Below are 72,089 nucleotides of genomic sequence, written 5' to 3'. Positions count from 1 at the left end.
GCAAATTAAGGTCTAGTTGCCTTAATTTTCAAATATTTAAGATAGGAACCTACTATTTCAAAACATTTACTTAGATAATCACATGAGTTACCTTTTATATCACATAACTATAGTTAGCTATGTAAAATAACAAGTTTAACCATTTGCTTTTTTTACATTATTAAATATCAGTTTTATTACTCCTAATTTTTATAGCTAGGGATGCACATGAGCCGAGCTCAGACTCAAAAAGCTATGTACAAACTCAACTCGAGCTTGAAAGGCTATGTACAAACTCAACTCGAGTTCAAGTTCAAACCTGGTTTGGCTCGGCTCGAGCTGCATTAACTTACACTAAAAAACAATTTAAATTGTGTAGAGGGCGTGATTAAAGGCAACCAAAGTGGAGTGTAATTTGTGCTCTCTTTATTTTGTTTTGGTTGTGGCATATATAATCTCAATGTTTTGGCTCTAGAATAATAAAGCTTTTAGTAGGTATATTACCAAAATATATAAAATCTGGTTACATTGCTTGTGTGTTTTCTAATTGCATCTATATTGGATTAGACTTAGTCTGATCCTGAGCATGGACCTTCAAACCATAACAGGATCATCACAAACTTATGATTTGAAGGATTCAAATGCACGCTTTTTGAATACATATTTCCTTATCCATATATGTTATTCGACATTTATTTTATATGATATTCAAGTTCTTACTATGAATTTCCTAATGCATATCAGTAGTATTTATATTGAGATCCAAGTCATTTATTGCCATTAGTATTGCAGCAACATATTGCAAAGCAAAGAAAATGCAGAGCTGCTTCTTAATAAAAGATCAACAATGGTCATAATACTTAGTAACCATGTATATATTACAATGAGAGCAACTAATTATGGAATTGCTGTGGTAAAGCTATACACAAAGTAATTTGAAATGGCTAATGTTCTTAACCTTGGGATTAAAGCCAATATCTTTGACTCTCTTTAAAGAGGCAAGAAAGCCTATGATTGTGTTGATTGGTTGTTTTGGAGGATACTCTTTAACGTTTTGGTTTTGCTGACTTTTGGATTCAATGCATTATGAGATGCATCTCCACCCGTAAGTTTGCAGTTGTCATTAATGGAGTGCCAGGCTCAGAGTTTAGTGGCAGCTGGGGTGTCCATCAAGGGGTCCCTTGTCCCTCTTTGTATTCCTCCTTGTGATGGAAAGGTTGAGCCGCTGTCTCCAGCAGACAGATGCAGAAAGAAGAATTTTTCCTGTTGCTGTGAATGTATTTAGTTGGAGTCATTCTCTGTTTGCATATGATTCTTTAATTTTTTTTTTTTCGTGACAAAAAGCAATCCATTCGGGAATTCTTAAACATCATCCAGGATTTTGAGGACAAATCTAGGTTGTTGGTCAATCCAGGTAAATCTGTTTTCATTCCATTTCAGTTGTCCATAGTTTGCACGCACCATATAGCTAGTCTTTGTGAATGGCAGAAGGTTTCCTTGCTTATTAGATATCTGGGTCTCCCTCTCTTCAAAGGTCTCATGAAAAAACCTCTCATAGAGAAGTTTCTTAAGAGACTTGAAAGTTGGAGCAGTAGGGTCTTATCTATGGCATGAAGATTGGTGCTTATCAAATCTGTTCTTGCTTCTTTTTCCATTGAATGACATGCTTTGCTCTTCCAAGTTCTTTTATAAAGCAACTGAAATCCATTATGACTCAATTTTTATGGTATGATTCAGCCAAAAGAAAGCACTATCATCTTCTTTACTGGGACAAAGCTTGTAAACCCAGAGAAGAAGGTGGATTGGGGATCAAACGTTAGAAGGATCATAATGATGCCTGCTTAGCAAAACTGGGATGGGACATCCTTCAAGGAAAATCCAATCCTTGGGGGAGATTAATACAACGTAAATACCTGAAAAAATATTCAGTTTAGATGCCCCATTCCATCCCTACAGGTTATCATGGCTGGCGGAGTCTCACGCAGAGGCTCAGTTTTATTCGGAATGACGTGCATTGGCAAGTAGGCAATGGTCAGCATCACTTTTTTGGCTGGATCCTTGGTGTGGGCCTAAATCTATTGACATTTCTATCACTCGATCGGTGGTTAGATATTTGCTACCGATCAAAGTAGCAGACATGGTGAACACGAGTCGGGGCATGAGCAGTGATCTCCCACTGAGTATTCATCCGATTATTTTGGGTGCAGGACATAATCTTCATGAATCAAATTTCAGGCAAGATGCCCAAGACCAATCTTCTCAACTAATGCAGCTTGGCAGCTTTGCAGCCAGGCCGGGAGATATATCCAAAGCACCCCTTAGCAGGTCTGATATGGTGCAAATGCTATTTTCCAAGGGCAGCTCTAAACTTGTTATTTGCAATTGAAGACAAGCTCTTGAGCCAAAACCTGTTGCAAAAATTGGGTTTTTTCCATGGCCAGTAGTTGCTGTTTCTATGAAAAATGGGAAGAGTCCTTGAAGCATTTTTACCAAGATATTTACTTTATATGAATTGAGTGAAAAAGAAAACTCTCAGCCTTGAACATGAATGTTGTAGAAGCTTCTTCCTTTACAACTCAAACAAGGGTCCAACAATAGCATTATTGCTTCTTATCCCACCATAACGAATCAAAAGTTCTATTAATATATAACAATTAAAATGTAGAACAATGTGTAAAGTGAATATGAAAAACAATGAATCAACTCCTTGCTTATTATATCACATTATTGTGAATAAGATTTTGAGTACGAATTGGCCTTGAACATTTGTACCCTCAAAGTTTGTTAAAAATGCAATCAATCTTACCTTTTGATCTATAAAGTTTGTTTTTGTTCAAAGCAAGCACCTTTTCCTTTCTCCCTCCTCCATCTCTCTCTCTTTCTCTCAATTTAAAGAAGTGAGGCATTCAACTCCCGAGTTGGTGCGTGCTTTGTCAAGCTGCAGAAGAATCTACATTTCACTTGTTCTGGTCTTGCCCAATATTTATGGAAATCTTTAGCAGGACCTGGAGGCATCCAGAAGTATTTGTTAAGGAGGAGTCCTTTGCGCTAGATCTGATCTTGGGGCCGGTTTGTATTAGGCACAACAAAAGGTGAAGGTTCATCTGGCGGACGTGGTTGCTTACTTCTTGGTGGTTTGTTTAGATGGCGTGAAACGATGCTCATTTTCATCATATTCGAGTTAACATTCAAAACCTGATGCATAAAATCTTGGTAGATGTTTATGCGATCTTGCGTATGCATCTTAGTGATCTTCCACTCCCTCCTGCTGATGCTACCTATCCTTTGTCGCAATCTGGGCAAGCGGCTCCGGCGTGAGCCCATTTTATCTGTCTAATGTTCTTTTCTCTTGTGCTTTCTTTATTTGTTTTGGCTTTTGTTCTTGTTCAGTTCATGGGTTCAACATTTTGTTGATCTTCATGAATGGTAATGTTGAATTACTTTAGGCTCAAAGCATTAGATTCGTTATAAAATATAAAGGGAAAAAGGGCACATGCAATTTGCTAAAAGCAAATTATAGAGCCAACAATCTCATATTCTATTGCTATAGCAATCCATCCAATAGTATGTACCCAAATTGCAATAAACAAAACCAGCAAGAAAGATAGAGATATGATACTCAGTCAAAAGTCAAAAGATCAAAACTCGGTGGAGTTGGACGCAGACGTGAGCCGCTTATGGCGGTTCCGAGCCGGCACCACTGGCTCATCAGCATCGAAGCCATCATCGGCATCAGCTTCGATGCCTGCCAACGGCGATGACGAACAGCCCTTCATCAGCATCAGCAGCTTCCCCGCCCTCTCCCTAGCCCGGTCGCTGCCCCGCTCAGCCACCTCGGCTAGCACCTCCATTGCGCCGGCTTCCCGAGCCAAGCCCTTGAACCTCCAGCTATCCCGTGCCAACATGCACAGCGCTGCAACACTGTGCTCGCGGACCACTGCAGCGTATCGCTCACCCTTCTCCTTGTGCCAGCTCTCCGCGATCAAGCCGACCAGCGCTGCGACTGCATTAGCATCGAGCATCGCTGCTCGTCCCTCAGTGCCAGCCGCTATGTTGCACAGTATGAGCACAGCTCGGCTTGCCAGGCTCGGCTCATCCCCCCGAGCCAGCGCCAGCAGCTTCGGCAGGGCGCCAGCCCGCATTAGCTTGGCGCGGTTGACCCGAACGAACGACAGGTGGTAGAGTGCCATGGCAGCATCCAGCTTGGCGCGGCTGTCCCGGCTGGAGCCGAGCAGATGAACCAGGGGCTGGACTGCACCGAGCACGCCGAGCGCCGTCTTGTTCTCGTTGTCCAGGGACAAGCTGAAGACGGCTCCGGTCGCGTGCTCCTGGGCCTCCACGTGTCCTCCCTTCAGCACATCGATTAACGTGGGAACCAATCCTGACCGCACGATCTTGACCTTGTTGACCTTCTCGAGAGATAGGTTGACTAGGGCCGCCACGGCATTGACGTGGACTCCAGCGTACCGTGACGTCATCGACGCGCCTAAGCACTTGAGGAGCTCGCGGGTGCAGAGCCTCACACGTGCATCCGTGTCTTCACGTGTCAGATTCCGGATCGAGATCACGGCCTCTTCCTGATCCGAAACGATTCCAGACCTCATCCTCGCCACGAGCTCAGAGGACTCCCCCGAGTCTATCGGCGGCTCGGACGAGATCGAAACGGAGCTGAACGAGGTCCAGAGGCAGGCCGGCTTGGTGTCGAGGTCGAGCGGAGGTGCCGAGACGATGGAGCCCGAGTCAGAGGAATCGAAGCGATCGACCCGGCGGTTCACCTCCGTTGCCGCGAACGAGATACCCACGGCCGGGTCGCTGTGAACTCTGTCAAGGATCCGGTCCATCTGCGAGACCGACTCGGAAGAGTCGGATATACTGCGTCGGGTATCGTTCGAGCACACGTTTATTCTGGGGTTCCGGTTCGTATGTGAATCCGATTCAGGTGAGTCGATGTGAACCAGTCGGAGATCCGTTTCCGAGGCGGCCAAAGAAGTGTCGTCCAGGGTCCGGTACGATTGAGAAACCGAGTCGGACGAGTGAGAGCGATCGACTCGAACATTCGTTTCGGAGGCAGACGAGAGATCGGCAGCCGGATCGACGATGCGGGAAGAGTCCTCCGGCGAGGAGCAGGTGTCTAGAAACTTCCGGGCGAGACCGCTAGCGGTTTCCGGGTCGGGAGGGTCGGGTGGGGGGAGGCCAGAGTCGCGGCACCAGTTGGCGATGGCGATCTTCAGGGCGATGTTGGGGATGAGAGAAGTGGTGGTGGTGGTGGTGAAGAGGTGGTGGAGAGGGAGGGAGAGGAGGGACTCGATGCATCGGCGCTCGAAGGACTGGCCTGACGGGACGATGACGGGGTCAGCCATGAGGGCGTTGGAGATGGGGCAGAGGAATTCCGGCGGTGGCGCTCTCTGCCGTGGCTGCCGGAAGTGGAACAAGATCCTCCACTTGTTCTTGCTGCTACCCATCTCTCTCTCTCTCTCTCAAAATGGGTAGGAGCTATAAGCCTAGAATCTATTGAAATGAAATGGGGGTTGTGGGATTTCTATGGCTGACCCCTCTCTCTCTCTCTCTTTGAAATATGAAGGAAAAGTCTCTGGGTAACAAGGGGAAGTCGGAGAGAGAGAGAGAGAGAGAGGTGTCATCAGTCACTTTCCTGACGCTTATCCCTAAAATGATAGTGATTTTTTTTCTCTGCGATATTTCGGGATAGCCACTACCCCCAACTATTTTTTTTAACCGGAGCCTGTCGAACCCACGGTATTATGTTGGCAGCGTAAAACTCCAAGGCTATTATACCTGTTTTCGAAACCTACGTTAAGCATCGGAGAGAGGTGATGCTCATAAGTATCAACACCCTTTTGGCTTGCTAGTTTTAGTTTTAACTTGGAACCATAAGATATCACTATTCACTGGGATTGTCCAGAACGAGACAACGAGCCATCTGCAGAGAGTAGTGTGGAGCTCTATTAAGTGAAAAATATATTGAATGAATTAGTTTGATTGATGAAGTACGGTGACATGCGATAGACAACAATATCATCGTTGGTAAAGACATAAAATGTTGTTTGGTTAAACAATATCAAATCAAATGTTGCTTTTTAGAATTTGGTCAAGGACCTCTTAACTTTGGATAAATTTTCTGCGCGTAGTGTTTGGAGGCACGACGGTGCGTGTGGGTTAAAGATAATTCTTCAGGAATCACCTTCGAGTATGATAATTCGAGGTTAAGCTAGTGAATGACTAGGCCTTGGTGAGCAATATGGGTAGTGTTGGTTGGTATGACATAATAACTATCAATTGACCGAAAGACTAAGCAGTCTTGGGAATAATCTTTTCTCGTCCATTACAGACCTGCAAAGCCTTCTCGAGTAACGCTATCACGAAGTGGTATTGCAACCTTAGATGTATGGCATTGTCATTTGGATTGGTTTGTTGTTGAGTTAGGTGTGAGCGTCATCCCTTCTTTGAAACTTGGACGATGACTCCTTTGGTTATTTATCGAGCACGATAGCGATGCATTAAAGAATAATACGTGAAGCCAATGACATGGATCAGGTAGATAAGCTTGATCAACTTTTGTTTTTGGAAGCTGTACACAAAGTGATAGATGAAAATAAAAAAAAGTTGAGTTGGGTGGAGGAAAGAAGACCAACGATAAGTACAAAAAAAATTGATATATTAGTACAGTATTCTTATATATAAGTACTGACATTGTCGAGGATGACAATGATTTGGGTGGGAGAGCATGTCCCGGATTAAGCCTTCAAGAATGAGGCATGTGCAGGGTAAAGCTCTACTGAGTGAAAAATGCATCGAGTATAGGAATGTGCGATACGCATTGGCTTGATCAGTGATATGTGATGGTAGCATGGCATGCGATAGACAACAATATCATCGTTGGTGCAATAATACGTGACAGCACGACCGTTGAGTGTTGTTTGGTTAAGTAGTGCCAACAGATAAGAGGATGTTGTCTTTGAAGATTTGATTAAGGACTTCTCAACTTAGATTAGTTTCTCACGTGTAGCATTTGGATGTATGAAAGGTGTGTGTAGATTAAGGCTAATTCTTCAGGGATCATCTTAGGTGGTTCCAAGTAAGTATTGTTACTCGGGCTAGGCGAGTGAATACTGAGGTGTCAGTGAACAATTTGGGTAGTGTTGCTTGCTATAACGTAACAACTACCAACTGATTGAAAGGATGGGCGGTCTTGAGATTAATCTTTCCTTGTACGCTATAGACCTGCAAGGCCTTCTCTAGTGACGCTATCATGAGGTTGTGCTATAGCCTTAAAGGTGCGGCATTGTCGCTTGGATTTGTTGGTTGTTCAATCCCTTTCTTTGAAACTTGGATGACAACCCCTTTGATTACTCATCGAGCACGATGGCGATGCACTAAAGAATGATGTGCGAAGCCAATGGCATGGACCAGGTAGATACACATAAGGATATACGCTTGATCAACTTTCACTTAGGCAGTTGTGCATGAGGTGGTACGTAGGGCCAATGGAATGGTTCAACACAGGAAAAAATGTTAGTACAAGGCAATTCGCCATTAGGCTGACCAACCTGAGCAATCTGGCACATTACAAGTTTGCAAAAAATTCTATGCCCGTAAGAGGCATGATAATAAAGCAAAAACCTCGCATAATAATAGAGCAAGCTAAAACTCAATAGGATTTGGGTGAATTTTAGATCAGTAGTGTTACTAATCTCATTTAAAAGACCAAAATTGAACTTATCCAAATATTTGTAACCTCTCTCTCTATATATAAAATATGTTAAGTTCTCATATATATATATATATATATATATATATGAAAATGGGTTCGTGCTAAACCAATTTGGGGCTAAACCCTATGCTAAATGATGCTTTTTATGTGGTTTTGACCCCATAAATGTGTTGGGCATGGTCGATTTACTAAGAATCCACACTTGGATCATGTGTTTTTGATGAAAAAAATGATGTTTGGAGCCTCAAAAATTTACAAAGATTTTGGGCCGTTGATTTTTTAAACTTTATGAAATGAAAAAGCCCAAAAATCCCATTTAGCACGTGGTTTAGCTAGGACATCTCTCTCTCTCTCTCTCTCTCTCTCTCTCTATATATATATATATATATATATATATATATATATATATATATATATATATATATATATATATATATATATATATATATATATATATATAAATAAGACTGGCTGTTCTTCGTTTACCATGTTTTACCATCCTTGTGTGATTAGCTGGAAACACAGATTTAAAACTGGAAACTCTGTTTGTTATAGAAAACAATCAGAGACACGCATGGGTGGCAGTTACCTTGGCTGATTCATTTTCTTAAATGGTGACGTGAGGTGATGTCATAATTGAAGGAATTTTTCCTTTATTACTATAAAAGAAATTAATTGGAAGCAGTCTTGTTTGATTCGTGAGTCACACTACTATGAATTTCCTTTGGCTGGTGGCAGCAACATGGCTTCCATCTGCCAGTTTAAAAACAATTATTTATTGGATAAATTGATGACGGTACTCTGGAAGTGAAATAGTAAGGAAAGTGAAAGAGGGAAAGAAAAAATTATTACTTTTCCAACTATTCTAAACAAGAAAAAATTTCTAAAAGAAAGTTTTTCTAAAACACACCACCTAATGAGGTAGAGGAATTTTTTTTATCAAAAATTATTATTTTTATTAAGACTACCATTCACCCGCTACACATCTCATTTCATTGGCTCTTACAACAAGAGCTTTCTCCATCTTCATCTTCTGCTCACCCCCACCATTTTCAGCTCTCTCTTTTTCTCTCTTTTTGGTCTACTCCACTTTTCTCATGCTGCACAAACAAGAGAAAATTTTTCATTTGAAAAAATTATCATATCTAAACTTTTCATAGGCAAAATTATCTTTTTCTATGAAAATTTTTCTTACTTCCAAACATATCGTAAAAAGTTTCTTCAAAAAATATTTTCTTCAAAAGCATGTATGCAGTTTGTAACGCGTTAAAAGTTCATGGGATTGGAAGTTTTTTTTTTAAAATTTTTTTCTAGTCTTCCCTATTTTGTATCTTATGGATTTTAGTTTTCCTTATCTTGTATATACTTTGGACTTATTATTTCTTATTTTACGAGACTGCAATATGTGTGAGATATTAGCCACATGGTCGGCCAGAAAAGTCAATTTCAGTTCTTTGGATGCATATATTTGTTGGGGGATTGAAAATGTGTCCTTGTTTGTGCCACAACAATGGCTCGAGAAAATGAAATCTCAAACCTTATCAGCCCAATTCAAAGAGTACTCAATTTCCTTAAAGGTGCATCCAAAGTACTAAGGTTGGCTGCGGAGCTGTCAACGGGTCAGGTTTGTATCAAGTACCCAACCCAGCCCGAACATAAATAATTGTGTATGGGCATAAATATGCCAACCCTAATATTATTTGAGCCAATTTACACCTGACCCAAAAAGTGAGGAGGGTAAAGTTTGTGTTTTGTTTTGCAACCAGTGGGGACTCCACTTGTCTGGCTGGAGCAGTTAGTGCAGGTCACCTTGTGTTGGGACATTGCAAGTTAGAATCTCAATGGTATGGTTGTATAACTGGTAGGGGTCAGACAACTTTCTTTGTCGTTTTTGTTTTTTTTGTGTTTTGTATGATATTCAACTCAAGTATTTTACATGTAATTTTTATTGTACATAGGCCCTTTATGCTATATGAATTTAGCTTTGTGATTTTATTTTTTTGACATGAACATGACAACTAGTGACTTTAGCAGGGTTTAGGTACTTTTTGATGGATCAAATACATCCCTGATCAACTAGCACTACAAGAAAAATGTTAATTAGCGACGAAAATTTGTGACAAATTTTTTCCGTTGTAAATTTGTAACAGATTAGCTAGAGAAAACTATCTGTCACTAACATTCAAATGATTTGTGGAATTAGCGACGGAAAAAATTCCGTCATGAATCCGTCGCACATTAGCGATGAAAAAACTTTTATCGCTAATTCTCAATACAATGAAAATATTTTAGCGACGGATTTAGCGAGAAAAATTTTCCGTCGCTAATTTTTTATTTAAACCAACCCATCTAGAGCGTGAACCTCTCTCCCCGTTCGAAATTTAAACCGACCTCTCCGTCGCTCGATTTAAACCAACTTCTTCGTGGAGAACGCAAAGCAGTTTGCTGCGATCGGGTTGACGCCATCGTCGACAAGGTTATTGACGCAACAAAGGTTCTTCCGGTGGCCATTTCCTCGACCGTCATCGGTGAAGCATATTAAGGCATCCCTAGAGTGGCAGGAGAAAGGGAAACAGAAGCGAAATGGCTAATATTGGAGGACGGTGACGAGGCAGAGCAACCGCTGGACAAAAGTTTTATGGAGGACGGCAGGGCTGATTTCGGAGGATGACAACGCCGGAGAGCACGCCGGTTCTGTGCAGAAGACCCCATAGTGGCAGGACAGTTTGCTTGGGTCTAAGACCCTGTGCAATGCCTGTCGGGTGCAATACAAGTCCGGCCTATTGCTGCCAGAATACCGCCTGACAGGGAACAATATTTTTTTACTTTTTTTTTAAAATTTAACGACGAATAATGTCCGTCACAAAACCAAATTTGTGCTTATTTAACAACGAACTAGCTACGAATCATGTCCATCGCTAATCTGTCACAAATTAGCGATAGAAGTAACGACAAATAAGTTTTGTCGCTAATTAGCGACCAAAAAATTGTGATGGGCACTATCCATTACTAATTCGTCACCAATCCGTCGCTAAACAGTTTAGCGATGGATTAGCGGCGAATTAACGATGGATATCGTCCGTTGCTAATCCATGATTTTCTTGTAGTGATAGATTAGGTCAAATATCCGGCATAAATTGAAGCATGAATTGGCTGCACAATTACCAAGTATGGATTTGGATCGACCGAAGTATCATTCAGGCTGGCATCATTGTCTTCATACTCACTTGAACGTGTTCAGTTCGGATCTAGTACGGGCGCAAACCCGACCCATTGACTGCTCTATGTGCAGAAATAGATGAGGGCGTTTATGCAATAGATGCAAAATATGGAGGCTATTATTGATAGTCTAATTAGAATGAACAAATTCCAAAGGAAGGGAGGGTCAGGGACATGATTGATGATTGAAATGTGTACATATAAAGGAAAAGATTCCGGTTGCCGGAACACCATTCAATTATTTGACCAATAAAGTTAGAAATTCCCATTTGATTTCTTTATGCACATACAAAAGCTAACTTTAACTTTTCCTTCTTATTATAAAATTTTTGTATTTAACATGTTTGTAAATTAAATCCAAAGAAAAAAGTAGCCAGACTGTTCTTTTCCTACCTTTTTTCTTCTATTCTTGTTTGATAATTTTATATGGGATAGTCAGAAACTTAAGAACTAAGGACACAAAAGTGGGACAGTTTCATCCATAAGGACTTGTTTGGATGCCACAAAAAATCAGTAACTTCCTGGAATTTGAACTTCTTATTTCAGTTAGATAGCAATGATGAACAAGCTTGAAAAAGACTTTCAGGGGATCAAAAATTCTCTCACAAAACATGTCATAAGTTTTTTTTTAATAGTCAAACTGGGGTTAGAAGGACCCCTACCGGTTCTTTGATAGTAAGTAATTACAGTAAATTTGTATACAAAATCACCCCTCCATGAGGGGGTTCCAACCCACTGTGTGGTCGTCATCCCCTTTGCAAGTTTAGCCAAGTATCTACCAAAAAATTTTGAGTTATAATATATAAAGTGTACCTGAATCCGATCCAAACTGTGCAGAAAATCTGACAAAGATGAAGGTGTGTGCTTCCTTGGTCTTCATCCCTCCAAAATTTTGATTGCCAAATGTGCTAGGTAATTAGCTCGGCCTGTTTCAAGAACAACTTTACCTGTTATCCCCAGTTCTTTGATGATGTTTACTCATGTACATCATTCTCTATCCTCCAAACGTCCTGCCTTAGTAAAGCATCCAGTTTCTGCAAAGCTACCATCATGCCACCACAGAGGTGGTATCCCATGTGGTAAACGGGGTCATATGCCAAGCTGAAGGCCCAGGCTCCAATCCCTCTGCCACATGGGGCTTAAGAGATATCTGGTAGGAGTCTGCCTAACCCCAGCTTGCCTTTAAAAAAAAAAAGGCTACCATCCTTATAAATATCGTTGATATTAAAGCTTCATCCAACCCATGGGGAGAGGGTCAAAGGTACGGTGAGATTTTCATCTTCGGGCCACCATTGAGGTTGAGTTTTTTGAGCAGCCTCAAACCCTGGTTTTAAAACCTAGCGACTCGTCACTCGACTCATCCTTAAGTAACTCGTGACTCGGATGGGTCAAGTCGGTGACTCGGCCGAATCATGCTCACTTTATTTTTTATATAAAATATATGTATATATTATGTATATTTTTATAGTATTTTATTAATATATTATATATAATATGCATTATATATATATATATATGCATGTCTCGGCTGGTCAACTCGGTGACTCGGCCAAGTTTTGTACAAAATGAGTTTTGTACTTGTTTTTGACTTAGTAATTGGGGGATCCGGACCTACTCAACCAGTTGACCCAGCAAGTTTTCAAACTATGCCTCAAACACCAGCTCATTGTGAGCATGCCATAACATCTTAATGAAAGTGTGAAAAGAGATTTTCTAGCTGGCTTGGATAAACTTTTTCTTGAATCTTTTTCCTGACCACCTTTTCAAATCCTTCTTTATACCAGTACCTGAAAGCTAGGTGCACTCCGACGAGTTTACCACAAGGTTGGTAGCGAGGGAATGAGGGTTTACCAATTAGAGGCTTGTCAATATGATGAGGTCAGTGATGAGGGTTTTCCTTTGGTTCAAAACACATTCAGGCTGTTTTTTTTTTATTTAACAAGAGTCAAAGATTCCTAGTTGCACACAACAGAATGGTTGAATGGGACAATAAGTGCAAGATTTTTATTGGGAAAAGGGCCTACAATGTGGGTCACAAGTGAATTGTACAGCATATGGCTGACACTTGACATGCACCAAACTATGGTTGGATCTCAATTGATTCAGTGGCATCTAAATTTATGGATCCATCTAACATGATAGTATGGGATGAACCCTAAGCTAACTCAAACTAATGATCATCAGTTGATTTGCTTACGGCACTTTTGAATAGAAGATCCAAAGAAGATATGAGGATAGGGATGCAAACGGGTCGGACTGATCAGGCCAGATCTAGGCATTATCGAGCCCGACCAAAGCAGTTATGGCCTAAACGGTTTTGGATTCAGAGGTGGATAGAATCAGATAAAATCAATTCCAGATTTGACTAGTTTAAAATCTGACATTTACACTTATGTTTTGCTTTGGGTTTGAATGCAAAAATTAATATCAAACCCGAAACCAATTATTAATGAGATCCAAATTTAGCTACTAAATCTGACTAATCAGATTTGGATTCGGGTCAGATGTCAGGTTGCATCTGACCTATTAACATCCTAAGATCTCTCCTCCAGAGTCCAGACACCATTGCTGCCCTTCTCCTTTTCCATTATCAAGCAACTGATTCAAGGATTTCTCCCTCTCCTTTTTTATTTAAGGATTTAAGATCTTTGATCTTAAATTTCCTTGAATCACCTCAAACTTTGTCATGAAGCCCATATCACACTTGATGATATGGTAAAAGAAAACTTAAATACAAACTTTTTTAGAGCAAAAAGTAAAAAAATGGATCAGATTTGATCCATTAAAACATGTATCCAACACAAAATACTGATCCAAATTCCAATCTGAATATGCTTTCAGATCTTACTGATAAAGTGTTGGATTTGGGTAGGATATCCAACCCAATTGGGTCCATCTGCACTGTTAGGTGAAATGAATGGAAGAAGATAAAACTTATTGCTTTCTACATTAAATATGGTTTTAAGAAAAAGAAAGAAAGAAAGAAAGAAAAACTTTTATTTGCAGCATGTGCCTCCAAGAAAATCATTTTCTAACCAAATGCCATATACTTTTATCTAATATGTTGTTATACATAGACTATTCAAACCTATATTATTGAAGCTTAGGTGGCCCTACAAACATTAGGCACCCAAAGATTCTTCCACATTGCATATTGAGATATTTGTGAAATCTAGAAGGTATTTAAATGCATCACAACATAGCAGGAAACTAAATGTTTTGTGAGATGTGTTTGGATCAATATGAATTTAACCAAGTTCATGGACTCCAACATGTCAGAAAAGCATGACCAATATTTCTACTAGTTCTAATGGCACATTTGGAAGAGAGAAAAACTCTTACAGGAAAAGAAAGTTTAGACTATGAGAGTTTTTTACATGAGTTCTCAAAAAAAAAGTTTTTCACATGTTTGTATAGCATGAGAAAAACAGAGTGAGAAAATGTGAAAAAAAAATGAGAGAGAGGAGGAGGAGGTAGGTGGTGCGATGGATGGTGCTGGTGGTGAGATTGGGTGGTGGGGAGTGTAAAAATAAATTTTTTATTGGTTGAGAACATTCCTCCACCCCTCTCATGGAGGAATGTTTTCTATAAAAAATGTACATTTTAGAAAAACTCTCAGCAAAAAGTCTTTCGTTTGGAAGGATAAAAAATTTTGAATGTATTTTTCATTTTGCATCACTTTTCTTACATCTTTCTCGCTTTCGAACTTGCCCTAAGTGTCATTTGGGTGCACCCACTTTCTCAAGATAATAGTACAAGTTGAAAATCTGTGTTATGAACAGAAATATAATTTTTCAGCTTACCCTAATTTTCTAGATGAGTAATGGCTACCTACAAACACCTGCAAAGGGCGTGTATGTGACACAAGCCAATCATATGCATGCCTAGTTTTTGTGACACGAGACTCACATGGCAGCTTTCTGAGTGGTTCTGCATTCTATTGATGTAGGGCCCATAAAATGATATCATAAAATTGGGTTGTGTAACATAGATAGGGCTCGAAAAACAAAGCAAGCCGCTCGGCATTCAGCTCAGCTTGCAAATTGAGATCGACGATCCAAGCTACGAGACAACTCATTTATGTAAATGAGTTGAACAAGAACATGGCAAGCTCACCTCGTATAGGTTATGTTTACTTATTATGTCTTTATATATATATATATATATGTTTTATACATCTATTATACATATTCTCCAAAACCACCATCCAAGATTCTTTATATTGTATAAGGGATATCTAGGAATAACAATATTAATTATACTATTTTATCTCTTTTATCTTTTTATCAAAAGACATATTCTTTACAAAAGCTTCGTTTTGCAATTCAACATACAAAATACAACACGAGACCTTGGCCCGTTATAAAACTTAATAGTACAATTAATTAAGAAATTCAATAAATTTAGAATAGATTTTGCAATGTATAAAATAAGAGTTAAAGCCACACATCAGTGGGTCACATCAGACCACTAATGCATATCATGCAAAACCCATGGTAAATATGTAACCATACAATAATTCCACATGCCCACAAATGCACATTCATTCACACACAATATGAATGTATATGTAAAATAATTTACATATGCATATGAACACATGCTTGTAACATACATTTTTGTCTTCATGATTCATCTCAGGCATAACATGCAAACATGCACATGATCATGTTAATGCAACATTAATATAATTATAAAATTTACGTGTTCGTAGCAGGCATATTTATGCCAACATAATATTAAATTTTATGAGCATATGTAAATAAAAATATTTTGGCAAATTCAAGCATGCTCAGGTTACAAAACATAACTACCGAGCCCGCTGCTATGCTACCTCACACACGGGACAATGCTAAGACACTATTTGCAACATGTCTCTCATGTATAAACATGTAGCCAAATAGTATTGGGCAGCAGTCAATTTCTTTTCTTGAACACCAAACTGTGAGTCAAGTCATTAAGGTACATAGCAACACCTATGAATCTCAACTATTGACAGATGGTTGGACTTCAAAGGAAAGTTAAATACAGCCTAACGGTAGTAGTCAGTTAGGCTTAGACAAAACAATCATAGTAGCCTCATCCGATAACCACATGCAATCTCAATCATTTTAAAAAATAGTTGGCTAACAGCCCTAAATTTCTGTACATAATAATAGTGTATAAGATGACTCTTTACAACATTAAAACCGTTATATTTTTGCAGAAACTTTACATGCATGTGATGACACTTTATTCAACATAAGCAGTAAAATAGACATGTACTCGGTGACACTTTATAAGCCATGAACAACACATAAATATGTAATGCAGTGATATGAACAGTCAAATGAACATGTATTGCAGTCATATGAACCTTCAAATGCATAGTCATATGAACCGTTACATGAATATGTACTACATACAGTCATATGAGTAGTCTAATAGGAAGTCATATGAACAATCAAATGAACATGTACTGCAGTCATGTATAGTCTAATAAATAGTCATATAAACAATTAAATGAACATGTATATAAATACGTAATTTCGGTGACACTTCATAAAGTATGAACAATCATATATAAACATGCATAAACAGTCACATAAACCTATATTTTTTGTGACACTTTATAACACATGAACAATCATATATAAACATGCATAAATAGTCACATAAACATGTATTTTGATGACACTTTATAAAGCATGTATAATCACATAAATATGTATTTTGGTAACACTTTACAAAGCACGAACAATCATATAAAAACATATATTTTGGTAACTCTCTATAAAGCATGAACAATCATATATAAACATGTATTTTGGTGACGCTTTATAAAGCATGTACAATCACATAAATATATATTTCAATGACTCTTTTTAAAGCATGTATAATCACATGAATATATATATTTCAGTGACTTTATAAAGCATGCATATATATATATATATATATATTCAATGGTAGTCAATTTTTTTTTTGTTCAGATCTGTCTTGGTGCAGAAATGGACAAGTCTATCCAAATCTATTCATGTACACATATGGCAGGTTTGTACTTAAGAACATGTACAAAATATCATTCAACTCCTTTTTCTATGCATATACAGAGAAAACATCGTTATGTATATCAAATTTGTATATAAAAATCAAAACCTATACATGTTTCTCCTTTTTCTATGCATATACAAAAAAAACATCGTTATGTATATCAAATTTGTATATAAAAATCAAAACCTATACAAGTTTCTCCTTTTTCTATGCATATAAAAAAAAAACATCGTTATGTATATCAAATTTGTATATAAAAATCAAAACCTATACAGGTTTGGTGCCTAGGGAAAACTCGTCCTTCATATGTGTAAATCGGCACATATATATATATATATATATATATATATATATATATATATTATACTCATAAAAAATCAAGTTTCTACATTTTTTTTCACCAAAAACTTCACATAAGTTCATTTTTAAGCCGTTTTTCTCGTTCAAATCATTAGAGAAACCCGTACCTTTGTTGAAATTAGAAAAGAACCAAAAAAATTACCGAGTGATCAATGAGGAAGAAGGTCCTTTCCTCCTTCTTCTTCCTTTTCCTTCTTCCCTTTTTCCTTTCTTTCTCCTCTCGCATGACTCTCTCTCTCTCTCTCATTTCTTTCTTTCTTTCCTACTTTTTTTTTTGTTTTTATAGAGGATGGGATCCTCCAGAGGGTGACGCCTCTCTAGGTTTCCCATTTGAGTTGGGAGATAGAGTCCTCTCTCACATGGGATTCTATTTCCAACTTCTTTCCTATTCTTTAAAAAAAAATTATTGACTTTTCTTACTTTTTTTTTACTTACCTTTTTGGTTTGTTTAACAAATTGGGCTCTTCTAGAGAGTGACACCCCCTTCTGGAAACCTTACTTATTTGGTAATTACCATATCTATAATAAATTTTGAAATTAAATAATTATTATTATTTAATTATTTAATTATTTAATTATTTAATTATTTAATTATTAATTAATAAATATCCAAAAAGTTTCAAAGGGTGTCTCACCCCTCTGAGAGTCCTTTTAACTTCTAATTTTTCAATTTAAACCTTTACATTGTATTTAAAGCTTTAATTTCGTTAGACCTAGATTTTGGATCTAGATCTGGATCCAAGATCTAAATCCATATCCAATATCCATATAGATCTTGAACTAGACTAGATCTTAATTAATATGGGGCTTGAACTGGGTCTAAATCCATATTAACATGGATCATACAGATCAGATCCGGTCCAATTCAATCCAGACTCGATCTCATCGAGGCAAACCTTTTTTAAAAAAATGCATTTCTTGGGTCAACCATAGCCCAAATTCAAAAAAATAAAATATCGATGAATTCAAAAGTTTTTAGACGCATCTAAATATATATATCCTGCATTTCATCTTCGAATTTCACTTGAATTTAACCTAAATTTTACTTAATTTTAAAGGTAAAAAATAAAAGTTTTGATCATATCTCGTTTGACTCATTTAGGTCTTGTCAATGAGACCTGGGCCGAACCTAAATTCAATTGATGCCACATAATATTGAGTATTTTACTAATGTTACTGCAACACTTAGCCAATTTTTTTTTCTAAATTTTTGCATTTAATATAGTATAAAAACACACAATGTTGCAGCGGTGGCGGCGAGAACCACAAGTACTTCTCTCTTTCTCTTCCTCCGCCTCTCTTTCTTTTTCTTTAGCTCTCTCCTCCTCCTCTTGGCTTTCTTCTTCTTCCTTCTCCTCCTTCCTCCGTGACCTCCTCTCTTTCTTCTTTCTTCTTTCTTCTTTCTTCTTCCTTCTTTTCATCCTCCCTTTCTTTTCCTTCTCTCGTTGGCGCTAGGGTCCAACCTTTAGTGAACCTAGGCTTGGATTCACCGTAGCTGAACCCAAGTGTGTTGGGTTCACCTCTGGTCTGCATTCACTAAAGGCTCAAAGCCGAACCTAAGCTTACTATGTTCAACTCTGGTGAACCCAAGCCAGAGTTCACCTGGTGAACCCAGGCCTGGGTTCGGCTCTGGTGAACTTTGGCTTGGGTTCACCAGAGGCCCAAATCCGAACCCATGCTTCTTAGGTTTGGCTCTAGTGAATCTAACCTGGGTTTGGCTCTGGCAAACTCAAGCATGTGTTCACCAAAGGTCTAGAGCCAAACCCAGGCATACTAGTGAACCCAAGACTGGGTTCACCAAAATCAAACCCAGGTATAACATTGTCTATGATATACTTTTGGTATACAATTATGCATTTTTTATTTTTTTATTAGTATAATTTACTTATTTTCTACTTAATTAACTTGTTGAATTGTTTTATGTTTTTTAATTTACTTAGCGTAGTGATAATATATTTAGGTTGATTTAACTTGTGGTGTTATTTTTTATTGACGAGTAATAGCAATTATAGATTGTTAATTTGATTTATCGGATGCATTTATTCATGATGAATTAATGATATGATAATTGTTTTTATTTTATTAGTATTAACTTAAAGCTGTTAATATATACGAGAACCGAACATATTAGGCTCATTTTTCTTGTATTGCCCCGTTAGGCCCTATCGTTTGAGGTGTTTTATGACAGATCTGAATCATTAGATGTGTTAGGAATGCTCAATTTAGTGGGAATCGACTATTAGATCATGTTTGTTCAATGAAAAAACATATTTTTATGAGCCAGAAAAAAACTGATACCTTCATCGCCATTGATTTTGGATCACCAGCATTGTTGCACTGTATCAGTATATGCACTTATGTGAATAGGCTTTTCTTCCATCTTCTTTTTCTTGCCGTTATTACTCTCTCTCTCTCTCACGCACAGAATCTATACAAGTCACTGAAAGCCACTTAATCCATGCTAATAAAGTAATTATGATCCCAATGATGGAACCTTTATTACAAAAAAAAAAGGTGTTCTTACAACATATATAACAAACATATTAAAGTGAGAAATACAAACATATATCAATAAGATACCGTGCACATCAATCCTGCATGCATTTATGTATGAAATTTTTAGCTCATATCGCATTGGTAATTGTTACAGTTCTCCGTTTTCATGTAAGTAATGAATGGTGAACTGTAATTAGCGTCCAGATTCTTGTACTCTCCCCACCAAGCCATGAAACTACTGTGCTCTAGGAAAACTGTACGGGATAACTCATGGTTGTGGACCAACTTCATGACATAGTCTTCAAAGTTAATCAAGTCCTTCCTTAGCTCATCCAGGCTCCTGCCACCTTCTCCTTCCCCTCTCTTCAATTCATGCAGTTTCAGTGTAGCCTCCTCCACATGAGCCCAGAAACACGAGTCTTCGGTCAGGCTCGGTGCCTTGTCCTTATTCCTCGGCTCGTATGTCTCACTGTGCCATTTCTCCAGCACTTGATAGTGGTGAGCTCTCCCATTGGTCATGTAGTCCCCGTTCCTGGGCTTCTTGTAGTATTTGGCAATGTCAAGTGGTTCGACCATGCGCCGGTAGTTCGTTCCGCCAAAGAGCCAGCGGTCCCGCAGCGGAACATCCGGTGTCTGTGGGTTATTCTCGGCTTTCTCCACCTCCTCCTTCCAGTACTTGGTCAGGATGTCCGTAAACTTGATAACATCTGTATCCCTTGGTGCACTTCTGATCTTGAAACAGTCATAGTAGTCCATGTTCTTTGCCTCACTGTCTTTCTTGTACCACTCCAATTGGGCCATCTGCTTCTTCACTTCATTGAGCCTCTTGAATGGATTAGGAACACTCTTCCTTGTGAGGTACACCTTCCGCTCCCTTTCTTCCATTTTATCAAGCATCTCAACATGTTTCTGTTGACATTAGAGCAACTGTGAGAAAGATGTTCAGTGGTTGTCAAGTAGAGGTGCAAATGGATCAGATCCTGCCTGATTTGAATCTGAATCCAAATTTTGAATATTAGAAAATGAATCTCATATTAAAATAATCCAGTTAAATCAAAATCCAATCAGAATGCTGCTTTGGACCTTATTTTAAGGATCCGTATCTGGAAATAAAGTGTTGCATTCGGATGGCAGGACCAACCAAACCGAATCTGTTTGCATCCTTATTGTCCAAGCTCTGACTAGGAGTGCAGATAGGTTGGATATGGCTTGAGTCATGCTTGACCTGATACCATATATGTTTTAGTAAAATGGGATCTAGAACCAGATTTAGATCCAAAATTTCTGCACAGAAAATGGAAAATTGTGAAACAGGTTGGTTTAGGCCATAGGCTGACCCGGATCCAATTTGTATGTGCTTTCATGTTAATTTCAGGCCTCACTACTGGATACATGGATACCTTAGGACTGTCAACGCTCAGGAGGTATGACCTTGAAGTTAGCCATTGGTTGAGGTCAGGATCTATATGTGTAAGATCCATACCATGCTCACTGAGGTAAAGCCCCTTTGGAAGAGAGAAGCAACCAGCCTGGAACTTATTCAGATCTTGATCCAGATTCCTGTATGGTATATAATCACTTAAAACAGTGCAGGTCCAACCAGCACTACTAGTACCCTTTGATATCAAACACATCCAGCTTGTTTTTGTCATCTTGATGGATCCAAGTCTGATTAATATTGGCCCTTCTCAGGTGCAACCCAAAAGTATACTGAATCGATTTGTATGGGTGGACATCAGGTCAGGCACTCAACCTGATACCCGATGGGTTTGGGCTGACTTCACAGCAAAATAACCTGGTAAGACCCAGTCTTTACTCAGCCCAAACAGTAAATCAGGCAAGGCTCCAGTAAAAAAAAACACCGGAAATTTGATAAAATGTTTAGCACTGTGCCATATTTAGCAGGAGCCTGAATCATATATATATATATATATATATATATATATATATATATAGAGAGAGAGAGAGAGAGAGAGAGAGAGAGGTTCAATTACCGGGTGATTGCTTCCAATTCCAACCGCCTCTAATTGTAGAGCTAAACCCACTGTGAGGCTCGAGTAGCCAGTTGTTTGAGTGTTGTTTCTATACTTGATGTTCTCCTTCAGTTGTTTCAGTGTGGCACCATAGTCCTTGAGGGGCAACTGTGTTAAGTTCAATCCTCCCAAAATTGGAGTGCTGTGGTCCAGCAATTCGAGAACCAAATCCGGATGCTTGAGGGGCAACTGTGTTGTTTCTATACATGTGCAGCTCGATCCAGAACAGAGAAAATAGGTGCCAAAAGGCTTGAACTCCCCGCCTGCAGTTGGAACCAACTGAGTCTTCAGCTTTGAGACGACGAAGAGGCGTGGAACAAGGTCGTCGTGTCCGACAACGTGCCAAAATTGGGCCTTCCATTGCTCAATCTTGCCAATGGCTTTCTGGAGACCTTGGTCCCCAATGAAGGGGGATCCATAAGTGATGCATATAGGGAGTGAGGTGGATAATCGGTTCTTTAGGAGCCATAGAGTGACCAAGGCAGCAACTGAGCCTCCTAGCGACTGGCCAACTAGTATGAGTTGGGGTTGGTTCCTGGATGTTAAAGGCTGAAGCTGTTCCAAAAAAGAAAATTGAGTGTTAGCTGTTCTGATTGACTTATTAGAAATAAATTAATTGTATTAAGCATTATATATATATATATATATATGTGTGTGTGTGTGTGTGTGTGTGTGTGTGTGATTGTTTTTCTTGTTATGCATGTTAGTGGTTCTGATACTTACTCTTCACTTCATGGTGGCTGTAATGCTTCACCTTGCCTCAAGGCTTTTTACAACCTTGCTATTATATACCTCCAACTAAGTTCATAAGCTGGAAATAAGAGGACTTTTTTTATCTTAGATAGGGAAGATGGAGGATAACTACCATGGTATTTGAACCCGATACCTCTTGATTATAGTAGTGCAAACTAACCATCCAGCTATCTCATTCTACCCAAAAATAAAATGACATGAATATTTTACATATGCCACAAAATAAACCATGACGGGATAAAAGTTCTGCTGTAAGATGGAGTCCGGGAGTTCTTTCCTCAAAAAAAAGAAAAAAGAAAAAAAAAATGTTGGAAGAATGAAATTAGATGCACAAGAAAATATTACTTTTCTAAAAGGCATATACTGAGCCCTACTTTTGGGTTCATAAAAAAAAGAACAAAACTCACATCTACCTCAACTACCCAAATGACTCTCCAACTCCATTATCCCAAACAGCCACGTTAGGAGGTGTTTTTTTTTTTTTATGACGAGGAATCTGAATGGCTAGAAAAGGGGGTCACTTAATGCCTCCCCTCCCTTCCTAGATAGTAAACCCCAGGTGAGTGCCCTAGCCTGCAAAGGACACCCAATGGGCAAGCTGCCAGTATGATCTCAAGGGAGAATCGATCCTGGGCAAGAAGACCGCCCTAACCACTTTCGCAACCTAGGGCAGGCTCACTTTAGGTGGTATTAGACCCAACTGTTTTCTAAAATCCACATTTAACTTTATGCACTTCTTTTGGTTGGATATCCAACCCAAATGGGCAGCTACATTCCAAGCCTTAAAAATTGCCCACGTACAAAAAGTTTGCATTCCAGATGAGTAATCAATAGGTACGAACTGCATACAAACAAAAAAATTTATAGTGTTTTCCTTTCCGAAATTGACCATACATGCTTGATTTTGTAGGAACTGATCTTGACTCGTTTCATTAGGGCATGTAAAGCAGTTTTTTTGAGGCTTTAAAGATTGCCTATTTGCATTTGCAGGGATGGATTTGTAAAAAAGATGCGGACAATGCAAAGTTCGTAACAAGTTGTACCAGGTGGTTTGTGCATATCAATTCTCCCATCTAGAAGAGCAAAAAATTCAGAGAAAAAAAGTGTTGTCCATTCCTAGTGTAGTCAGTAGTTAATAATGGTGGCCATTTGGATATTTTGGATTGCCTTGCGTAATTTTTAATGAAATTCATGGATATTCAAATATGATTTTTTATTATGTTCATGAATTATTGTCTTGGTATTATATGCAATCATGACTTATGTAATTTTATCTTGGTTTTATCAATTTTAGTTGTAAGTAGATGTAGGCACTTTTAGATCTCCACTACAAGAAAATTGTCAATTAGCGACCGATATTGGCGATGAATTTTTGTTGTTGCAAAGTTGCGGCGGATTAACGAAAGAAACTAATCCGTCGCTAAGATTTGTAATATTTACGAAACTAGCGACGAAAATACTTCTTTCGCTAGTTAGCGACAGAAAATTTTTGACGCAACACACGTGACAATTAGTGACGGATTTTGCGACAAACATTTTTCTGTCGCTACGTAGCGACAATGTTAGCGATGAAAATATTTCGTCGCTAACCGGTTATCTAAATTTACGATGGCGTTGCGACGGAATTCGGCCGTCACCAAATCCGTCGCTAATTTTCCCGTAAATCCCTAATTAGAGTCATTTTTCCTCTTTCCTGTTTCGTCTCTCTCGCCCGCCCGACGGACTCCTCTGTCGCCCGACGCACTCCTCTACCACCTGACGCACTCCTCCGCCGCCCGACACACTCCTCGGCCTGTTGCCCGTCGCCCCCCGGTCCGCCGCCCGACGTCTCCCAGGTAAATCCCTTTTTAGTTTTTTTCTGATAAAAGGGGCGCTTTCCCCTTTTATTTTTTCTGGCTGGGGGTCGGCCCCCTGCGTCGTTTGTATTTTTCGGCAGGGGGGGCGACCCCCTATCGCGTTTTGTGTTTTCTGGCAAGGGAGCAACCCCCCTGCCTCATTGTTTTATTTGGGCAGGGGGTCGCCCCCCTACCGCGCGTTTTGTGTTTTCCGACAGGGGGGAGACCCCCCTGCCTCGTTGTTTTATTTGGGCAGGGGGTCGCTCCCCTGCCTCGTTTGTTTTTTCCAGCAGGGGGGCGCTCCCCTGTCGCATTTTGTTTTTTTCTGCAAGGGGGCGACCCCCTGCCTTATTGTTTTATTCGGGCAAGGGGTCTCCCCCCCTGCTTTTCCGGCAGGAAGGAGGGGGGTGACCCTGCCTCATTTTTTTTTGTAGGGGGTCACCCCTTCTGCATTATTTTTTTTTTCAGCAGAGGGCGACGGGCCGGGTGGCACCCGGCGATCGTCGGGTTCCTGAACCACGGCATCACCTCGTGCCTGCCGCTTCGGGGCATGATCACTGCCTCCGGAGACCTCGTGTTGCTGTCGTACATCGTTGGCCTACTGAGTGGCCGGTCGAACTCGAGGGCGGTCGGGCCGAACGGAGAGGTGGTCAACACCCGGGGGGCGCTTCGCCTCATCGGAATACCGTCCGACTTCGATATTTATTCTAATTTTTTTTCTTTCAGCAGAGGGTGACTTCATTTTAACATAGTATCTTTTGTAGATTTCTCAACAGATCCCGCTTGTGCCCCGCCACTCGTGGTAAGTAAGTGACAAAAATAATGCAAATTGGGTAAATACCCGTGGTGAGTAAGTGATGCAAGCGCATCATATGTTATTTAATTTAATGGATGCAACACTTTATTGTTCACACACTCACTTAGTTGTTGATATCTAGGACTACTTTCTTGGAGTTTGGAGATCATACTGAGCATGATTTTAATTTATGAGAATAGAAGTGTTCTTATTTTTGGAGTACGGATTCCATGCTAGGCATGAAAGTGGTTAGCGAGATATTGGAATGTGTTTGCTGCAGGTACAAGTTTGACATTTTTTTGGTATGAATGTTTTCGATGTATTGCATTATTTGATGTGATTGTATTCATGCTTGCATGTAGTTACTTTCAATTTGATTATGACTTACATGTGAAATTGTATAATGAAAGCATGTTTTAAATGAATGTATCGTGTTATGAATAGTTTGCACATGAAAATATTAAGTTATCAATGCACGCATCATAATTCTTGTGATTGTATGATATCATATATTACATGATAAATTTGATATTTTCTTCATCATACTGATGATTCTCTTTTAACTGGTTAGGATATTATTAGTAACATCATACGACAAAATGACTGCAAACCATGAATGAATGTACCGTAGGATAGTTGACAATGAGTTATCGCATGAATATATGGATGGTGTTGAAAGTTTTATTGAATTTGCAACGACAAGTGTCAGTACAGTGAATCCTACAGGTCGGATTAGGTGTCCCTGCAAGATTTGTAAGAACAATCAATTTGTAGAACCTCATGGCGTTAGACATCACCTATATAGAAAGGGTTTTGTGAGCGATTATCAGAATTGGACGTTTCATGATGAAGAATTTAGAAACAATTTTGATGCGTGAGTAAATGTGGTGCATGATAATCCATATATGAATTTGATATTTAATGCCGCAGGAACATAACTTAGTTCTGCTATGAGTCCTAGTGATGTAATAACTGAAGTAAATGAATAATCATGAAATAATGAAGCTAGTAGATTTTATGATTTACTTATGCTGATGAGCCACTTTGAAACGGTTTCGAGAGTCACACTATCTTGTCTGCAGTTCTTCAACTAATGAATTTGAAGTCAGAGTATAATTTGAGTCAATCATGTTTTGACTGTTTGTGCATGATTGTGAAGAGTATGTTGCCCAAAGATGAGAAATTGTCATAAATTTTCTATCGTGCGAAGGTTACGGTCAACGCTCTAGGTATAGGGTATAAAAAGATAGATGCTTGTCCAAATCACTGCATGTTGTATTTCATAGATCAGGAAAACAACATATCTTGCCCGTCATGTGAGCATCCTCGGTTCAAGCCAAAGACAAGAGGCAATGGTAGTACGAAATCAAAAGAAGTTTCATACAAGTCGTTTTGCTACTTTCCTATCACACCTAGATTACAACAATTGTATATGTCTTCAAGGACAGCTAAACACATGATATGGCATGCAAATAAAGTTTGACATGATGAAGACAAGATCACACATCATGTTGATGAGGAAGCTTGGAAGCACTTTGATCGTACTCATCAGAACCTCACAATAAAAGTGAGAAATGTTAGACTCGATCTATGTACAGAAGGATTTAATCCATTTGGGGGTAAATCAACTTCATACTCATGCTGGTCAGTATTTGTAACTCCATACAACCTTCCACCAAGCTTGTGTATGAAGCGTCCAAATCTTTTCTTGTCTCCATTCATCCTTGGTCCAACCTCACCTGGCAAAAATCTTGATGTATATTTAAGGCCATTGATTGATGAACTAAAAGTATTGTGGGATGATGATGTTACCATGTATGATCCCCACAAAAAACAAAATTTCAATATAAAGACCATTGTTCTATGGACAATAAGTGACTTCCCCGCATATGGTATGTTATCTGGTTGGATCACACATGGGAGGTTGGCTTGTCCGTACTGCATGGAGGATACAAAAACTTTTAGATTGATGCATGGAAGGAAGCTTTGTTGGTTTGAGTGTCATCGTCGATTTCTAACAAGCGGTCATCTGTTCTGATGACAAAGGAATGTGTTTCAAGCAGACACAACTGAAATGGAAGATCCACCCACAAAATTGTCTAGTATATAGATTTTAAGAAGTTTGTGATACTTTCTAGATGTATTAACAAATGACCGTAGTCCGACACCCTTCCTTGGATTTGGGAAGGATCACAATTGGACAAAAAAATATATTTTTTGAGAACTATCATATTGGTCGACCCTATTAATACGACATAATTTGGATGTCATGCATATGGAGAAAAATATGTTCGATAATGTGTTCAATACAATAATGAATGTTAAAGAAAAAACAAAGGATATTCTGAATGCCTCTATGGATTTAAAAGTAATATGTAAAAGACCAGAATTGGAACTCAAAGAGTATAATGGCAAAGTACTGAAACCAAAGGCAAGGTACATGCTTGGACCTGATCAAATAAAGCAGGTATGTCAATGGTTGAGACAATTGAGATTTTCAGATGGATATGCCTCTAACATTGCTCAGGCTGTGAAGATTGACAATGGACAGTTATATGGGTTGAAGAGCCATGATTCTCATATCTTTTTACAACGATTGATACTCCTAGCATTCCATGGTATGTTAGACAAACCTATATGGAGGGTATTGTCTGAGTTGAGTGGATTTTTTAGAACATTGTGCGCATCGGAAGTCGTAGTATCTGATGTAAAGAATCTTGAGGACTCTGTCATCACTACTGTTTGTCTGCTAGAAAAGTTTTTTTCGCCAGCATTTTTCGATGTTATGGAACATTTGATCACACATTTGCCATATGAACTAAGGGTTGGTGGTTCTGTGCAATAACGATGGATGTACCCATTTGAAAGGTATATGTTTTCTTATATTTGTCTCTTCAATGACAGATATTTCAAATTTGAAATGTATATTTTTGACAGATACATGTCTGGCCTCAAAAAAAAGGTTCGTAATAAAGCAAGAGTAGAAGGCTCTATTTGTGAGGCGTACACTTTAGAAGAGATTTCAAATTTCTCATCTATGTACTTTGAACCTCATATTCCAACATGTTAGACATGCCTGCCTCGTAACGATGATGGAGAACAAGTAACTGTAGCTGACAAGTTATCGATATTTCAACCACTTGAGCATGCATTTGGTAGTTGTCGATCAAGACTCTCGACAGATTAAGAGCAAGACACATCACACATCTATATTCTTTTTAATTGCTCAGCGATTGACCCATACATCGAGTAAGTATATGTAGACACAACATAATTCTAAATCTTTTTATGTTCTATACGTGTATACATGGTTCGGTAATATAAGTATTTATGGTTTGTAGACGATTTGATTTAGAGTTGCGAAGAGAAGTTTTACATCTCACTGATGCAGAAGTACAAAAAGAACGTGAAACTAAGTTTGTGGAGTGGTTGAAACAGTTGGTAAGGATGCTCACATAAATTGTGTACTTGTAAACAACACTAAGTTACTTAATTGGTCGTGATCACAATCATTGTTTATGTTTGTGTGTAGGTCCGTAATGGTGATGTTAAAGATCAAAGAATATGTGATTTAGAAAATGGTCTGACCAAAGTTGTGCAATGTTACAACGGGTACATCGTAAATGGTTATCGATTCCACACAAAAGATTACGGTATAAATAAATTAACAATGAATAGTGGCGTGTGTGTCAAGGGTAGCAACTACGGTGAAAATGAACATGATTACTATGGTGTTATAGAGAAAATAATGGAGTTGACTTACTTAGGCAAAAATAATAGGGTAACTTTATTCAAGTGTCATTGGTTTGATCCAATTGCAACAAGACTTGACAAAGCCTTAGGCATTGTGGAGGTGAATCATAAATCAAGGTTTGGAACATATGAACCATTCATATTAGCCTCGCAAGATCAACAAGTTTATTATACTTCATATCCGAGTACAAAAAAGTCAGATAGAAATGAATTGTGGGCAGTTTGCAAGGTGAAGTCCAAACTATACCCTGAGTATGATCAGTTACAGGAAAACAAGTTAACTAAAGAGAGTGATTACTATCAATCAGATGATATCTATGACTTCTCTTATGGTCACGATGTTGCACATGATATGCATGTCATATCTCCATTAGTCGATGAAACATTCATAGAAGAATGTGATCCAAATGATATACCAAGTGGATGGGCAAACAATGAAGAAGAAGATGAAGATGAAGAAGATGATGAAAAAGAAGAATATGAAAGTCAAACAAGTGACGAGGAAGAATTCTCAAGCTAGTGAGCAAAATCTTGTAATACAAACCTCTATTTGAATGTATTGCAATACTTGATGTGAATGATTTGAATTATTTGAATGTATTGTAATACTTGATGTGAATGATTTGAATATATTGCAATACTTGATGTGAATGATCTGAATGTATTGCAATGATGTGAATGATTTGCAGGTATTTCAATGATTTGAATGATTTGAATGTATTGCAATACTTGATGTGAATGATTTGAATTATTTGAATGTATTGTAATACTTGATGTGAATGATTTGAATTTATTGTAATACTTGATGTGAATGCTTTGAATATATTATAATGATGTGAATGATTTGCAGTTATTCCAATGATTTGAATGTATTGCAATACTTGATGTGAATGATTTGAATGTATTGCAATACTTGATGTGAATGATTTGAATGTATTGCAATACTTGATGTGAATGATTTGAATATATTGCAATCATGTGAATGATTTGCAGGTATTCCAATGATTTGAATGATTTGAATGATTTGAATGTATTGCAATACTTGATTTGAATTATTTGAATGTATTGAAATGTATTGCATTGATGTGAATGATTTGAAACAATTTAAATGTATTGCATGGCATTTTTTATTTGTTAGATTATGGTTCATGGAGCTTATAGTGGTCGTTCATCCAGTAGTAGTCAGGCTCAGCCTTCATCTTCACGGGCTCCTTTGATAGATATATTATTTAACTAATTGGATGCTTGATTAGTTGAAATGCACATTTTGAAAATTTCTAACATTTTTTTTTACACATGATGTTTCGCCTATACATGACCCACCTACATCAGTTGATCATACAAGTCAGAAGCCAACACAGGATGCAGAGTCTTCTCAGTCTGACACAAGAAGACTCATTCAAAGAGTGTATATCGATAATCAACCATAAGTATTTCATTTTCACTTATTGCATATCTTATAAATATTGTATATTGATATTTACTATGTACCAATTCATGTGTAGTACGAGGTTTGAGCCACAAGAAGTAGTACGCGATATTAAGAATTCACTTCTTCAACATTTTCCAAGACTGGTCGCTCAATGGAAAGAGTATCCAAAAGATGTGATAGACAGATTGTGGGCCTCATTCATGGTATACAGTTGTTTGTCATAGTTAATGTATTTCATATTTAATTTTTTGTTATAGTCATGTCTACTAACTTTCTGAAAATATATATAGGCTTCGAATCGCTTCGCGACTACGATAGAGGAACATAATGCAAGGAAGGTGTGGCAGAAGGTGGCTGGCAATCGATTTGCAGATATACTGCACAATATGAAGATTGCAGCAAAAAAAACATCTAACGGAATAGATGATCCACTACACTGGAAGGGCCATGACCTTGTTACTATCAACAGAGATTATTGGGAGGGAATGTGCGACAAGTGGGCGGGGGATGAATTTCGAAATCGCTTAGCGAAGGCTGCACAAAATCGAGCGAAAATGCCCAAAGCCCTTGAAGAAAATGGTAATTCATCAATATATATATATATATATATATATATATATATATATATATATATATATATATATATATATATATATATATATATATATATATTGTCAATTTTATAAGTATTGTTGCAAACCTATTAACTAAATCTTTTATCATTTTACTTCGCAGGAAGCAGAAAAAGGAGGCATTGTACCATACAAAGATGTGTCTGTTGAAACACATAAACATAAGACCACGGGAGATTTTGTATCAGAGAAGGCGAGAATGACAATGGTATATATTTATTGTATTAATAATCATTATAATATACAAGTTATCATAAACATAGTAATTCTTAATTATTAATGCATACTGTAAACATTATTTTGTAGGAGGCATATAAGCAACAGATAGTAGAGCGATGTGGCGATGACTCTACTCAGCATCCATCATTTGATCCTGCAGCATGGGTGACTGCAGCAGGTGAATCCAAAAATGGTCGTGTGTTTGGGTTTGGGAGTAATATAAACACCTCACCAGTCGTTGCTTCCTCCAGTCACGGCTCACAGACTTTTCCCGTCGACATCAGCTCCAAGCATCCTATTTTTTCAGGTGATGATGTACGTCAGATCGTTAAGGATACAATGTGTCACTACTTTCATGAAACAATTGCCGACGTTCTCCCAAATGAGTTCAACAATTTTTTGCAGAATAGGAAAACTTCGATTGTAGGTACCTCTCAGGTATGAAAGTTTCATGTGATATATTGCATGTCGTTAGATTTCATAAAACTTTGATTGCCTTAACTTAGGTGCATTGGATAGAATTTATTTTAGTATATTTTGTTTATCAATACTGACCTTTTATATAATATTTCTGTATAATATTTTTACTGCCTTTGAACACATATGAGCACGATAGAATCACATATACAGTTTTTTTTTCTGCCTTAGAACACATATAAGCATGATAGAATCACATATATAGTTTTTTTACTGCCTTTGAACACATATGAGCATGATAGAATCACAAAAACAATTTTTTTACTGCCTTTAAAATACATATGAGCATGATTGAATCACATATAAAGTTTTTTAACTACCTTACAACACATATGAGCATGGTAGAATAACATATACATTTTTTTGCCTGCCTTGGAACACATATGAGCATGATAGAATCACATATACATTTTTTTGACTGCCTTAGAGCACATATGAGCATGATAAAATCACATAGACAGTTTTTTGACTGCCTTAGAACACATATGAGCATGATAGAATCACATATAAATTTTTTTAACTACCTTAGAGCACATATGAGTATGATATAATCATATATACAATTTTTTGCCTGCCTTGTAACACATACGAGCATAATAGAATCACATATACATTTTTTTGATTGCCTTAGAGCACATATGAGCATGATAAAATCACATATAAAGTTTTTTTACTGCCTTAGAGCACATATGAGAATGATAGAATCACATATAAAGTTTTTTTGACTGCCTTAGAAAATATATGAGCATGATATAGTCACATATACAGTTTTTTTACTGCCTTAGTGCATATATGAGCATGGTAGAGTCACATATAGAGTTTTTTTGTATGCCTTAGAACACATATGAGCATGATATAATCACATATATAGTTTTTTGTCTGCCTTTGAACACATATGAGCATAATAGAATCACACATAAAGTTTTTTGACTGCCTTAAAGCACATATGAGCATGATAGAATCACATATACAGTTTTTTTTACTGCCTTACAACACATATGAGCATGATATAATCACATATACAGTTTTTTGCCTCCCTTAGAACACATATGAGCATGATAAAATCCCATATAAAGTTTTTTTACTGCCTTAGAACACATATGAACATGGTAGAATCACATATAGAGTTTTTTTTACTGCCTTAGAACACATATGAGCATGATATAATCACATATATAGTTTTTTGTCTGCCTTAGAACACATGTGAGCATGATAGAATCACATATAAAGTTTTTTGACTGCCTTAGAGCACATATGAGCATGATAGAATCACATATACAATTTTTTTTATTGCCTTAGAGCACATATGAGCATGATTGAATCACATATAAGTTTTTTTTACTGCCTTAAGAACACATATGAGCATGATAGAATCACATATACAGTTTTTTTACTACCTTAGAACACATATGAGTATGATTGAATCACATATAAAGTTTTTTTACTGCCTTAGAACACATATGAGATTGGTAGAATCACATATACATTTTTTTGACTGCCTTCACATATAAGTTTTTTTTACTGCCTTAAGAACACATATGAGCATGATAGAATCACATATACAGTTTTTTAACTGCTTTAGAACACATATGAGCATGATAGAATCACATATACAGTTTTTTTACTGCCTTAAAACACATATGAGGATGATAGAATCACATATAGAGTATAATTTATTTCAATATATTTTGTTTATCAATATTGACCTTTCTTTTCTTGTGTAGGTTGTTGGTGATAATCAGCGTAGTGGAGCTGAAGAGACAGATCAAGGCAATGAACAAGAGGACGCACAAAATCTTGGCGATGATTAGGTTCATGTGTTGAATTTGTTCTACCTTCTTTTTGTTTCAAAAATGTAAATGTTGAATTGTAAATAATTATAACTTGCGAATTTTAAAGTGGATCGATTAATTGCTTTAGTTTCCTTTTATATGTATTTTGATGTGTACTTTATTTTTTATTCACAGGAAATATAAATTGTAGAGGAAATATAAATTATACCATAAGAAATTTTTTCTCGATATTTAATTTTCAAGTATTTTTTTTTATTTTTTTCCTTGTTTGCGACGGATTACTAATTACTATTAACGTTGAATTTAGCGACAACTATAAATCCGTCGCCAAACCAAAGTTGTCGTATAGTAACGACGGCCTTGCGACGGATGTTGGCATTCGTTTTTCCGTCGCAACTTAGCGACGAAACTGGTGATAGATACATTTTGTTGCTACTTAGCGATAGAATGGGTGACATATATATTTTGTCGCCAATTAGCATTGAAAAATTCATGATGAAAGATATATGTCGTTAATCCGTCGCTAAGCTATTTAGCGACGGATTAGCGGTGAATTAGCGACGGATTTAGGTCGTCGTTAATCCACAGGTTTCTTGTAGTCCTCAGCCTATTGGGTTTTAAGTGCATCCCAGTCTAGATGACTCGATTTTTAATGGGATCGGGTTTGAAGAGTAGCCCATGACCTGGCTCATTGGCCCAATGTTCAGCAGGTTGGTCCAGCCTGACCTAAACCTATTTATAGGTTATTTTTGAATGAAGTTCATAGATTAGTTTCTATAATACCAAAAACAATGAATTAAATCAAAGATTAATACACCCATCTAATTATCTTTCTATTGCCCATGTAATCAATGCAACTAATTAGGTAAATAATAATAGTTACCAAGTTACTCTACCACAAGCTATTAAAAACTTAATTAGGTAGCTCAGGCCCATCGAGTTGGCCCAATAGCTCGTGGGTTGACTTGTGCCCAGCCCATGTATATTGTAGGCCGAATTTCAACATGGTAGCTAACTGGTCATGACCTAAAACTTGAACCAAACCTGACTAATGGTGAGCCGGGTTGGCTTGGCTCACTAAGCTGCCAGGTCCATTGCCCACCCCTAGTTGCAGAAAGAGCTCATCTAAAAACTTATGTAAGTTGTGTCAATTTAGATACGAGAAAAAACCTAACCTTAAAACTTTTGATACACCACAAGTGATGTCTCACATATCAAGTTAGGGGTAAATCCTGGGTGAGTTAGGGTGATGTAGTGTCTTCTATTGTCTTTTCTACAATAGAGTCATTTGAAGATGAAGCCTTCGAAAGATGGACTTACTCATGGTGTTGAAAAAATAACTCAAGAACCTGACATTAAACCATGAAACATGTGACACACATACTTGCAGTAGACCTAATATTGTGCCTAGGCAATCATTGATAACCACACTCGTTAGTAGTTTTTGAGATAGGATTGACTATACAAACTTTGGTTTTATACAAATAACGTATCTTATATTGATACAATATGTCTATGTATATGGTGACCAAAACTTTTCTAATTCTCGTAACAGTGATTAGCATGAGTGCATTATATTAAGACCAAACCCCTAGTACATCTTTTAATGGGTTTTAATTATTACACTAGTAAATATGCATATATTAAGTCAAAGTTGTGATTTGCCAAATAAGTATTTTTGTACAATTTTGTTTTCAAGTCATATATGTAATTAGTTTATTAAATTTTAATTTTGGTATCCCCCAAATCTTTACAACTTTAAGAGTTTTATTTTAATTTAAAATATTACCTAATGAGAGAAGACCTTGTCAATTAAAAAAGTATGGTTGAAGCTCGAGATCAATTGACTCTTTTATGTTAATGAAAAATTAGAGTCTCTATATTTTATAAATAAAGAGTCTCACTTTAAGGAGGAGCAATGGCGAAATCCTTCTTGGTAGCCTTGTGCCATGTAATCAAAAGGCAAGCTCAAGTCCACCTCATTTGATGTCCTCCTAGACCTAAGGTAAACACAAAAGCTTGAACTTAATTCTTTTTTTATAATGGTTCAAGTTAAAGCAAGTTGATCTAGCTTTATACGCCTTATTTTTTCTTTCTTTTCAATCAACTTAAATTTAGAGGGCTTTGGTTGATGAATGATATGATTTATCTTTCTCTCTATTTTAATGTTATTACCAAATTATGATTGGATCCTATATCTATATCTATATGTGAGTCAGATCACAACTCAAAATTGAATAACACTTAACATAATCAGCTTACAAAAGCCATAACTTCAAAACCGCATGTCAGAATTTCATGATTTTTGATGTGTTTGAAAGCTTATTCAATTCTCTAAGTTTTGTTTTTAAGCCAAAAGAAATTTATTTTCTTTTATCTCTAAAATTATATTTTAATTAAACAGTTTCTATTTTAGTAGATTCAATAGCTTATTTAAATAAGATTAGTCTTATTTATGATTTTAATTAAAATAAATTCAATAATTATTAATTATAATTACATGTTTGTTTTCAATTATAGGTACTTAAATATTTTAATTTATTATTTATGATCTCATATATTAATTTAAAATATTGATTTGATCTTGAAGAATTCATTTATATAATTAAATTAACATGCCATATGGATCATATATAAAAGTGTATAACTTCTCTCACAATTATGATTATTTCAAATAAATAGAAATAAAATCAAATAAATGTGATTGTTTATCATAGAACAAAGTAGTGAAATTCTACACACTAATTTCAATCATATGTAGACATGACATACTCAATGAATAGTATTCATTATAGTATTTAAATTTTATAAATTTTATAAATTTTATATACTTTTTTTACTATCCCAACCTACCATGCTTTCCAACATTAGGTGGTAGTGTTCTAAATTGATGATGCAATCAAGAAAGCCAAACTAGATACTTAATCAAGAAATAGCTTTTTCCTTTCCAGAATGTGAATTAAAAGTATTTTTTTTCTTATGTTTCACATATAATTAATAACTAAAAGTGTAAAACTAGAAGCTTCCAAAGAGGAATAAAGTGCATATCTACCTACACACTTTAGAGGTTCTTTATATGGCCTAACTTTCTTACTGCAAAGAAGGAAATAATTGAAGAATAGTGGGAAAAAGACACATGGTTAATAAATAGTAACCCAACAAAAAATTGAATTGGAATAAACAACCAACTTTGCTTTTTTGAACGCTATCATTTACCAGCAGATACTACCATTACTAGTGTTTGCACTTATTTGTTTGTTAGAATATTTGGCCAATTAGGGATGGCAGTGGACCAGGGTAGGGGCTGGGGACAAGTTCTCTACCCTTGCCCCGTCTCAACATCATTTCCTCTATCATTGCATAAGTTTTGATTTTGACCTTCATCCTTGTTTCATGTCCTCCATCCTTGGTCTAAACGGGGTGAGGCAGGGTGGGGCCCTGTTTTCCCTCGATCCATTGCCATCCCTAAAGAAGGATTGGGGATGAGGACAGGGACGGGGAGGGGCGGAGCAAGGCAGGGATCAGGACAGGGATGGGCGGGAGAAAGCGTAAGTCCATTCCTGCACGTGTTTTGATTTTAACCTCCATCCTTGCCTCCATCCCCATTTCATATCCTCCATCCACGATCCAAATGGGGCGAGGCAGAGTGGAGCCCCGTTTCCCCCCAATCCACTGCCATCTCTATGGCCAATTGTGCTAATAAGCCAAAATGGGAAAAGACCCTATATGTCATATGACATGTGAGTCTGTAGGGTCCTATGTCGATCGTGGCTTTTCGACTGATGCATTTGGATGGTTAGAATTAACCTACTTTTTATGTGAGAATGTGGACTAATCCTAACCATTGATTGGATGGTTAGGATTGACATATGATGTGATCCATGTTCAAGCCGAACCCGGTGAAAGTAAATGGAATGGCCAAGAATTTGAGGGTTTTTATTGCTCCATGGTTCCATATTTGTGGATTTAAGAGGAATGAAACAGAAATGTTGAACATCAACTCAGGTAATTTGATTAATTGCTAGTCATATAAGCAAGAGATTTAATTATCCTGGTCAAAACATATCTAATATTAGGTTTAAGAGGAAACTATCCCTGCTTTTCTTCTAGGTTTTTGCCATGCCTATGGTCATCGAGCCAACAACATAAAACTCTGAGGCTAGTACCCCTGCCCCCAAGCAGTACATTGCTTCACATTGACTTGTACATAGGGGCGACACCCATAGGAATCAAACCTTGATTGTTCGTCTAGCAGCCAATGCCCCACCCCACTATGCCAACCCCCCTTGGAGCCTTTTCTAGGGAAGCAGATCAGGTCATGCTGAACATGAGCGTTTTTGCTCATGCCGACATCGTGGTCGTCTATTTGCATTTTGGATGAATGCCACATAGTTTTGTTGACTTTTGAGCTTTTTAAAATGCAAATTGGATGGCCACTATGTTAGCATGAGCAAAAACACTCATGTTCAGCATGACCTGATCTACTTCCCTTTTCTAGGGTTGGGATATGAAATGAACCGCTCATGTCTCAGCAGTTAATATATATTTTATAATAAATTTATAATTTAAGTCTTATTGCTTATTGTTTTAAAACAATTCATATATATTTTATAAATGAGTTTGTTTGAGCTTGGCAGCAGGGCCAACTGGTCTCTTTGATATTCGAGGCCACCTCCTAGGGTCTCAAATGAAAAAAAAAAGTTATAACTCTTATATTTTGGAAGCAGATCAGGTCATGCTGAACATGAGCATTTTTGCTCATGTTGACATCGTGGCCATTCAATTTGCATTTTAAAAAGCTCAAAAGTCAACAAAACCACGTGGCAATCATCCAAAATGCAAACAGATGGTTACGATGTCGGCATGAGCAAAAATGCTCATGTTCAGCATGACCTGATATGCTTCCTTATATTTCACATGCTGAGGGCATCCAATGAAACATGGCACATGCATGTGCCTCATGCTGAGGGCCTCTAATGAAAAAAAATTATTGAGAAATATGGGCCTCCAATAAAATATGCCTAGTGCATCAACTTCGGGAGGGTGGTGTGTGTTCTCCACGAAACACAAATTTGTGTGTTCCTGTGTGTATGGAGGAATATCTTGGGACCCGCGATAATTCATATGCCAATGTTGCCCATGATGACTTTATAATAAAATAACATATAAAAAAGGTAGATATGTTTTTGACGAAAATGTCCTCCCGTAAGATAGATATGCGTTGGATGAAAATGTCCTCCTACTCTCCATAAATAGATTTGCACATTTTGCCTTTGTTTTTAGCTTGTGTTACAATACAAGATCGCCTTCTCGTTCCTGCCTAATGAGTTATGGAGCCTGATTCATAGTGTTTTTGCCCTTGCAGGAAGGGGGTCCGGGGGTTCTCTCTGTGCGGGTTCCGCTGCGCGGTTAACGGGCGGGGATCCAGGGGGGCCGCCCCTAGCGGGGGGTCGTGCGGCACAGCGCCCCCCGAAAGAAATTTTTTTGGGCTTATGTTTGAGACTCAATTTTTTTATGGATCTGACCAAACTTTTTTTCTCTCTTTTAACTGTTGAAAAGAGCCATAAGATTTCTCTCTGAGCAGCCGTGGATTTTTTTTATTCTCCCTCTGTTGAAAAGAGTGATTTACAATAGAAATCAGATAAGAGAGTAGCGATTTACAATAAAAATCAAATCAAAGAGTAGCAATTTACAATAGAAATCAGATAAGAGAGTATCAATTTATAATAGAAATCAGATAAGAGATTATCGATTTACAGTAAAAATCAATATAGAGAGTAGCAATTTACAATAGAAATCATATAAGAGAGTAGCGATTTACAGTACAAATCAAATCAAAGAATAGTGATTTACAGTAAAATCAGATTTTTACTGTAAATCGCTACTCTCTTATTTGATTTATATTATAAATCGCTACTCTCTTATCTGATTTATACTGTAAATCGCTATTCTCTGATTTGATTTCTATTGTAAATCGCTACTCTCTTATCTGATTTGTACTGTAAATCACTTTTCTTAGATTTGATTTCTACTATAAATCGTTACTCTCTTATCTGATTTGTATTGTAAATCGCTATTCTCTGATTTAATTTCTACTGTAAATCGCTACTTTCTGATCTAATTTTTACTATAAATCGCTACTCTGATTTGATTTTTACTGTAAATCGTTACTCTCTTATTTGATTTCTACTGTAAATCATTACTCTCTTATCTGATTTTTATTGTAAATCGCTACTCTTTGATTTAATTTTTACTATAAATCGCTTCTCTCTTATTTGATTTATACTGTAAATCGGTATTCTCTGGTGACAACCGAAGACGACAAAAAGTGCGTCATCAATCAGAGCTCCTGTTACAATAGATGGTGCATCGCCAAAGGGTGATCCAAAACGTTTATGGTGACAGATTACGAGGAGCTTCTGTTAAAGCAGAGAAGTTAACTCCTTAGGATGAAAACAATGATGATTTTAACCCTTTCTAGTGGGAGGACATTTTTGTCCTTTACTCGAAACATCATTTTATGGTGCTAATGGCGAGAAAGGGTGCTTAAGTCTTTGCAAACACACCAGACTCTGATGCTAAGTGATGCTGACACACACGAGGAAATGAGCCACACGTGCTTACATATGTGGCACTCATTGAGACCTAAGAACACGCACCTACGTGTTTCGAGAGGGAACATATAACCTGCTTTGATCAACTTCTCTTGAGCCACACCTGCTTGGCAATCCAAATTCTATTGTTTTTAATTTAAAAAATGCATTTTTTTTGTAAAGAAGTTAGCTGGAGTTCAGTTTGTTTAAGTTGCACTACAAGAAAAATGGGCATTAGCGACGGAAGTTTGCGACCGATTTTTTCTATCGCAACTTGGCGATGGATTAACGAGTGAAACACATTCGTCGCTAAAATCTGTAATATTTACGAAAATAGTGACAGAAAAACTTTCGTCGCCAAATCCGTCGCTACTTAGCGATGTTAGGTTTTTGTCATAATATCCGCGACATTCAGTGACGGATTTGACAACGAAAGTTTTTTTGTCGCTACTTAGTGATGACGTTAGTGACGAAAATATTTTGTCACTACCTAGTCATGTAAATTTGCGACGACGTTGCAATGGAAGTAGGCCGTCGCCAAATCCGTCTCTAAGTTTCCCATAAATCCCTAATCAGAACCCTTCTTTCTCTTTCCTATTTCGTCTCTCCCGCTCGACGCAATCCCCTGACCACCGCCCGTCGCTCCCCTCCCACCGCCCGTTGCTCCCCGCCCGCCGCCTCCCAGGTAAGTGGGTCTTGTTTTTTTGTTTTCCGGCAGGGGGTCGCCCCCCCTGCCTCGTTATTTTTTTTCGGCAGGGGGGTTTCCCCCCCTGCCTTATTTTATTTTTTCGGTAGGGGGTCGCCCCCCCTGCCTTGATTTTTATTTCCAACGACGGGGGGGTCGCCCCCTGCTTTTCTGGCAAGGGGCTCACCCCCCATGCTTTTCCGGCAGGGGGCCGCCCCTGCCTCTTTTGTTTTTTGGCAGGTGGGGGGGGGGGGACCCCTGCCACTTTTCTTTTTTTCGGCATGGGGTTGCCCCCTGCCTCATTTTTTATTTCCGATAGGGAGGGTCGCCCCCCTGCTTTCGGTAGGGGGTTGCCCCCCTACTTTTTCGGCAGGGGGAGGTGACCCCCTACATCTTTTTTTTTTTTTGCAGGGGGTCGCCCCCCTTGCCTCATTTTTTTTTCGGCAGAGGGTCGCCCCCCTGCCTTAATTTTTATTTTTGGTAGGGTGGGTCGCACCCCTGCTATTCCGGCAGGGGGTCGCCCCCTGCCTCTTTTTTTTTATAGGAGAGGGGGGGGGGACCCCCTGCCTCTTTTTTTTTCGGCAGGGGGTCGCCCCACTTGCCCTATTTTTTTATTCGGGCAGGGGATCGCCCCCCTTGCCTCATTTTTTTATTCAAGCAGGGGGTTGCCTCTCTACCTCTTTTTTTTTTTCGAGCAGGGGGCGACCCTCTGCCTTATTTTTTTTTCCAACAGGGGGTCGCCCCACCTGCCTCTTTTTTTTTCCGGCATGGGTTGGGTTCCTGAACCATGGCATCGCCCTGTGCTTGCCGCTTCGGGGGACGATCACTGCCTTCGAAGACCTCATGCCGCTGTCGTACATCGCTGGCCTACTGACTGGCCAGCCAAACTCGAAAACTTGTTGGGCCGAACAAAGAGGTGGTCGACACCTGGGAGGCATTATGCCTCGCCAGAATCCCTTTCGACTTCGATATTTATTCTAATTTTTTTCCTTTCAGCAGATGGTGACTTCATTTTAACACAGTGTCTCTTGCAGATTTCTCAACGGATCTCGCTTGTGCCCCGCAACCCTTGGTAAGTAAGTTACAAAATCAATGCAAATCGGGTAAATACCCGTGGTGAATATGTGACGCAAGCGCATCGCATGTTATTTAATTTATTGGATGCAACACTTTACTGTTCACACACTCACTTAGATGTTGATGTCTAGGACTGCTTTGTTGGAGTTTGAAGATCATGTTTAGCATGATTTAAATATATGAGAATAGAAGTGTTCTTATTTTTGGAGTACGGATTTCATGCTAGGCATAGTTGTAGTTAGCAGAATATTAGAGTGTGTTTGCTGCAGGTACATGTTTGACATTTTTTTGATATGAATATTTTCGATGTATTGCAATGTTTGATGTGATTGTATCCATGCTTGCATGTAGTTACTTTCAATTTGATTATGACTTACATGTGAAATTGCATAATGAAAGCATGCTTTAAATGAATGTATCGTGTTATGAATAGTTTGCACATGAAAATATTAAGTTATCAATGCATGCATCATAATTCATGTGATTGAATGACATCATATATTGCATGATAAATTCGATATTTTCTTCATCATAACATTCTGATGATTCTCTTTTAACTGGTTAGGATATTATTCGTAACATCATACGACAAAATGACTGCAAACCGTGAATGAATGTATTATAGGATAGTTGATAATTTGTTATCGCATAAATATATGGATGGTGTTGAAAGTTTTATTGAATTTGCAACGACAAGTGTCAGTACAGTGGACCCCACAGGTCGGATTAGGTATTCCTGCAAGATTTGTAAGAACAATCGATTTATAAAACCTCATGGCGTTAGACATCGCCTATAAAGGAAGAGTTTTGTGAGTGATTATCAGAATTGGATGTTTCATGGTGAAGAATTTAGAAACAATTTTGATGCACGGGTGAATGTGGTGCACGATAATTCATATATGGATTTGATATTTAATGTCGCAGGAACAAAACTTGGTTCTGTTATGGATCCTAATGATGTAATAACTGAAGTAGATGAAGAATCACCAAACGATGCAGCTAGTAGATTTTATGATTTACTTATGCTGATAAACCACTTTGGAACAGTTGCGAGAGTCACACTATCTTGTCTGCAGTTCTTCAACTAATGAATTTGAAGTCCGAGTATAATTTGGGTCAATTATGTTTTGACCGTTTGTGCATGATTGTGAAGAGTATGTTGCCCAAAGATGAGAAATTGCCATAAAATTTCTATCGTGCGAAGGTTATGGTCAACGCTCTAGGTATGGGGTATAAAAAGATAGATGCTTGTCCAAATCACTGTATATTGTATTTCAAGGATCAGGAAAAAATATATCATGCCCGTCTTGTGGGCATCCTCGGTTCAAGCCAAAGACAAGAGGCAATAGTAGCACAAGATCAAAAGAAGTTTTATACAAGTCGCTCTGTTACTTTCCTATCACTCCTAGATTGCAACGATTGTATATGTCTTCAAAGACAGCTAAACACATGAGATGACATGCAAATAAAGTTTGACATGATAAAGACAAGATCATGCATAATGTTGACGCGGAAGCTTGGAAGCACTTTGATCGTACTCATCAGAACTTTGCAATGAAAGTGAGAAATGTTAGACTCGATCTATGTACAGAATGATTCAATTCATTTTGGGGTAAATCAACTTCATACTCATGTTGGCCAGTATTTATAACTCCATACAACCTTCCACCAAGCTTGTGTATGAAGTGTCCAAATCTTTTCTTATCTTTATTGATCCTTGGTCCGACCTCACCTGGCCAAAATCTTGATGTATATTTAAGGCCATTGATTGATGAACTAAAAGTACTGTCGGATGATGGTGTTACCACATATAATCCCCACAAAAAACAAAATTTCAATATAAAGGTCATTGTTTTATGGACAATCAGTGACTTCTCTACATATGGTATGTTATCTGGTTGGAGCACACATGAGAGGTTGGCTTGTCTGTACTACATGGAGGATACAAAAACTTTTAGACTGACGCATGGAAGGAAGCCTCACTGGTTTGAGTGTCATCGTCGATTTCTAACAAGCGGCTATCCGTTCCGACGACAAAAGAATGTGTTTCGAGTAGGCACAACTGAAATGGAAGATCCACCAACAAGATTGTCTGGAATAAAGCTTTTAAGAAGATTGCGATACTTTTCAGATATCTTACATGGTTCAGTAATATAAGTATTTGTGGTTTGTAGACGATTTGATTTGGAGTTGCGAAGAGAAGTTTTGCATCTCACTGATGCAGAAGTACAAAAAGAACGTGAGAATAAGTTTGTGGAGTGCTTGAAAGAGTTGGTAAGGACGCTCACATAAATTATGTACTTGTAAACAACACTAAGTTACCTAATTGATCGTGCTCACAATCATTGTTTATGTTTGTAGGTCCGCCATGATAATGTTAAAGATCAAGGAATATGTGATTTACAAAATGGTCCGACCAAAGTTCTACAATGTTACAACAATAACATCGTAAATGGTTATTGATTCCATACAAAAGACTACGGTATAAACAAATCAATGATGTATAGTAGCGTGTGTGTCAAGGCTAGCAGCTATAAAGTTGTTTACTGCATTGAAACACATATGAGCATGGTAGAATTACATATATAATTTTTTTACTGTCTTAGAGCACATATGAGCATGGTAGATTCACATATAAAGTGTTTTTACTGCCTTGAGAACACATATGAGCATGATTGAATCACATATAAAGTTTTCTAACTGCCTTAGAACATATATGAGCATGATATAATCACATATAAAGTTTTTTTCCTGCCGTAGAACACATATGAGCATGATAGAATCACATATACAGTTTTTTTACTGCCTTAGAGCACATATATATGACTATGATAAAAGTTTTGACTGCCTTGGAGTGCATATGAGCATGATAGAATCCCATATACAGTTTTTTTTTACTGCCTTAAAATATATATAAGCATGATATAATCACATATACAATTTTTCGCCTACCTTAGAACACATATGAGCATGATATAATCACATATACAGTTTTTTGCCTGCCGTAGAACACATATGAGCATTAAAGAATCACATATATAGTTTTTTTACTGCCTTAGAGCACATATATATAAGCACGATATAATCACAAAAGTTGTTTTACTGTCTTTAGAGCACATATGAGCATGATAGAATCACATATAAAGTTTTTTGACTGCCTTAGAGTACATATGAGCATGATAGAATCACATATAAATTTTATTGACTACCTTAGAACACATATGAGCATAATATAATCATATATACGGTTTTTTGCCTGCCTTAGAACATATATGAGCATGATAGAATCACATATACAGTTTTTAGACTGCCTTAGAGCACATATGAGCATGGTAAAATCACATATACAGTTTTTTTGACTGCCTTAGAACACATATGAGTATGATATAATCACATACAAAGTTTTTTGCCTGCCTTAAAACACATGTGAGCATGATATAATCACATATAAAGTTTTTTGCCTGCCTTAGAAAACATATGAGCATGATAGAATCACATATAAAGTTTTTTTACCGCATTAGAACACATAAGAGCATGATAGAATCATATATACATTTTTTTACTGCGTTAGAGCACATATGAGCATGGTAGAATCACACATAAAGTGTTTTTACTGCCTTTAGAACACATATGAGTGTGATTGAATCACATATAAAGTTTTTTAACTGCCTTAGAACACATATGAGCATGATATAATCACATATAAAGTTTTTTGCATGCCTTAGAACACATATGAGCATGATAGAATCACATATACAGTTTTTTTACTTTCTTAGAGTACATATATATGAGTATGATAGAATCATAAAAACAGTTTTTTTACTGTCTTTAGAACACATATGAGCATTATTGAATCACATATAAAGTTTTTTTGCTGCCTTAAAACACATATGAGCATGGTAGAATCACATATACATTTTTTTGACTGCCTTAGAGCACATATGATCATGATTGAATCACATATAAGTTTTTTACTGCCATAAGAACACATATGAGCATGATAGAATCACATATACAGTTTTTTTATTGCCTTAAAAAACATATGAGCATGATATAATCACAAATATAGTTTTTTGTCTGCCTTAGAACACATATGAGCACGATAGAATCACATATACAGTTTTTTGACTGCCTTATAGCACATATGAGCATGATAGAATCACATATACAGTTTTTTTGACTACCTTAGAACACATATGAGCATGATATAATCGCATATACATTTTTTTGCCTATCTTAGAACACATATGAGCATGATATAATCACATATACAGTTTTTTGTCTTCCTTAGAACACATATAAGCATGATAGAATCACATATATAGTTTTTTTTTTGCCTTAGAGCATATATATATGAGCACGATAGAATCACAAAAACAAATTTTTTACTGTCTCTACAACACATATGAGCATGATAGAATCACATATAAAGTTTTTTGACTGCCTTAGAGCACATATGAGCATGATAGAATCACATATAAATTTTATTGACTGTCTTTGAACACATATGAGCATGATATAATCATATATACAGTTTTTTACCTGCCTTAGAACACATATGAGCATGGTAGAATCACATATACAGTTTTTTGATTGCCGTAGAGCACATATGAGCATGGTAGAATCACATATAAAGTTTTTTGCCTGCCTTAAAACATATATGAGCTTGGTATAATCACATAAAGTTTTTCGCCAGCCTTAAAACACATATGAGCATGATAGAATCACATATAAAGTTTTTTTACTGCATTAGAACACATATGAGCATGGTAGAATCACATATACAACTTTTTTACTACCTTAGAGCACATATGAGCAAGGTAGAATCACATATAAAGTGTTTTTACTGCTTTTAGAACACATATGAGCATGATTGATTCACATATAAAGTTTTTTAACAGCCTTAGAACACATATGAGCATGATATAATCACATATAAAGTTTTTTGTCTGCCTTAGAACATATATGAGTATGATAGAATTACATATACTATTTTTTTGTTGCCTTAGAGCACATATATATGAGTATCACTACAAGAAACCTGTGGATTAGCGACGACCTAAATTCGTTGCTTATCCGACGCTAATCCGTTGCTAAACTGTTTAGCGATGGATTAGCGACTGAAAACTTTCATCGCGAATTTTTCGATGCTAATCCGTGCCAAAACTTATCTGCCGCTAAGTCCGTCGCTAATTTGCGACGGATTAGTGACGAATATGATCCATCGCGAGTCCTTCGCTATTTTAAATTAGCGATGGATAATATCCGTTGCTAATCCGTCGTTAAATTTTTAAAAAAAAAATTAAAAAAAAATTTGCTCGCTGCCGGCGCGTTCTCCGGCAAGGAGCAATTTTTTTTCACAGAACCGCGTGTTCCGGCAGGCTGCAACTCTGCGCAGATCCGGGGGAAGCTCCTCTTCAAGTTCCAGGTCTGCCACGAGAACCAGCCGAAGAGCTTCACGACAGTGGCGCGTTCCGGGGGGAGCTCCTCTCTTCAAGTTCCAGGTCTGCCACGAGAACCAGCCGAAGAGCTTCACGGCGGGGGCACTCAGCTTCAGCTGAGACTCTGTGCGGATCTTCGGGAGCTGCAGGGGGAGGAGCAACGAGTACGGCATCTTCGCAACTCCGGCAAGCTCTTCGCGACTTCGTGCGGATCTTCGCGACTCCGGCAGGCTCTTCGCGACTTTGCGCGGATCTTCGCGACTCCGGCTGGCTCCAGTGGCTCCCCAACAGCAGCCACCTCTTCGTCGCCACTCTCTTTGACTCCGGTAGGCTGCAGTGGCTCCCCAACGCCTCCTCTTCGTCGCCCCCTTGACGTCTCGGCTCCGACGAAGCCACGACGGCTCCATTTGCGACTTCTCGTGGGGATCGACTCTTTGTGCGTGTGTCGTCAGCGGAGCTTCGGGGATGGTTTAAATTGAACGGGGGGGGGGGAACAAAGGGCGGAAAATTTTTGAACAGAGGGAGGGAAAATTTTGCGCCTCAGGTGGGACGAAAATTAGCGACGGAATTAGCGAGGGAATTTTTCCGTCCCTAATCCGTCGCTAGTTAGCGACGGATTAGGGACAGAAAAATTCCCTCGCTAATTCCGTCACTAATTAGCATTTTTTTGTAGTGTTTTGGCGACGAAAAAATGTTGTCGCTAATCCCTCGCTAATTAGCGACGACTTTAGCGACAGAGATATCTTCGTCGCTAATTTCGCAAATATTTCAAACGTTAGCGACAAATAGTTTTCGCTCGCTAATCCATCCCTAATTGGCGACGGATAAAATCTGTCACAAATTTCCGTTGCTAAGTAGCATTTTTCTTGTAGTGTATGATAGAATCACAAAAATAGTTTTTTTACTGTCTTTAGAACATATATGAGCATGATTGAATCACATATAAAGGTTTTTTACTGCCTTAGAACAAATATGAGCATGGTAGAATCACATATACATTTTTTTGACTGCCTCACAGCACATTTGATCATGATTGAATCACATATAAGTTTTTTTTACTGCCTTAAGAACACATATGAGCATGACAGAATCACATATACAGTTTTTTTACTGCCTTAGAACACATATGAGCATGATAGAATCACATATACAGTTTTTTTACTGCCTTAGAACACATATGAGCATGATTGAATTACATATAGAGTATAATTTATTTCAGTATATTTTGTTTATCAATACTGACCTTTCTTTTCTCGTGTAGGTTGTTGAAGATAATCAGCGTAGTGAAGCTGAAGGGACAGATTAAGACAATGAACAAGAGGATGCACAAAATCTTGGCAATGATTAGATTCATGTGTTGAATTTGTTCTACCTTCTTTTTGTTTCAAAAATGTAAATATTGAATTGTAAATAATTAGAACTTGCACATTTTACAGTGGATCAATTAATTGTTTTAGTTTTTATTTATATGTATTTTGATGTGTACTTTGTTTTTTATTCACGGGAAATATAAATTATACAGGAAATATAAATTGTATCACGAGAAATTTTTTCTCGATATTTAATTTTCAAATATTTTTTTTTAAATTTTTTTCCTTGTTTGCGACGGATATATCCGTCGCTAATTACTATTAGTGTTGAATGTAGCGACCGATTAGCGATGACTATAATTTTGTCGCAACACCAAAATAGCCGTATAGTAACGACGACCTTACGACGTATGTTGGCATTCGTTATTCTGTCGCAACTTTGCGATGGAACTGGCGACAGATACATTCTGTCACTACTTAGCGACGAAATGTGCGACATATATATTCTGTCGCTAATTAGCGTTCGAAAATTCACGATGAAAGATAGTCGTCATTAATCCTACGCTAATCCGTCGCTAAGTTGTTTAGCGACGGATTTAGGTCGTCGCTAATCCACAAGTTTCTTGTAGTGTTGGGCTTGCCATGAGCTTGAGCTTGGCTTAGCTTAGTAGAAGACCTAACTCCTAACCGAGCTTGAATGCTAGCACCAGGGTCTCGCGTTCCATAGAGCCGTCCTCTTAGTCGTGACACTTGGGTCCACACTTTATTTAGTTTGTTCAACTTGTTTACCTACTCTAGTGATTTCTCACCTTCTCGTCAGTGTTCTAACATTTTTTTTCATAAAAAAAAAACAAAAACAAACTTGAATTTAATCTATACCCTTGCAAGAGCATGCCCTGTGGTAGGGATGGCGCTAGCCCTATATATTGGGCCAAGTCCAGCAACCTAGCCTAGTCTCACCTGGAAAGTAGTTGTGCTAAGTGGATCCAGCTAGATTCAGAGCTCTCATGTCTGTTTTAATGGTCTACATGTCGGATCGAGCCAGATTCAAAATGGGCCAAGTCCTATTGCAGCCAGGCATGTAAGTCCTATGGCATATTGCTTGAGTTTTGGGATGTAAACAGTTTTGATTCAGATTAAATGTGGCCAATACCATATCAGACTAAATAGATGTTGGTAAAATGGAATTTGGATTCGGGTGTGAATAATGAAAAGCTTATAAGAAATCTGTTTTTGTACATTTAAACGGTTTCAAATGTCCATCAAATCCAAATATTCGATAGATTTGGAAGCAAAAGTTTAAAATCATATCAACAACAACAACAACAACTACGCCTTCATCCCAAAACAATTGGGGTCGGCGATATGAACCAACAAAGAAAATCATTCTGGGTCTTCCACATGAATCCTTCTCCTCCATTCATTTCTATCCAATGCCATGTCCTCGGTGAGGTTCAAAGCATTCATATCCTTTCCTATCACCTCCATCCATGTCTTCCTAGGCCTACCCCGACCTCTTTTAACTAATATATTTTCCCATTTCTCCATCCTTCTAACCGGAGCATCATTAGGCCTTCGTCGAATATGTCCAAACCACCGTAAACGATTCTCTCTTATCTTATTTTCAATTGGTGCAACGCCTACCTTCTTACGTATCTCCTCGTTCTGAATCTTATCTTTTATTGTGTTTCCACACATCCATCTCAGCATACGCATCTCAGCTACACTCATTTTTTGAATATGATGTCTCTTGACAGCCCAACATTCTGTATCATATAGTAAAGCGGGCCTAATAGTTGTCCTATAAAACTTTTCCTTCAACCGCAATGGCATTCTACGATCGCACAACACTCCAGTTGCACTCTTCCATTTCATCCACCCAACCTTTATCCTATGATTTACATCTCCATCAATTTCTCCATACTTTTGAATGATAGATCCCAAATAATTGAAAGAATCATCCACCGATATTTCTTGCTCACCAAGCTTCACTACACTCCCATCTCTATTTCGTTGCTTACTAAATCGACATTCCATGTATTTTGTCTTACTCTTACTCAACTTAAAACCTCTTGCTTCTAATGTCTGTCTCCATAATTCTAACTTAGCATTAACCCTAGCTCTAGACTCATCAATCAAAACAATATCATCAGCAAGCAACATACACCACGGCACATTTTCTTGAATTGATCTCGATTATCAGCATCAAATTATAAGGGGATGCTGTTTTGGCTTACCAAACGAAACTAAACATAAACCAATTCTGTCAAATATCAGATAAAATCCAATCCCTTAACATCCCTACATGAGTTAAATCAATGACCATAAATAAAAGTCCTTCCTTTACCTTTTAGACACAAAGGGGGGCACTCATAACTTAAAAGTCAACATCTTTCTTTGAGAGCAGATCAGGTCCAAGGGAATGGCATCCAAGAACTATCAGAAGTTTTATGTTTTGAATGAATATCAGCCGTTCATTTTTGAACCACTGATGCCTTTCTTCTAATCAATGAACATCATCCAAATTTTTTGTGGGACCCAACTAGGTGGGTACCATCCCTTTTGACCATTTATCTTGATGATGGACGGTATCCAAGGTACCTTGTACAGTTTTCGATCCAAGTTAATTTGACCTGATCTGCTCTCGTTTTCTTGTAATAAATAGACTCCAGCAGTGTCAGTTGGACTCCCGATTTGGCCCCACGACCCATGTGCAATGTCAATTATTGAAGGATGACTGACTAAAAAAAGTGGTGGTGGGTGGGCATGCCCTGCGTCCGCCATTATCAGACACTGTGATCTGACCTGTATGAATATGTCCCGTTAGGGTGTCAACGGGTCGGGTTTGGTTTGAATTTAGGTGGAACCAGACTTGGACCCGATTTTTTGGGTATGATATAGGGTCCGGACCCAGGTCTAATTGGGTCTACATAAAAAAAACTTGATGTAAGAGTTTATTTGTAGGTTTTTTCTTATCACGGAGATCACATCCACGTCAGATTTTCCAAAAAACATATCCACATAAGAAATTTGAAGGGAAGGACAGGTGGGTGGTCCATTTAATGGGTACACCATTCTCTTTATTAATATATACCTAACCAAAAAGATGGCAACACCTTTCACATTATATATATATATATATATATATATATATATATATATGATCATGTCTGAGCATAATGACAACATTGTTACCTAGGGGCTGAGCTACAGTGGTGTGTTTGAGTGCTTGTCCAAGCTACGAAAAAACGTGTTTAGAACAGATAAGACAATTGTTTTGTCTTAGACACACTGTCCAATTTGACCTGTATGAATATGTCCCGTTAGGGTATCAACGGGTCAGGTTTGGTTTGAAATTAGGTGAAACCAGACTTGGACCCAATTTTTGGATATGATATCAGGTCCAGAACCAGGTCTAATTAGGTCTACTATAAGAGAAGCCATAGCCGGACCTCATACAAACTACATGAACCAGACCTGGTAAAATAATATTTATTTTAAATTTCATAAACTATACTCAGATTCATTTAATAATCGGACAAGGGTCTTCTTATTTATCACCATACCCGGACCCTATAAGGTTTAGTCCACATCTGTTCCGGGTAAACCCGACCCGTTGACACCCCTATGTCGCTTATATTCATTTGTTAGGAACCAGCTGTTGGTTCATACTTTTTTTATGAAAAAGATGATTATATAAGTATGAAATTTAAAAATTTATGAGCTGTTGATCTTTCAACTATTGGAAAACCATCTTATGTGTTTGAATTCTGACGATTCAAAGGCTGGTCTTCAGTAATTCAACTATTTTAAACACATCTATATTATTGTCATAGTTTTAAAAGAATACATCAAAGTTGGTAAAAGTTTTAGTGCACAACGTGCCTGTGTGTAAATCCGTGCACATCTATCTTTCTTCTCATAGATTTTATATACATATATTCAAATGTTGTCATCGTGGATTCCTAACCCTTCTGGTTGAACTTATGGAGGCAGGCTGTGTGGACCAAATCCGACCCCTTGGCGTGTTCAGCATAAACAAAATTGTTATCCTGAGAAAACATGATTATGATCAAACGAATAAAAATCGACTCTTATATATATATATATATATATATATATATATATATATATATATATATATATATATATATATATATATATATATATATATATATATATATATATATATATATATCAGTTGACCAGGGGTAAACGGGGCCTGCCCTACCTCACCTTGTTTGGACTGAGGATGGAGGATATGAAACAGAGATGAGGTTAAAATCAAAACTCTTGCAGTAATGGAAGCAAGGATGGACTTACACTTTCTCCTGCCCCACCCCGCCCTGTTTTTGATACCTGTTAGTAAAATAACTAAAATACTTTAAGGATTGCAGTGTACCAGGAAGAAAAGGGTCTCGCCCCGCCTCCCTCTGTTTGGACCAGGGATGGATGACATGAAACAAGGATGAAGGCAGGGATAGAGGTTAAAATCAAAACCGGTGCAGAGACGGGGCGGAAGTGAAGACCTTGCCCCCGCCTCTGCCCCGGTGCATTATCATCCCTAATATAGCGAGAGAGGTTATATATATGTGTGTATTTTGACAAATTTGACTGTACAGATCCATGGTTGAAAACCTATAAAAACTAGGATCTAAAAATTAATGCTTTTAATTCCTAAAATCTACATCCACGTCAGATTTTCCAAAAAACATATCTACGTAAGAAATTTGAAGGGAAGGACAAGTGGATGGTCCATTTAATGGGTGGACTAAAATAGATGTAATTGTTTATCACAAAACAAAGTAATGAAATTCTACACACTAATTGTAATCGTATGTAGATATGCTATACTCAATGAATAATATTCATTATAGTATTTAAATTTTACAAATCTTATATACTTTTTTTACTATTCCGACCTACCATGCTTTCCAACATTAGGTGGTGGTATTCTAAATCGATGGTGCAATCAAGAAAGCCAAACTAGTTACTTTAATAAGAAATAGCTTTTTCCTTCCAAGAGAATTAAAAGTGTTTTGTTTTTCTTATGCTTTCACGTATAATTAATAACTAAAAGTGTAAATCCAGAAGCTTCCAAAGCGGAATATAGTGCATATCTACCTAAATACTTTAGAGGTTCTTTATGTGGCCTAACTTCCTAATGAAAAAAGGTACATGGTTAATAAATAGTAACCCAACAAAAAATTGAATTTGCATAAACAACCAACTTTGCTTTTTCCAAAGCTATCATTTACCATGAGAACAAATGCTACCGCTGTTACTGCCATTACTAGTGTTTGCAATTATTTGTTTGTTAGAATATTTGGCCTATTAGGGATGGCAGTGAACCGGGGCAGGGGCGGAGGACATAGTCTTCACCCTCACCTTGTCTCAAAATCCTGCCTTCCATCCCTGTTTCATGTCCTCCATTCTCGGTCCAAACGGGGTGAGGCAAGGTGAGGCCTCATTTTTCCTTGGTTCATTGCCATCCCTAAAGAAGGATTGGAGACGAGGTGGGGCAGGGCAAAGCATAAGTCCATCTTTGCCTCCATCCCCGCACAGGTTTTGATTTTAACCTTTATCCCTGCCTCTATCCCCGTTTCATGTCCTCCATCCTCGGTCCAAACGGGGCAAGGCGGGGTGGGGCCCCTATCTCCCCGGTCCACTGCCATCTCTATAGCCAATTGTGCTAATAAGCCAAAACGAGAAAGGATCCTAAATGTCCTATGACATGTGAGTCTTTAGGGTCCTATGTCAACCATGGACATGCATTTGGATGGTTAGAATTAGACCACTTTTCATGTGAGAATGTAGACTAATCCTAACCGTTGTTTAGACAGTTAGTATTGACGTACGATGTGATCCATGTTCAAGCCAAACCCGGTGACAGTAAATGGAATGGCATCCAAGAGCAGGAAGGTTTTTATTGCTCCAACATGGTTTAATCTTCATGGATTTACGAGGAATGAAGGAGACAACTGAGGTAATTTGATGGATTTTAATTATTCTGGTCAAGACATATCTAATATTAGGTTTAAGAGGAAACTATCCCTGCTTTTCTTTTAGGTTTTTGCCATACCTATGGCCGTTGAGCCGGCAGCACAAAACTCCAAGGCTAGTATCCCTGCCCTCAGGGCCAAATTATGCTATGCATTGGCCAACCACAGGAATGAAACCTTTTCTAGAGTTGGGATATGAAATGAGCTGCTCATGTCTCCAGCATGTAAAGGGCTCCTTTGAACTCATGAAATCGTCTCAGCAATACAAACAGGAACAATGAGTGCTCATCAGCTTGGCTTGATTTGTATAGGCTGGGCAACTAGATATAAATACATTTCATTTTACATATATTTTATATCCTAGTTTGTAGATGGTTAAAGTGTTTGGCCCTTTGGCTTGCAGGCAATAAATTTAGAATTTAAGTCTTGTAATAAATAGGGGTGGCAAAACCTGACAGGACCCGCCAACCCGCCTCTTAGGCGGGTTCGGGTTTGGCAAAAACAAACCCGTTTAATAAACGGGTCAACCTGCCTAACCCGTTTATTAAACGGGTCGGGTTCGTGTTAGGGGTATGCCAACCCGGCTGACCCCATTAATAAATGGGTTAGGCGGGCGAGTCAACCCACCAACCCGACCCGCCAACCTGACCCGCTAACCCGTTTACCCAACCCAACCAGTTTATTAAGCGGGTTGGTGGGTTGGGTCGGGTTCGGATTGAGGTATGCTGACCCGCCAACCGGACCGGATTGCCACTAGGGGTGGCAATTTCTGACACGACCCGCCAACCCGACCCACCAACCCGCCTCTTAGGCGGGTTCGGTTGGGCTTAAGTCAACCCGTTTAATAAACGGGTCGACCCGCGCAACCCGTTTATTAAACAGGTCGGGTTCGGGTTGGGGGTATGCCAACCCGCCAACCCGGCTGACCCGTTTAATAAACGGGTTAGGCGGGTGTGTCAACCCGCCAACCCGACCCGTCAACCCGTCTGCCCGACCCGCCAACCCGACCCGTCAACCCGTCAACCCGACCCGCCAACCCGATCCGTCAACCCGCCAACCTGACCCGCGAACCTGAAAACCCGTTTACCCGACCCAACCCATTTATTAAATGGGTTGGCGGGTCGTGTCGGGTTACCCGTTTATTAAACGGGTCGGGTTCGTGTTTGCCACAGCCGACCCGTTTAATAAACGGGTCGGGTTCGGGTTGAGGTATGCTGACACGCCGATCCGCCAACCCGACCCGCCAACCCGACCCGATTGCCACCCCTAATTGCCACCCCTAGTAATAAATAGACTCCAGCAGTGTCGGTTGGACTCCGAATTTGGCCCCACGACCCATGTAATAAATAGACTCCAGCAGTGTCGGTCGGATTGCCAATTATTGAAGGATGACTGACTAAAAAAAGTGGTGGTGGGTCGGCATGCCCTGTGTCCGCCATTATCAGACACTGTGATCTGACCTGTATGAATCTGTCCCGTTAGGGTGTCAACGGGTCGGGTTTGGTTTGAACTTAGGTGGAACCAGACTTGGACCCGAGTTTTTGGGTGATATCGGGTCCGGACCCAGGTCTAATTGGGTCTACTTCTACATGAACTAGACATGGTAAAATAGTATTTATTTATCATTTTTACATTGAAAAATTATGGGTTTTAATCAGAACTCGGGTCAAGCCCGGGTCTGGTATAAAATTTCATAAACTATACCCAGATTCATTTAATAATCGGACTAGAGTCTTATAATTTATCACCATATCCGGACCCTATAAGGTTTGGTCCAGATCGGTTCCGGGTAAACCCGACCCGTTGACACCCTATGTCGCGTATATTCATTTGTTATGAACCAGCTGCTGGTTCATACTTTTTTTTTATGAAAACTTGCTTGGCAAAAAAAGTGAAAAGCAAATAAAGAGAAAAAAAAAAAAGAAAGCTCTAAGATCTAATGATAATATTCTGGCACGAGATCACTGTAAAATATTAAATTGCCAATTATTACAAGTCTCCAAAATCAACCATCTATCTTGAGATAATTACTGCACTTGGCCTTGCTAAAAGTATGCGAATACTAGAATAAATGAATGGTCAATTACTTCAGTTCGTCCATCTTCAGATGGACGGTTGCCTACTTTCCATAATATAATGTTTCTTCTTCTTTTTTTTCACCCAACCAGATAAAATAAATTTCTGGCCAGGAAGCATTGTTAGATGGGAGAGCTTACTACCAACTAAAAGTCCTTGTTGGAGCACTATTTCTAACTTACCCATTTTTTTGCTGAAATTTTACCAAAAAATACAAGGAAAAAAGGACACAAATTCTCATGAGAATTGAACTGTTGTTATTTTGACATTTTAAACTTTTTTCTCTATGGTCATGGAAGAGGAAAATATTTGGTGATCAAGAACAACGAAATTATACGAAGGTTGAAGCAAATCTGATACATACCTGATTCTTGAGATCATTGTCGAGCAGAGAGAGAAAGGTAGAGAGAGGGGAGCTGTGGAGAGAGATGGATTTGTTGTCCTTGGTGATGAGAAAGCTCAGAGGACTCGCCTGCTCCACTGAAACAAGAGTTGGCTGGAAATCTTGTTGATGTCTGGTTGAATTGAAGGCTACGATGGTATACTTGGGCAGCTTCTTGATGGAGAAGGAGAGCTGGGAAGTTTGTTGGAGCTCTAAAATGGAGTCCCATCCCTTTTGGAGGATGCCTGTGGACAGCATCAGATTGGCCATCTCTATGCCCCCACTGAACCTGCACATACGTACCCACAGAGAGAAATGGACACCATAAATAGAAGCAATCTATATACAGAGAGAAAGAGAAAGAGTGAGAGAGAGAGATTTACAGTTCGGGATCTGATGAATTGGTTGCAGCCATGGCCAACAGAGAGAGAGAGAGAGAGAGAGAGAGAGAGAGAGAGAGAGAGAGAGATTTTCTATTGGATTGTGGAAAATTTAATCAAGTGAGTCCCAGCCAATGGCGATGAAGTGCATCTGAAGCTTCCTTGGTAGTTCTTTAAGATGACTTGTGCTAATGTCTGAACCCATCGACGCGGTTTACAGTTTGAAGATTCTTTGGAAAAATAATATTCAATTTTTGATATTTATAAGAGAAATTACTGTCTTGGTTCCAACATCGTGTCACAGGCTAAGGGACACGTTCACTGTGACCCTATTCCAGAGTTTTGCACCATAAAACTTCTCGAGAACTCTTACCTGCGAAGGATGGATACTTTCAAAAATATCCACCAAGTCTATGTCACATGGACACACTATTTTGTTGCCGTGTCCGTGGTGAAAGGAGCATGCACGTTCTGATACCGTGGACATGGACATTGACAAGTCAATATTTAATAATAATTGTATTGTTCTTTAATAAAATTTCAATAAAATAATTGGACTGGTTGGACTGGTTGTTCAAGTTCAGTCTCTTTACGTGCACCAAGCCTTAAACCTTGCCAAAGCTTTGCTCATTAATTTTTTTGAACGAGTTCAAGCTTAAATGGGTTGAGCACGAGCTAGCTCGACTTGTTGTGCATCACTACTACTAGCACCCACAAACTGGTGGCAGCCATGGTTGTCAGTCGGCTACCCCGCCAATGGATCCCCTGATCCAACCTCAAGAAGGCACTCTTAAAAATTGTAAGCCTCAACTATGTGGATTTATTGATTTCTATTTATTTCTACTTAGTAGATAGTGTCATAATTAAAGGTTGACATGGCTCTTAAGTTTAATTGCTTCAAACATGCCAGTAGTGGATCCAAATTAACTTCTGGTTTTTTTTCGTCCAACGTCCATTATGATCTTAAAAGAACATACCACATTCGAGTTAGCTAATAACTTTTCTATGTTGTCCTGATCCAAGTAGTTATGATCCATATACAGGTCAAGCAGGTGGGTCCATAACTCATAGGTCCCAGGATTAAGAACTTGCCAATTCAAGAATCCAGAATTTCTTGAATTTGCATGCTCTTAGTAGCAATTAATTCAAGAATCTAGTGTTGAGATGAATAGTGTGGTAGATAGTCTTATTTGATGGCTTGAAATAAAAATGTAGCATACCACCTTATTTTCTTAAGTTATAAGCCTTAATTTTACTCCAAATATAACAATTTATATAAAATCAAACTAAGGTCCAAATCAGTGTAGGGGTGCCTATAACAAAAAAATATTTTAATAAATAAATTATGAAAGATCTTCTCTTAGACTTTTGACACAAAGTAATAATATATAAAGACATGATTTTTAAAAATATAAGAGCAAAGAATTACATCGGATTTCAAAAGGCTGGTGGGCTTTACGGAATAAGATGAAGGTAATCATAAGAGGTGATTTAGGGAGTAGTCTAAACATGATAAAACATGTTGGGCGGGAGGGCAGTTTGGGGAGGGGAGAAAATAAGCAGTGGGTCCCTAAAATAATGAGATTCTTGGATGACTGCCTAAAAAATTGTTGTGCAATGTCAATTATTGAAGGATGACTACCTAAAAAAAATGGTGGTGGGTGGGGCATGTCCTGCGTCCGCCATTATCAGACACGTATGAATACGTCCCGTTAGGGTGTCAACGGGTCGGGTTTGGTTTGAACTTATGTGGAATCAGACTTGGACCCGAATTTTGGGTATGATATAGGGTCCGGACCCAGGTCTAATTGGGTCTACATAAAAAAAAAAAACTTGATGTAAGAGTTTATTTGTAGGTTTTTTCTTATCAGGGAGATCACATCCACTTCAGATTTTCCAAAAAACATATCTACATAAGAAATTTGAAGGAAAGGACAGATGGGTGGTCCATTTAATGGTTAGACCATTCTCTTTATTACTATATACCTAACCTAACCAAAAAGATGGCAACACCTTTCACATTATATATATATGATCATGCCTGAGCATAATGACAACAGTGTTACCTAGGGGCTGAGCTACAGTAGTGTGTTTGAGTGCTTGTCCAAGCTACGAAAAAACATGTGTTTAGAACAGATAAGACAGTTGTTTTGTCTTAGACACACTGTCCAATCTGTCCTTGATACATTTTTTTATTTATTTTTAATTTAAGAAAAAGTCTTTGTGCCTACCATTCCAGGAAGGGTGTTACTCACGAAAAAAACCCGTTTCAAGCATCACATGGATGCATGAAACACCGCAGACACGCATCCGTAGTTTGACGAAAACAGTTCCACTACAAGAAAAATGCTAATTAGCTATGGATTTTTTCTATCGCAAATTTGTGATGGAGTAGCGAGAAAACACTATCTGTCGCTAACATTCGAAATATTTGTGAAATTAGCGATGAAAAAAATTTCGTCGTTAATTAGCGACGGATTTGCGACAAAAAAATTATGTCTCAAACTCCATCACAACTTAGCGACGAAAAAATTTTCAGTGTTATTCCCGTCGCTAAGTCACGATGGATTAGCGACGATATTTTTCCATCACCAAACATTACAAGAAAAAATGCTAATTAACGATGAATTAGCAAGGAAATTTTTCTGTCGCTAATCTGTCACTAATTAGTGAGGGAATTTTTTTTGTCTCTAATCCATCCCTAATTAGCAATGGAATTTTTCCATCTCTAACCCATCCCTAATTAGCGACGGATTAGCGATAGAAAAATTCTCTCACTACTTTTCAATTTAAACCGACCCATCTAGGGCGAGAAATTTTCTCTTTCTCTCCGTGCAAAATTTAAACCGACCCAGTCATTCGATTAAAGTGTTGGACGACGTGCTTCTCTTTCAGATCGTCCAGCTTTCTCGAGAAGCCTCGCAGGTGACGACCAAAATATGACTTCATGGCGGAGGAACGCGAGGAAGAAGAGGAGTCAGAGTTGTCGGAAGCATCCTTTGCTCATACTTTCCAACCGGCTATCGAATGGTCGCAGGTCAGCGAACTCAAAACTGCGGCGAGATTTGATCGAATCACGTTTCTTAGATGCTCTTTTATTTTTTTGCCGCGTCTGGGGGTTCTCGGTTTGATTGTCATCTACATCTTCGTTGATTTATGTGTTCAAAGTTTCTTCTGATCGCATTGCCACGTAACTAAGATGCTTTCTTTGTTAACTGAATTTCTTTTGTTGTTTCTTGATGAAATTAGGATTACTGGGCATTGGGTGAGTGTGCTATAATGCAATGCAACAATTAACACGTACCGAGGTAGTCGACCACATCGAGCTTCTTTGAAAGTCTCGTTGTCTTGATGTTTTCTTTTCATGCTTGTGCTTGACCTATTTTCACATTTTCTTCACGCTTGTGCTTGACTTCTCTTCACAACTTCTTTTCACGCTTGTGCTTGACCTTTGGTTGAAGATTCTCTTGAGCTTGACTTATCTTCAAGCTGATTGTTTCAGTCAAACTTTTCAAGTTGTAAAAAGGATTATGTGTGCCTCAGCTTGAGGCGTGCTTTGCCTCGAGGCATGCGCCTCAAGGCATATGAGGCGCACGCTTGAGGGCACTTTTTTTTATTTTAATTTTAATTTTGCAATGAATTAACGACAGATTATATCCGTCGCTAAGTCATCAACAATTTAAATCAGTTAGTGTTTTGTGACAGCCTTTAATCTATCGCTAATCCGTCGCTAACTTGTCAACTAAAAGTTAGCAACGGTTTATATCCAAATATAATCTGTCGCTACGTCATCTTTAATTAGCGACAAATTAACGACAGATAAAGTATGTTGTAATTTAACAATAAAGAATATGCGGCGGATGTTATTCGTCACTAAATACATTAGTGACAAAGTTTGCGATGGATTAGGGATGAATAACATCCGTCGCTAATACACATTTTTCTTATAGTGCATGTCGTGCATCGCGCTGTTTCAAATGTACATGAACGAGCTTGATAAGGACAATTTTGAGGGCTTAAATGGAACGAAAAACGTCCAAGATAAACGACCCATGTCATGGCTAAGTTTGAATATATATATATATATATATATATATATATATATATATATATATATATATATATATATATATATATATATATATATATATATTCTATCATGCAGCTCCGCTCTTATCTTTTCCCTGAGGGAACCTTCAGGGATGCATAGTTGTCGGCCCTTAAACAGATAGCCATCCTGCAAAAAGAAAGAAAAGCATGGGCTTTCTTAGCTCCTGGTGACTCACACTGGTCCACAATCGTGCTGAAGTACGGGTCGGTCTTGTACATATCCTTAATGGCCATAAACCCGACCACTTCTGCAGACATAGTTCCTAAAAGGATCACCCTCCGACGGAGGGCGTTAGCCACCCGATTCTGTGTTCCGAACTTATGCTTAAGTAGGAAGGTGTATTCCTGCAAAAACAACACCCACTTTGCATGCCAGCCGCATTCAAGAACTGCGAAAATCAAAGAAACTCCCTCTTGGCTGAGGTAATCCCCCCGATGGCGTAGAATTCTATATCATAGGGAGAGTTACCTAACTCTTACTCGCCTCATGCCATTTCTCGCTGTAAAAGCCATTATTAGGCTTAGGCTTCCCTCTTGGCTTAAAACTACCCCAATGCTTGGTTCGAAGGGGAGGCATCAGAGTCAACCTCAAATACCTTCTCTCTCATCTATAATCAGGCAAAGCTAAAACGGCTGCCTCGGTCATCTTTCACTTAATCCACTTTCCACTATCATCAGCAGCCTTAGTCCACACAAAACTGTTCAGCTTCATCTTTCACCCAACGACAACCTTTTAATAGCTGCCACTTTTGTGGGAGTGCTGCTATTAAAAGGTTTCATCAATTTGCTCTTCCTCAGCTAGTTAAAAGAATGAAATTGACTCATATTATGACAATTATAGATAAGGTAGTATAGATATCATTATGGGAGAAGTTGATCGTTGAAACGATAATGAAAGAAGCACAAGCGCACAATTCTTTTATAAGATCGGAATCCCTCGTATATATACCCTCTGCACATACCCACCTACGTTTTTTTTTTAAAGTGCGGCATTGCCTCCCTCATATCTGCACCTGTACTTATTTGACGTAACTATCAAGTTAATCTTCTTTTTCTTGCCATTATTACTCTCTCTCTCTCTCTCCAAGTCACTGAAAGCCACTTAATCCATGTTAATAAAAGTAAAGTAATTATGATCCCATTTTTGGAAACTTTATTTAAAAAAACAAGAAAAACAAAGAAGTGTTCTTACAACAGATATAACAAACATAATAAAGTGAGAAATATAACAAACATATAACAATAAGATACCGTGCACATCAATCCTGCATGCATTAAAATTTTAGGTCATATCCCATTGGTAATTGTTGCAGATCTCCGTTTTCATGTAAGTAATGAATGGTGAACTGTAATTAGCGTCCAGATTCTTGTACTCTTCCCACCAAGCCATGAAACTACTGTGCTCTAGGAAAACTGTACGGGATAACTCATGGTTGTTTACCAACTTCATGACATAGTCTTCAAAGTTAATCAAGTCCTTCCTTAGCACATCCAGGCTCCTGCCACCTTCTCCTTCCCCTCTCTTCAATTCATGCAGTTTCAGCGTAGCCTCCTCCACATGAGCCCAGAAGCACGAGTCTTCAGTCAGGCTCGGTGCCTTGTCCTTGTTCCTCGGCTTGGTCGTCTCCTTGTGCCATTTCTCCAGCACATCATAGTGGTGAGCTCTCCCATTGGTCATGTAGTCCCTGTTCTTGGGCTTCCTGTAGTATTCGGCAATGTCAAGTGGTTCGACCATGCGCCGGTAGTTCGTTCCGCCGAAGAGCCAGCGGTCCCGCAGCGGAACATCTGGTGTCTGTGGGTTATTCTCGGCTTTCTCCACCTCCTCCTTCCAGTACTTGGTCAGGATGTTCTTGATCTTAATAACATCTATATCCCTTTCTGAACTTCTGATCCTGAAACAGTCATAGTATTCCATGTTCTTTGCCTCACTCTCTTTCTTGTACCACTCCAATTTGGCCATCTGCTTCTTCACTTCATTGAGCCTCTTGAATGGATTAGGAACACTCTTCCTTCTGATGTACACCTCCCGCTCCCTTTCTTCCATTTTCTTAAGCATCTCGACATGTTTCTGTTGACATTAGAGCAACTGTGAGTAAGATGTTCAGTGGTTGTCACGTAGAGGTGCAAATGGATCAGATCCTGCCTGATTTGAATCTGAATCCAAATTTTGAATATTAGAAAATGAATCTCATATTAAAATAATCAAGATAAATCAAAATCCAATCAGAATGATGCTTTGGACCTTATTTTAAGGATCCGTATATGGAAATAAAGTGTTGCATTCGGATGGCAGGACCAACCAAACCCAATCTCTTTGCATCCTTAATTATTGTCCAAGCTCTGACTAGGAGTGCAGATAGGTTGGATATGGCTTGAGTCATGCTTGACCTGATACCATATATGTTTTAGTAAAATGGGATCTAGAACCAGATTTAGATCCAAATTTTCTGCATAGAATATGGTAAAACTCCTTTGGAAGAGAGAAGCAACCAGCCTGGAACTTATCCAGATTCCTGTATGGTATATATATAATCACCTAAAACAGTGCAGGTCCAGCCAGCACTACTAGTACCCTTTCATATCAAACACATCCAGCTTGTTTTTGTCATCTTGATGGATCCAAGTCTGATTAATATTGGGTCAGGCACTCAAGATACCCGATGGGTTTGGGCTGACTTCACACCAAAATAACCTGGTAAGACCCAGTCTTTACTCAGCCCGAACAGTAAATCAGGCAAGGTTCCAGTCGAAAAAACACCAGAAATCCGATAAAATGTTTAGCACTGTGCCATATTTAGCAGGGGCCTGAATCATATATATATATATATATATATATATATATATATATATATATATATATATATATATATATATATATATGAGAGAGAGAGAGAGAGAGAGGGGTTCAATTACCGGGTGATTGCTTCCAATTCCAACCGCTTCTAATTGTAGAGCTAAACCCACTGTGAGGCTCGAGTAGCCAGTTGTTTGAGTGTTGTTTCTATACTTGATGTTCTCCTTCAGTTGTTTCAGTGTGAAACACGTTGGTTTAGGCCATAGGCTGACCCGGATCCAATTTGTATGTGTTTTCATGTTAATTTCAGGCCTCTCTACTGGATACATGGATACCTTAGGATTGTCAATGCTCAGGAGGTACGACCTCGAAGTTAGCCATTGGTTGAGGTCAGGATCTATATGTGTAAGATCCATACCATGCTCACTGAGGTAAAGCCCCTTTGGAAGAGAGAAGCAACCAGCCTGGAACTTATCCAGATTCCTTTATGGTATATAATCACGCAGGTCCAGCCAGCACTACTAGTACCCTTTCATATCAAACACATCTAGCATGTTTTTGTCATCTTAATGGATCCAAGTCTGATTAATATTGGGCCTTCTCAGGTGCAACCCAAAAGTATACTGAATCTATTTGTATGGGTGGACATCAGATCAGGCACTGAACCTGATACCCCATGCGGCGAGCAGGTTATATGCCCCCGCCCCCCCCCCCCCCCCCCCCCCCCCGATGGGTTTGGGCTAACTTCACAGCAAAATAACCTGATAAGACCCCGTCTTTACTCAGCCCAAACAGTAAATGAGGCAAGGTTCCAGTCGAAAAAACACCAGAAATCCGATAAAATGTTTAGCACTGTGCCATATTTAGCAGGGGCCTGAATCATATATATATATATATATATATATATATATATATATATATATATATATATATATATATATATATATATAGAGAGAGAGAGAGAGAGAGAGAGAGAGAGAGAGAGAGAGAGAGAGAGAGGTTCAATTACCGGGTGATTGCTTCCAATTCCAACAGCTTCTAATTGTAGAGCTAAACCCACTGTGAGGCTCGAGTTGCCAGTTGTTTGAGTGTTGTTTCTATACTTGATGTTCTCCTTCAGTTGTTTCAGTGTGGCACCATAGTCCTTGAGGGGCAACTGTGTTAAGTTCAATCCTCCCAAAATTGGAGTGCTGTGGTCCAGCAATTCGAGAACCGAATCCGGATGATCGATACATGTGCAACTCGATCCAGAACAGAGAAAATAGGTGCCAAAAGGCTTGAACTCCCCGCCTGCACTTGGAACCAACTGAGTCTTTAGCTTTGAGACGACGAAGAGGCGTGGAACAAGGTCGTCGTGTCCGACAACGTGCCAAAATTGGGCCTTCCATTGCTCAATCTTGCCAATGGCTTTCTGGAGACCTTGGTCCCCAATGAAGGGGGATCCATAAGTGATGCATATAGGGAGTGAGGTGGATAACCGGTTCTTTAGGAGCCACAGAGTGACCAAGGCAGCAACTGAGCCTCCTAGCGACTGGCCAACTAGTATGAGTTGGGGTTGGTTCTTGGATGTTAAGGGCTGAATCTGTTCCAAAAAAGAAAATTGAGTGTTAGCTGTTCTGATTGACTTGTTAGAAATAAATTAATTGTATTAAGCAGGTTGCCTTAATAGAAATAAATAAATCCTGCTAAGCTGGATCCAATGATTAAGTTTTTTTGTTTTAAATATTGGAATCATGTAACTCAAGAGTGTGACATATATCACATAAGTTACGGTGGTTCAGTACCACAATCCACAATTAAAATGAACTCAAATTTGTAAAAAAAAAAAATACCAATGATTAGCACCTTAAATTTTCATTTTCAGTTTTTTTCTTCAGACTAGATAGTAGATACCCCTTAGCAGTATTCCTTGAACGCAGTGACTAAGGGCTTGTTGGTGATTATATAAAAGAGTATTTCATAAATAATAGTTGCCAAAACTATGGAAGGAGGTGCAAAAGATTTGCGTGTTCTATTTTTATTGGGGCGTGTGGGGCCATCAGAAACTACATAAGCCCGGGTCTGGTATAAAATTTCATAAACTATACCCAGATTCATTTATTAATCGGACCCCGGGTCTTCTTATTTATCACCATACCCAGAGGGCCAGAGCCTATAAGGTTTGGTCAGGATCGGGTCCGGGTAAACCCGACCCATTGACAGCCCTATATATCTCACGTATATTCATTTGTTAGGAACCAGTTGTTGGTTCATAATTTTTTTTATGAAAAAGATGATTGTATAAGTATGAAATTTAAAAATTTATGAGCTGTTGATCTTTCAACTATTGGAAAACCATCTTATGTGTTGAAATCAGAGGATTCAAAGGCTGGTCTTCAGTAGTTCAACTATTTTATACACATCTATATTATTGTCATAGTTTTAAAATAATACATCAAAGTTGGTAAAAGTTTTAGTGCACAACGTGCCTGTGTGTAAATCCGTGCACATCTATCTTTCTTCTCATAGATTTTATATACATATATGAAAAATGTTGTCATCGTGGATTCCTAACCCCCTCTGATTGAACTTATTCCGACCATTGATGTGTTCAGCATAAACAAAATTGTTATCTTGAGAAAACATGATTATGATCAAAAGAATAAAAATAACTAAAACTCGTTCAGGTGTAGAAGCAGGGATGGGCTTAGGCTTTCTCCTGCCCTGCCCCGTTTCTGATACCCGTTAGTAAAATAACTAAAACACCTTTAAAGATGAAGATGGCAGTGTATCGGGAAGAAAGGGGACTCGCCCGTTTGGACCGGGGATGGATGACATGAAACATCTAAGGATGGTGGGCAGAATTTTGACATGGGGTGGGGGTGAGGACCCTAATATAGAGACAAATTTGACTATACCAGACCTAAACATCAATGCTTTTAATTTTTAAAATTTCTGAAATATTCAACATTATAAAAAATTTGAAGGGAAGGACAGGTGGGTGGTCTATTTAATGGGTAGACCATCCCCTTTATTAATATATACCTAACCAAAAAGATGGCAGCACCTTTCTCATATTTTATATATATGCCTGAGCATAATGACAACATTGGTACCTAGGGGCTGAGCTACAGTGGTGCTACGAAAAAACATGTGATTAGAACAGATAAGACAAAAAATTTGTCTTAGACACACTGTCCAATGTGTCCTGGATACAATTTTTTTAAAAAAATTTAATTTAAGAAAAAGTCTTTGTGCCCACCATTGTTACGGGAAAAACCCGTCGCAAGCATCACATGGATGCACGGAACACCGCAGACATGCATCCGTAGTTTGACGGAAACGGCATGCCGTGCGTCACGCTGTTTCAAATGTACATGAACGAGCTTGACAAGGACAATTTTCATGGCTGAAATGGAACGGGAAACGTCCAAGATGAACGACCCATATCATGGCTCAGTTTGAATATATATGTAAGGGGTGCTCATGTAAACCTTCCCCATTTCTACCACCAAAACATTGTTCTATGTCCTTTGAGAACACCAGGGGCTGCCTCAGGGATTCTTTTCCATCAATCCAAGGGCAACCCCTTAAAAGCTACAGGAGAATAAAGAAATCCAAAACTTCCTTTGCAAACAAAGTGAAAAGCAAATAAAGTGAAAAAAGAAAAAGATAAGCTCTAAGATCTAATGATAATATTCTGGCACGAGATCACTGTAAAATATTAAATTGCCAATTATTACAAGTCTCCAAAATCAACCATCTATCTTGAGATAATTACAGCACTTGGCCTTGGCCCTTGATAAAAGTATGCGAATACTAGAATAAATGAATGGTCAATTACTTCAGTTCGTCCATCTTCAAATGGACGGTTGCCTACTTTCCATAATATAATGTTTCTTCTTCTTTTTTTCAGAATAAAACCCAACCAGATAAAATAAATTTCTGGCCAGGAAGCATTGTTAGATGGGAGAGCTTACTACCAACTAAAAGTCAACCTCACTGTGACATATATCAGCGGTAATTATGAAAATATCTTGAAAAACATGATTTTAAAGTCGTTGTTCTACGTTGCTTTATCACGGTTGGAGCACTATTTCTAACTTAACCCATTTTTTGCTGAAATTTTACCAAAAAATACAAGGAAAAAAGGACACAAATTCTCAAGAGAATTTAACTGTTGTTATTTTGATATTTTAAACTTTTTTCTCTATGGTCATGGAAGAGGAAAATATTTGGTGATCAAGAACAACGAAATTAAACGAAGGTTGAAGCAAAAATCTGATACATACCTGATTCTTGAGATCATTGTCGAGCAGAGAGAGAAAGGTAGAGAGAGGGGAGTTGTGGAGAAGGATGGATTTGTTGTCCTTGGTGATGAGAAAGCTCAGAGGACTCTCCTGCTCCACTGAAACAAGAGTTGGCTGGAAATCTTGTTGATGTCTGGTTGAATTGAAGGCTACGATGGTATACTTGGGCAGCTTCTTGATGGAGAAGGAGAGCTGGGAAGTTTGTTGGAGCTCTAAAATGGAGTCCCATCCCTTTTGGAGGATGCCTGTGCACAGCATCAGATTGGCCATCTCTATGCCCCCACTGAACCTGCACATACGTACCCACGGAGAGAAATGGACACCATAAATAGAAGCAATCTATATACAGAGAGAGAAAGAGAAAGAGAAAGAGTGAGAGAGAGAGAGAGAGATTTACAGTTGGGGAGCTGATGAATTGGTTGCAGCCATGGCCAACAGAGAGAGAGAGAGAGAGAGAGAGAGAGAGAGAGAGAGAGAGAGATCCAATTGGGGGTTTGAGGAAATTATAGCCAATGGAGAGAGAGAGAGAGAGAGAGAGAGAGAGAGAGATTTTCAATTGGAGTGTGGAAAATTTAATCAAGTGAGCCCCAGCCAATGGCGATGAAGTGCATCTGAAGCTTCCTTGGTAGTTCTTTAAGATGACTTGTGATAAATGTCTGAACCCATCGACGCGGTTTACAGTTTGAAGATTCTTTGAAAAAATAATATTCAATTTTAGATATTTAGAAGAGAAATTACTGTCTTGGTTTCAACATCGTGTCACAGGCTAAGGGACACGACACATCGACTGTGACCCTATTCCAGAGTTTTGCACCATAAAACTTCTCGAGAACTCTTACCTGCGATGGATCGATACTTTCAAAAATATCCACTAAGTCTATGTCACATGGACACTCTATTTTGTTGGCGAGTCCGTGGTGAAATGAGAAAGCACGTTCGGATACCGTGGACATGGACATTGACAAGTAAATATTTAATAATAATTTAATAATTGTATTGTTTTTTAATAATATTTCAATAAAATAATTTTTATAACATTAAAAATTTTAAAATTATTTTTATTAAAAAATAATTTTTTTGTGCCCTCATGTTCTCTTAAAAAAAAATTGAACTTTCGATTGGAACCTAATGTAAATCGGTAGCCCGATTTATCAAGAAATAGAACTACGAGATTATCAAGGAGAAAGCAAGAAATTCAAGAAAATTATTGGGAAATAATAAGAAACTACAATAAACTAACAAAAAAGCAGGAAATAACGAAAATAAACAAAAAAGATAAGAATTCTGATTTTCAACTTCAACTCTGAATAAACTCCTAGACGCCCTTATTACTTATAAACATAAGTTTATTAATCCTCAAGAAACAAATAACTTTCTAAATAGTATATCTAAATATCCGTATAAAAAAGACTCTAATAACAAAGAATGTAAAATCTAAAATGAATCTAAATCGGTCCTACTAAACTTGGTTTGCGTTGCTATGCTTATGCATTAGTCTCTTCAGGTTGGATAAGACTTGTCATCAAGTCTGGATCCTGCTGGTGCTTCTTTCAGTTCCGCTCTATTGTTAATTTGTGTCATGTATTGACAATATGCATTTTGAACATAATCAGGCTTCTCAAACTTAAGGCATTGACCAAGACCTACTCAGAGAAGTGTATAAAAGCTAGTCTTTTGGTAGACCTCTATATAAATCTGGATCAAATAAATCTAATACAAGTATGCTCCAATATGCAGTTGCCATGGATATGGGTGGTTTGATCCAGATTGGAGGCAACCCTGGTCACTAGTCGAAAGCCCTATCGATCCTCCTTCCCTCACATCTTCTTTGTGCCTCACCCTCATCGAATTATACTACCTGCCAATGAAAGTCACTCTGGTAGGTTGCTGCCAGCTAGGGATGCACACGAGCCGGGTTCGAGCCAAGCTTGGACTTGCTCGGCTTGACTCGCAAACACTACAAGAAAATAGGTGATTAGCGACGAACTTTAGCGACGAAATTATTCGGTCGCTAGTTAGCGACGGATTAACGAGAAAAACACATCCGTCGCTATAATCAATAAAATTTACAAAAATAACGACGAAATATACTCCCTCGCTAAATCCATCGTTAATTAGCGACGGATTTGGCGACAAAACATTTTGTTGTAACGGACGTACCACGTAGCGACAGATTTTGCGACGGACAATTGTCCGTCGCTATTTGGCGACGGAATTGGCGACAGAATATATTTTGTCGCTATGTTTATAAATTTTATTTACGATGGCGTAGCGACAGAATTAATCTGTCGCTAATTGTCGATAAACCTAATCCAGACCTCTTTTCCTTTTCTTCTTTCGCTGCTCCCGATCCCGCCGTTCGCTCGCTCCCGCTCCCGCCGTTCGCCCACTCTCGCTGCTCCCTTCGTTCGCCCAAAGGAACGTAGGGGTCGCGTTTTTCGACATGGGTAACCCCCTTCCAGAACAGGCAGGGGGTCGACCCCCTGCCTTTCTGGCAGGGTGTTAACCCCTTGCCGGAAAGGCAGGGGGTTAATCCCCTATATTCCGGAAGGGGGTCGACCCCCTGCCGAAAAGCAAGGGGTCAACCCCCTGCGGTTTTCGTCAGGGGGTTGACCCCTGTGTTCCTGAAGGGGGTCGAGCCCCTGCGGATTCGGTAGGTCATTGGGTACTGGGCTTCTCAAGGTCTATACAAAATGTTTTCATTTGCCTCAGTTTTTTTTTTTGTGGTGACTTCATTTTAAAACATTGTTTTTTGCAGATTTCTCAACGGAACCTGCTTGTGCTCATCCACTCGTAGTAAGTGAAAAAACAATGCAAATCGGGTAAATACCCGTGGTGAGTAAGTGATGCAAGTGTATCACATGTTATTTAATTTATTGGATTTAACACTTTATTTTTCACACACTCACTTAGTTGTTGATATTTAGAATAGCTTTGTTGGAGTTCGGAGATCATGCTGAGCATGGTTTTAATGTATGAATATGAAAGTGTTCTCATTTTAAAACATTGTTTTTTGCAAATTTCTCAACGGAACCTGCTTGTGCTCAGCCACCCGTGGTAAGTAAGTGAAAAAAAAATGCAAATCGGGTAAATACCCATGGTGAGTACGTGATGCAAGCGTATCACATGTTATTTAATTTATTAGATGTAACACTTTATTTTTCACACACTCACTTAGTTGTTGATATTTAGGGTTGCTTTGTTGGAGTTCGGAGATCATGATGAGCATGATTTTAATGTATGAATATGGAACTGTTCTTATTTTTGAAGTACAGAGTTCATGCTTGGCATGATAGTAGTTAGTGAAATATTGAAGTGTGTTTGTTGCAGGTACATGTTTGTCATTTGTTTGATATGAATGATTACGATGTATTGCAATGTTTGATGTAATTGTATTCGGGCTTGCATGTA

At 38.4% G+C, this 72,089-nt stretch overlaps 3 protein-coding genes across 3 annotated transcripts; all 3 read right to left on the bottom strand.

Annotated features, from left to right (window-relative positions):
- Positions 1–3,478: 3,478 nt before the first annotated feature.
- On the bottom strand, positions 3,479–5,550 carry LOC149812791 (U-box domain-containing protein 39-like). Its single transcript, XM_089991783.1, has one exon. The coding sequence runs from the start codon at positions 5,439–5,441 to the stop codon at positions 3,618–3,620; it is 1,824 nt and encodes a 607-aa protein (XP_089847909.1). The 5' UTR covers positions 5,442–5,550; the 3' UTR covers positions 3,479–3,617.
- Positions 5,551–19,787: 14,237 nt separating this feature from the next.
- On the bottom strand, positions 19,788–57,685 carry LOC149812790 (senescence-associated carboxylesterase 101-like). Its single transcript, XM_089991579.1, has 4 exons — positions 57,489–57,685; positions 57,088–57,394; positions 21,811–22,404; positions 19,788–20,725 (listed from the first exon to the last, which is right to left on the bottom strand). The coding sequence occupies exons 1-4, from the start codon at positions 57,518–57,520 to the stop codon at positions 19,940–19,942; spliced, it is 1,719 nt and encodes a 572-aa protein (XP_089847705.1). The 5' UTR covers positions 57,521–57,685; the 3' UTR covers positions 19,788–19,939.
- Positions 57,686–62,725: 5,040 nt separating this feature from the next.
- LOC149812789 (senescence-associated carboxylesterase 101-like) lies at positions 62,726–69,216 on the bottom strand. Its single transcript, XM_089991578.1, has 4 exons — positions 69,076–69,216; positions 68,661–68,967; positions 65,399–65,971; positions 62,726–63,663 (listed from the first exon to the last, which is right to left on the bottom strand). The coding sequence occupies exons 1-4, from the start codon at positions 69,105–69,107 to the stop codon at positions 62,878–62,880; spliced, it is 1,698 nt and encodes a 565-aa protein (XP_089847704.1). The 5' UTR covers positions 69,108–69,216; the 3' UTR covers positions 62,726–62,877.
- Positions 69,217–72,089: the final 2,873 nt, after the last annotated feature.

The sequence above is a fragment of the Nuphar pumila genome, chromosome 16, assembly GCF_984573655.1.
Source record: "Nuphar pumila chromosome 16, dmNupPumi1.hap1.1, whole genome shotgun sequence".
NCBI lineage: Eukaryota > Viridiplantae > Streptophyta > Magnoliopsida > Nymphaeales > Nymphaeaceae > Nuphar > Nuphar pumila.
The sequence above is the reverse complement of the archived record's forward strand: the minus strand, read 5'-3'. Positions and strand labels throughout refer to the sequence as shown.

Bases quoted from the DNA above. Each gene is read 5' to 3' on its own strand.
- LOC149812789 (XM_089991578.1), bottom strand. From the start codon at position 69,107: ATGGCTGCAACCAATTCATCAGCTCCCCAACT. The intron at 65,972-68,660 runs GTATGTATCAGA...TTTTTGGAACAG, and splicing joins ACAATGATCTCAAGAATCAG to ATTCAGCCCTTAACATCCAA. The intron at 63,664-65,398 runs GTAATTGAACCT...TAATGTCAACAG, and splicing joins GAATTGGAAGCAATCACCCG to AAACATGTCGAGATGCTTAA.
- LOC149812791 (XM_089991783.1), bottom strand. From the start codon at position 5,441: ATGGGTAGCAGCAAGAACAAGTGGAGGATCTTGTTCCACTTCCGGCAG.
- LOC149812790 (XM_089991579.1), bottom strand. From the start codon at position 57,520: ATGGCTGCAACCAATTCATCAGATCCCGAACT. The intron at 57,395-57,488 runs GTAAATCTCTCT...ACGTATGTGCAG, and splicing joins AATTCATCAGATCCCGAACT to GTTCAGTGGGGGCATAGAGA. The intron at 20,726-21,810 runs GTAATTGAACCT...TAATGTCAACAG, and splicing joins GAATTGGAAGCAATCACCCG to AAACATGTTGAGATGCTTGA.